The sequence below is a fragment of the Phoca vitulina genome, unplaced genomic scaffold, assembly GCF_004348235.1.
Source record: "Phoca vitulina isolate PV1807 unplaced genomic scaffold, GSC_HSeal_1.0 scaffold1, whole genome shotgun sequence".
NCBI classification, from domain to species: Eukaryota; Metazoa; Chordata; class Mammalia; order Carnivora; family Phocidae; genus Phoca; species Phoca vitulina.
The window spans coordinates 108,871,267-108,941,697 of NW_022589704.1; the positions used below are offsets into that span (position 1 = coordinate 108,871,267).

The 70,431-nt window shown below is 55.3% G+C and overlaps 1 protein-coding gene across 1 annotated transcript; it reads right to left on the bottom strand.

Annotated features, from left to right (window-relative positions):
- Positions 1-16,858: 16,858 nt before the first annotated feature.
- On the bottom strand, positions 16,859-58,566 carry HS6ST1 (heparan sulfate 6-O-sulfotransferase 1). The gene is made up of 2 exons (XM_032412804.1): positions 58,010-58,566; positions 16,859-17,597 (listed from the first exon to the last, which is right to left on the bottom strand). The coding sequence occupies exons 1-2, from the start codon at positions 58,534-58,536 to the stop codon at positions 16,889-16,891; spliced, it is 1,236 nt and encodes a 411-aa protein (XP_032268695.1). The 5' UTR covers positions 58,537-58,566; the 3' UTR covers positions 16,859-16,888.
- Positions 58,567-70,431: the final 11,865 nt, after the last annotated feature.

Here is a 70,431-nt window from a genome sequence, read left to right on the forward strand (position 1 = left end):
GGCCAAGAAGCCTGAGCACTGAGCACTGGCCTCCCAGGAAGCTGCCTGTGGGTTTTGGTAGAGTGTGTGGGAATATGTAGGGGCCGGGAAGCAGGGTGGCCCTGTGCAGTGCAGTGGTAGGGCTCTCAGCGTGGACAGGCCACAGATGACACTCCCCGATGCTTGGGCACTTCTCTGTAAAAACAAAGATGTAAACACGGAAATACAAATGTTGTAGGTTTTTCGATTCAAGCTGGTGACTCACGTTCTGCAACTGCTGGTCAGTGTTCTGTTTCAGTAAAACTGCAGATCCAGCATTTTCCCCCAACTTCTGAAGATGTTCTAATGTGTATAAAGTTAGAAAAGTTGAAAAAATAGTTCAACTAACACCCATACCCCCACTACCCAGATTCAACCCTCAGCTTTTGCGCCAGGGTGCACCTGAAGCCTGACGTTGGCTCCGCTATAAATCTTTCTCACGTCCTTCTCTGGCTGCCTTTGAGTCTCTGCCTAAACGCGTGTGATGGGGCTGGCAGAGCCAAAACGCGTAGCAAACTCTGAGTAAATCGTCTTTGCCTGTTCTCATTTGGGTGGTCTTTGTTTATTTCCACAATGGGATTATAATTTCCTTCTCGGTGAAAGCTGTTAAGTAAATCTACCTTCTAAAACCAGAGAAGGGGCACCTGGGTGGCTCAGTCAGTTAAGTGTTTGCCTTTGGTTCAGGTCATGATCCTGGGATCCTGGGATTGAGCCCCACATCGGGCTCCCTGCTCAGCGGGGAGCCTGCTTCTCCCTCTCCCTCTGCCTGCCATTCCCCCTGCTTGTGCTCGCGCTCTCTCTCTCTGTCAAATAAATACATAAAATCTTAAAAAAATGGAATAAAACCGGAGAAGAAATGATGGTACCCAGATTGGACCCAGAGGCTTGGGAGATGAGCAGGTGTTGTGAATGGAGTTGGGGGAGAGGGGCATGGTTTGGGGCTGGCAGTGCTGGAGGGAGCTGGGCCAGTGAAGCTGTGCTCTGTGGACCCTTCACTTGCCCGCTCTCCAGCCCCATCCCAACGTCCAGAGCAAACCCCAGGCTGCGTGGGCACTGTCTCAGTCTGCTCGGCCGCCAGAACAAATACCACAGACTGCGCAGCTTAAACAACAGAAATTTATTTTTCATAATTCTGGAGGCCAGAAGTCCAAGATCAAGTGTTGGCAGGGTTGTTTCTTCTGAGGCCTCTCTCCTTGGCTTGTAGATGGCCACCTTCTGAGTGTATTCTCATTTGGTCTTTTCTCTGTGGTCACACATCCCTGGTGTCACCTCCTCCTCCTCTTCCCTCTTCTTCTTCCTTCTCTCCTTCTTCCTCTCCTCCTCCTCCTCCTCCTTCTTCTTCTTTTTAGAGATGGGGAGAGGCGGGGGGAGCAGAGAGAGAGGAGAGAGAGAGAATCTTAAGCAGGCTCCATGCCCAGCTCAGAGCCCAATGGGGGCTTAGATCTCATAACCCTGAGATCATGGCCTGAGGCAAAATCAAGAGTCAGACACTTAGCCAACTGAGCCACCCAGGCAGTCCGTGTCACCTCCTCTTCTTGTAAGAACACCAGTCCTCCTGGATTAAGGCCCCACCCTTATGACCTCATTTGACCTTAAATTACCTCTGTGAAGGCCCTATTTCCAAATACAGTCACTTGGGAGTTAGGGTTTCTACATATGAATTTGGGGGGGCACATGATTCAGTCTATAACAAGCACCAAAGGTGGAGAGCTGCCTCCTGTTAGAGGTGAGGCTGGGGGACACCTGCCCCAAGGTATCCATGAGCAATCCCCGTTCTGAGGACTTACCACTCATTGGTTTATTCTCTCCCACACCTTTGTGAACAGCTTGTCCTACCGCCTGGAGTGGCCACTCTCTCTCTCTGGTCCTGAGTGGAGGTGACATGATAGAACATGTGTTCTCACTTTAAGTTCATGGTGGGCTTCCTGGTGACATTGAGCACTGAGGTTGTGTGCATATTTTGTGGGGATGCACGTCTGTGCCTTTTGCATTTTCCAGGGAGAATATCAACAGCTTTCACTTGATTCTCTGAGTCCAAAAGATGATAGAGACCATTGTTCCAGGTGCCAGGGGAGCTGGGCCTAGATCTGGTGGCCCCACACCAAGTTCTGAAGGGAGCACGACTGTGCATGGGGTCCATCAACATGCTGTATGGCTGAACAGAATCCCTCCTTGCCCGCAGTACAGAGATGTCAGGAACATGCCTGCGTGTTGGCCCTTTGAAGTCCATCATCTGTCTTATTTTTTCCTCCCAATAATCGGGGCACCAGGCAGTTATTATTTCTAATAGACTCACGGTTCACAGGAGGAAACTGAGGCTCACATAATTGGCCCAAAGTCTTTCCTCTGGGAGCCAAGACCTTCTGGTTCCTGACCCGGGTGCTCCACTGCTCCCCACTGCATATACTCTCTAAATAAGCTACTTTGTTTGGCCGGCTGGCAGGCTTTGCCTGTATTTCAAAGCACGTGTTAGAACTTAAGAGTTCAATTCTACTTCATATAACTTGTGAAGTATTGGTCCATTTCTCACCAGAGGCCAAAGCGCAGCTGTTTAGATCATAATGCTCACACTTTCAAGCCAAGAATAAAGCACGAATTTCAAGCACCAATTTTCACAACCTTGACAGCTCATGGAGAAACCCCCTGGTGAGATTTACATCCTGTTTGAAAAACAGGGTGCCTGGGCCTCCCACTCAGGCCTAAACTGAATCATGGGCATTCCCACTGTTATAAGCTTACTATGTGACTCTGATGGATGATGAGGATGAAGACTTGCTGATTTAGAGAAATTCTGAAACTAAAGTGAAAGTAGACGAATAATTAGTGGGTTTGCTAATTGATCTTTCTTTATGTATCGGTTATGATTAAGTTCAGCTATGAGGAACAAAATCCTGAGCCATAGAGGCTTTTACAAGATAGAAGTGCGTTTTTGTCTCGTATAAAGGAAGTCTGGAAGTAGATAGTTTTAGGGCTAGTTGGTGTCCTCATGATGTCTCAGGCTCCTTTATCATGTGGCTTCCATTCCCAAGACCACCTCATTGTCTAAGATGGATGCTAGTGCACCAACCATCACATATGTGCTCCAGGCAGCAGGATAGGAAAAAGAAAGGTGAAGAGCATGCTCTATCCCTTTTAAAGAGGCTTCCTGAAAGTATTATATATCATTCATGCTTACATTTATTTGGACAAAAATACCTAAAATACTAGCCAAAAGAAACAAAAAATTAATAATTTAGGTTTTATTAAAATTGAGAACTTCTTTTCATCAAAAGAGTTCATCAAGAGAATAAACAGCCAAGCCAAAGACTGGGAGAAAACATTCAGAATACATACATCTGACAAAGGATTTCTATCAAGAATATATAAAGAGTTCCTATAAATTAATAAGAAAAAGACAACCCAATTTTTAAAAAATGAGCAAAAGACACATTTCACAAAAGAAGATATCCAGATGGCCCATAAGCATATGAAGAGATACTTAACATCATCAGTTATCTGGGTAATAAAAATTAAAAACCACCTGAGATGCCTTTATTTAACTAGTAGAATGACTAAAATGGAACAGATTGATGAACAAAGGTTGGCCAGGTTAGGGAACAATGGAAACAGCATGTGATGGTAAAATAGTTCAAACACTTTGAAACAGGGCAAATTTATTATAAAGTCAAAATGTCCTTTTATATGGCCCAGAAATTCTACTCTTTGGTATTTACCCAAGAGAAATTAAAACATAAGCAACTTAATAACAACTATTTTATAAATAGCTAAAAATTTGAAACAGCCCAATGTCCAACAACAGCAGAGTGGGTAAAGAGATTACGGAACATTCAAATGTCACCGATATAAAAAAGAACAAAGGTCCTTTGCTGTGGGCCATGCTGTCATCATTTAGCACAGCTAAAAGGCTCTGGGCCTGGCTGGGATCTTGCAGCAGCACCTTGGTGGGTATAGTTGGGAGTAGAGGGAGCTCAGAGCTGGAGAGGGCTCAGCCTGCCACAGCCACCATCTCCTCCTGGGACTAGACTCAACCGGCCAGTGTCTGCAAAGAGTTGCATGTAACACATATGACATATAACTTATAGCATGCAACACACATAACATGTAACACATACAGTGTAAAATACACATAGCATGTGACATATAGCATGTGCACATGTATAGTATGTAACAGTGAATATTACAGCAGGTAACATACATAGCATATAGTATGTATAGCATGTGACACATAAGAGAGTACATGCTACATGCTACACACGGTATATAACACGCATCACATACAATACACATAGCATTCCACGTACACAACATATGGCACACGGAGCATGTGACACATACTATGCATGCATTTATAGCACATAATGTACATTGCATCTAACATGTATGCATCATACGCACAGCAAGTAACACGTAGCACATAACGCACAGCATATAACACATAGAACATGTACCAGATCTAGCACTGCACGTGCATAGCATAGACCCCATGGCTGTGGCTCGCCCTTCCATGAGGGACATCTGTCCTGGACGGGCTGGCCGGGGAGTAGCTTTTTCTAGTGGGCATAACCAGGCTTGTTTTGCCCCACCTGTTACCCTCTACCCTTTCTTTCCTTCCTGAGATGTGGCCTGAATAAGCTGGGATGGAGAGGGAACTTTTGAAACGTGGCTATGAGCAGAATGGTCCCAGAGGCTCTTTCTGGACTAGCATGTGGAGGTCAGTGTTGGCAGCACCAGACCTCTGGCTGCCCTGCAGGCCTGACCCCCAGGCTGAGTGCGTGAGGTGGGCTGGCTTTCCTCCCCTTCGCCCCGCTGGGGCCCCATCAAGGGAGAGGCAACATGGAAGGAGGGTTTCTGGCTGCCCTGGACTCAGGGTCTTCAGGTTTGTGTTCCCCAGAAGCAGACCTGGATCAGGGATTCAACTGCAAGCAGCGGCTCCAGGAGGTGATCCCAGGAATCTCCAGTACGTGAATAGGGAAGTGAGGGAGGGCATGTAGAGGTCACTGCCCCTGGGACCCCAGGATGTCTGTCCCTTCCTTCTCCTGCTAGAGACGCCGTGTCACAGGCAAGTAGCAGCTGCCGGCTGCTTGCTTCTGAAGTTGAATCTGACGGTCCTTTTATAGCAGAAACGCAAGCTCAGTGAAATAAGAGTCTGCCCCAAAGCTGCTAAGTAGAGGAGCTGGAGCTCTGGTTTCTGCACAGGTTACTAGGCCAGGAAGCTTAGGGCCCCAGGGATGGCCACAGGTGAGTGTGTAGGATTGCCTGAGGGCAGTGGGGCACACCCCCAGAGCCCCTTCCTTCCTGATCTGCCGGGATGGGAGCAGAGGTGGGGCTGCCGCATGAGCCCTCAGCACCCCACGACCTGACTCAGTGCCTTCCCTTCACTCTACCCTGTCTGATGAGGCCTTACAGCCCCACAGTGGCCCAGCTCCGAAGGGAGGCCAAGCCCCCACTTGAGAAGCTGGCTGCATATAGCTCACAGTGTGGCCTTCCAAGAACCAGGTCCCTTAAAGGAGCTGAAACAAGAGCCAGGGGAAAGGACGGTGGTGGTCTGGCTTCTCGCCAGGCCCTCAGACAGATGGTGCTGGCCTGTGAGGCCTGTCAGTCCTCCCTCTGGCCGGGAAGTCAGAAGCAGTGTCAGGAGGGCCGGGGCCAGAGGCCAGGCTGTTCCAGCCGATGCTTGCTGCCAGGGTGGGGGGGGGGCACTGAGGGCTTGATATGGTCATCGTTTTGTTCTCACCCCAACTTTCTCCATGACCATGCCTGAGGTCTATCGGCATGGAGCCTCCCTTAAGTTGATTGAAGGAAAGGTTGATGCCAGTCCTGGGTTAAGAACAACCATGTCCAAAGGCAGCTTGGTTAAAATAAAATACTTCTAGATAGGAACTTCTGTTTCTGGGAATATGGAGCAGACATACTTCTCCCCATTCCTTCTGCCAAGTAAAACTAAAAACCCTAAATATTTTATAGGGATAGAGATATTTTATATACAATATATAATCTATCTACGATTTATATCATCTATCTTTAAAAAAAAGATTTATTTATTTGAGGGAGAGAGAGTGAGCGAGCATGCATGAGCAGGGGGAGTGGGGGCCAGAGGCAGAGGTACAGAGAGAATCCCAAGCAGACTCCCTGCTGAGTGGGGAGCCTGACATGGGGCTTGATCTTATGACCCTGAAATCAGACCTGAGCCAAAATCAAGAGGCACCCAGGCGCCCCTATTATCTATCTACCTATCATCTATCTATCATATCTAGACCCTGAAAGCAGAGAAAGGAAGATGGACCAGCTAGGGATCTTGAGACCTAAGGAATGAAATGGTAGTGAGTCCCTAGGTTTTCTTTTTGCCTCCTGTGTCCCAGAATTGGATCAGAAACAGCCAGCATCCCAGAAATGCCAATGGGCATGGACAACAAATCTCTCTTAGCCAAAAGACCAGTAAAAGAGCAGCCCAGAAGAACAGAAAACTCAGGCATTAGCCACTCTACTCCAGCCAAACACAACAGGAAAATCTGTGGCCCCACGCCTACCTCCAATGGCAAAGGCCAAGTGAGGATCCTAGACTATAACAAGGCCCCAACGTCCCTACCAGAGTGGGGTCAGAGAAAGCCAAGTAGAGAGCCAGGACTTTTATCACCATTGGCTGTTAAAAGCACCCTGAGAGTGTTAGTAATGAGGAGCCTCCTCATCACGTGTCAAGAGAGGCCAAATGGGGAAACTGAATTTCTACCTACACCTGGCAGTAACGAGGCAGCACCCCTTATTTCCCTGCTAGCGCAGTGTTTGTGAAAACCAGCTAGAACAGAAAGTTAAAATAAGGTCCGGAGTTTTATAATATAAAAATGTCCAGGTTTCAATAGAAAATCATTTGTCATACCAAGAACCAGGAAAATCTTAAGCTGAGTGAAAAAAGACGATTAGTAGATGGCAACACCAAGATGACAGAGATTACTTGTCAAGATTTTTTAAGAAACTATGACAAAAATGCTCAGTGAACAGTTACAAACTCTCTTGAAAGACATTAAAAAACAAAGTCTTGACAAAGAACACAAGATATAAAGAAGAACCAAGTGGAAATTTCAGAACTGAAGATACAATAACCAAAATACAGAGCTCAGTGGATGGGCTCAGTAGCAGAATGGAAGAGACAGAGGAAAGAATCAGTGAACGGGAAGACAGACAATAGAAATGACCCAATCTGAACAACAGAGAGAAAAAGCAGACTGGGGAAAAAAAATAACAGAGCCTCAGGACCTAAGGGACTATAACAGAAGATCTTACACTAATGTCATTTGAGTTCTGGAAGGAGAGAAGAAAGAAGATGGGGCACACTAAATACTTGAAGAGATAATGGCTGTAAAACCTTGCAAATTTGTCAAGAGACCTAAAACTGCAGATTCCAGAAGCTGAGTGAATGCCCAACAGGATAAGCACAAGGAAATTCACTCCAAGAGACATCATCATTAAATTTTTTAAAACTAAAGACAACGACAAAAATCTTAAAAGCAGCCAGAGAAAACCAACACATTACCTATAGGGAAAAAACCATTCGAATGACAGTGGGTTTCTCATCAGGAGTCGACGGGCCAGGAGGTAGTGTTATAATATTTTTCAAGCGCAAAGAGAAAGAGCTATCAGCTCAGAATCCTAGACCCAGCGAAAATATCTTTCAAGAATGAAGGGAAAATCAAGACCTGGTCAGGGGGCGCCTGGGTGGCTCAGTTGGTTAAGCATCTGTCTTCAGCTCAGGTCATGATCCCAGGGTCCTGGGATGGAGTCCCGCATCCGGCTCCCTGCTCAGCAGGGAGTCTGCTCCTAGTTCTCTCTCTGCCCTTCCCCCACACTCGTGCGCACGTGCTTTCCTCTCTCTCTTTCACTCTCTTGCTCTCTCTCTCAAATAAATAAATAAATAAATAAATAAATAAAAATAAAGACTTGGTCAGGATTACTCTCTGATTATTCCAGCAAAATGATGTGAAACAGGTGTTTGCAAAGTCCCACATCCTTGAGCCCCACATCAGAACCTGGGAGACCCTGGTCCAGGCTGTCGGCTGGGGTTCCCTCCTGTTTTGGGGGCTTGGAGCCTGAATGGCAGCCCGAGTGTCTGCATTTGCCTCACATGCAGGCTTTTTACCATGATGGTTTCATTTTGAAAAACATAAAACCATACAGAAAAGTACAAAGCATAACATGACAAACCCCCACGTACCCAGAAATGACAGTTGCCGTTCCTCTATCTACCTTGTTTTCACCTTATAATATGTAAAATGTTCTAGATTAAGTTGAAGTTCCCATATTCCTCTAGACTGAGTCCCACCCTCTCTGTGTTCTGTGAACTCTGAGAAAATCACTGTCATGAATTTACCTCTTGTTTTCCATTTTGCTTTAGTTTTAATTTTCAGCCATCTGTGTTTTGATCAGGTAATTTATTCATGTTTTCAAAATTCAGACGGGACAAAAGGATACCTGGGAAAGAGCCCTTCCCCACGTCCCCCAGCATGTGTGTGAGCCAAGAGCGGCAGGTGGGCAGTCTTAAAACAGCACCTCCCCAGCAATTGCTGGAATGGAGGTGTTGTCACTTGGGCTGCAGCCTTCAGCTGTGTTGCCTTTGCAGAAATACCATCTTTAGTGGCCATGCCATGTAGCTCATTGTTGTTAGGATTAAGTTTACTAAGAGAGACAGAAGCTCCAAGCAGCAGCTTAAGCAAGGTACATGTTTATTTCTGTCTTACGTGTCTTGAGGTAGGCGGCCCAAAGCTGGTAGGGTGGTTCCACAATCATCAGGGACCTATCCTGGTGCTCAACCATCCTCAACATGAGGCTTCTACTTCATGGTCCAAAATGGCTGCTTCACCTCCAGCCATCACATCCTTATCCTAGCCATTGTCAGGAAGGAAGAAAGGTCCACTGCTCCTCTTTCAGGATTGTGTCCTGAAGCTGCAAGTGCCATCTCTTGCACACTGTTGGCCAGAGTTTAGTGGTGTAGCCACATCTTGTTGTGAGGGGCTGGAGAGTGTAGTTGCTGGCTGGCTGTGGTCCCATTGATCCGTGAAGGTTCTATCGCTACGGAAGGAGGGGAGGAAAGGTATCAAGGGATAGCTGGCAGGCTCTCCTGCGACGCCCGAGTTTAAAATCCACTTCCTGCATGAAGTGCCGGCTGCAAACAGGCAGGGACTCCAGGCCACTTCCCGAGCGACACCTCTCAGCGTGCTCGGCAAGAACAATGTGAGTGAGACAGGCAGGTCTGGTTGCTCTGGAAGCCTTGTTCCCCTGGAGGCCCTTCTTGCCAGGGCCCCTCAGAGCAGCCCTCGTGTGTGCAGCTCTGTCACACGGCGGGCCACTCCCTGGAGATGGCAGTGTGGAACTGCTAAGCTGAAATGTTTGGCTCCTCACAAACAATGCTGTCCTGAGCTCCCGGGACCCCGAATCCGGCCTCGTGGCTCCTGGGGAAGGGCGGGCACCATCGAGAACAAAGCAGCACTGCCCGGCCCCAGCTGCAAGGCTCCAGGCTGGCTCCCTCGAGTCCTGGAGAGCCTGCGTCTTGAAAGCTTGGCTTTTTGTTTGAGAAAGAAAAGTAGCTTCTTTCCCTAGGCTTCCTTTCACAGAGAAGTCTCCAGGGTTCTGATGAGCTACAGAGTGGGGCAGGAGGACAAGCCCATCAGGAGGGAGGGTGGGAAGCTGGGGGCCTGGGGTGGGACGACTCAGGAAGAGAGGAAGGGGAAGGCACCCTGGGGCTCTGTGCTCTGTGTCCACCGCCTTCACCAGGGCCAGGCACTGGAAACAACATGGACGGGCTGAGAGCGAGGCAGGAAGAGGGACAATCCCCAGCCTGTTTGGGACCTCGGAGCCGTGCATTTGCAGGACAGGGCTGCTGCAGCGGAGTAGAAATGGCAGTGTGGCAAATGCGGACGGAAAGCAGGCCTCCTGTGGCTGATGGGAGGGTAACAAGAACCCTGCCTGCCCTGGGGGTGGGGGTCCCCTCAGCAGGGGGAGGGGCTGGAGAGAGGGGTGGCAGCGCCGGGAGAGCTGAGGTGGGGGCTCATCAGCAGATCATCAGAAGGGACAGACTGGCTTTCGGGAGGGATCTCTGTGCCTCACCCAAGACATGAGGTTAGACCCCGAGTCCTCACTGTCCTGGACACCCTGCAATGGAGCTGGTGAGGACAGAGCCTGGAGGTCCTAAGCAGGACCTGACGGCCTTCTTGACAGGTGGCTGGGGGGTCAGCGAAGGGGGGTACATGTGTGAGCACCCTGCCACCCATCACTGGGGGATAGGAGCGTCCTCTGGGCCCCGATGTCATCCAGAGAGGAGGGGAAGCAGGGGAGGACAGGGAGAGTCCTAACACACCATTTCTAACTAGTAGAGACTGTTAACTTGAACAAATAAAAAAAAAAAAATTAAACCCATGTCAGAGGGACTGGAGAGTTGAAGTCAGGATGTGAGCAGTTTCTTTACAAAGGGCATGTTTTGGGGCACGTGCGGGCAGTGCCATGTAAATTCCTCCCCTGGGCCTGCCCAGGAGTCCAGGTCCCTCGTGGAGCCTAGAGCCACAGCTGAGGATGCCCCAGGACTGGGTGGGCTGCACTGGGAATGGAGGGAAGTGGGAGGCCCAGCAGGTGTGGGGCCAGGAGAGTCTTTGTATTGGTTTGGCAGGGAGAGAAGGCAGGCTGGGTGACCCACCCAACTTCTAGGAGCGGGAAACAAGATGGTGCTGACCAGGTGGGGATGGATAGGGCAGGCAGGCAGGGGACCTGGAAAATTGTCATGGTCCTTTGAGGAAAAGAAAGGGAAGAGAGAGAGCAGGTCTTAGGTGTGCCCATAAGCTGGGGCCCGTGTGGCTTTGCTCGATGGTGGGCGGCACAGCGGGTGTGATCGAGCTGGTGGTGGGAAGGATCAGGAGTCTGTGTGCCCTCCCCTGAGGCTTGTTCGGGGTCAGAGCTGGAGCAGGAGATGAAGACCTAGTCTGCGATGTGCCCTGCCCGGGTCCGGCTCCTCCTTCTCATTCCACAGAGAGGTGCTGAAGGCAGGTCGGTGGTCTAGTCGGAATCCGAACCCCGATCTGACAACAGGCTGTAGGTTTCTCCTTGCCACAGCAGGGAGAGGAGCCAAGACCAGCTCCTCGTAGCGGGTGGTCTCCTGGGCCACAGAGGTGAAGCCCTTCCAGCTAGGCCTTGTCAGGGGGGCTGGGTGCCCACCCCAGTGCACTAGGACAAGAACTTGTGGGGAGGGGGCTGGTCAGCCAGAAGGGGATGTGGGCAAAGAGTCCCCACGACATTGATACACACGGCTTCCGCTGGAGGCCTCCTAGGCTTGGAGGTCCCCGAGACCAGGTGTGTGCTCCCAGGAGGGGACTGTGGGCTGCCTTCCCTTGGGGTTGGTCCTCAGCACCCAGGGAGCCTGTGTGCTCTGGGCGGGGAGTGTGGGGGGTAGAAGATGGGCTCCTTCCTGTGCCACCAAAAAGGGGACCATGCCCAGGTGGGGTGAGTAGAGGCTACTTTCCTCCAGGAAGACAGAATTGGAACCACAGAGAGCACTGTGTGAGGACAAGTGCCTGCTAGAAGGTTTTTGGGGTGAGGATCCAGGGAAAGCAAGTTAGTAGCAGGCCCACCCCAGGAAGTGGCAGCTGTTGGTCCCGGTAGGAGTGTCGGGTGTGGAGAGGGGACAGTGGGGGAAGCAGTGGTGGGCTGGATGGGACCGGGTGGCCTGGCCATGATGGGGAGGGGGTCTGGTCCAAACCCAGAGATCAGAGGAGCTCGGTCAGACTCGAGTTTGCCCAGCAGCGCGGGAGGGACTGGGCGCACAGTGGGAGGATGGCATCCACCTGCTGGGTGGCACAGGGGAGGCTACTGCTGAGTGCAGGGAGGGGGTGAGGGGCTGGGCAGGACCCCGGAGCCTCCCCACCTCAGTCTCAGGAAGGTTTGAAAGGGGCCTCCAACTTTATTTTTATTTTTTTGAGAGAGCGAGAGAGCTGTGCAAAGGGGGTAGGGGGGAAGGGCAGAGGGAGAAGAAGAGAGAGGATCTTAAGCAGGCTCCATGCCCATCGTGAGCCCCACTCGGGGCTCGATCCCACCACCCTGAGATCATGACCTGAGCCGAAATCAGGAGTTGGACGCTTAACTGACGGGGCCACCCAGACACCTCTAACGTAAACAGAAGTAGGAAGATGAAAAGTCTCATCCTTGAGGGGAGGTATCCTCAGGACTGACTTTGTCTTTGTCTCATCAGGACCCTGGCCCCGCAGAGTGCAGCGGCACCGCGGGAAAAGGGAGGACACTTCCATCCTGTGTTGGGGGAATCAGGCTGCAGGCTCCAGATGAAACGTTCAGGGAGGCCAAAGCCGGGGGTGTGGGGGGCATGGGGGTGTGGCTGGCATGCCACACAGGTCTTTCCACACTGGGGTTCCACCTGGAAGGCCTCCCTTGTGGGACTCTCTTTCTAAAGAGACGCTCCCTCACCGATTCACATGGTCAAGAACGCTCTGTTTGGATCTGAAGGTTGGGGTTTTAAGGGTCAGCTGCGTCTGCCCCTCCCCTTCTCCCCCACGTGGGAGGCCTCTAGCAACCAGGCAGCGGCCACCTTTGTGCCCTGGGACTGCTGTGGGGACCAGCGGTGACCCCCCTCTCCTGGGCTTCTGCTCCGCCCCTCAGCTGTTCAGGGGCTCCTCTATGAGGCCACCCTGCCCTTCCTCTCGGTTCCTCCTCCTACATGGACAGGACAAGGGAGGAGTGTCCAGATACAGAATCTGGGAGGGGGAGGAAGGCTTGAGGTCCGAACCACTAGTTCCAACGTAGCTCTCCTGGGGTCTTGCATGTGAAGTCACTGGGGACTGACTCAGCCTGCTGGGTCTCCCAGGACCCGCATGGAAATGCAAAGTTGGTGCACTCGGGCCCCTGGCCCTAGCACCATCCAGCAATGGCTAGCTCCCCGCTCTGAGCAGAACAGATCCATTTCCCCCGAAGAAAAGGCAACGAGCTGACTGCTTTTATCAGCCCTGTGGTCACATCAAGACTGGGAAGTTAAGCAAGGGCTCTCCCTGTCACATCAGAGAACTAAAATCTATCCGAGTTAGTGGCCAGAACAATCTCCCCTGAGTGGCATTTGTGGCCCAGTGTTGGATGGAATCTGATCATGAGAAGACAACCCGACTTATGCAGACGTTTTAAGAGACAACTGGTCTATGTTAAAATGTCAGCGCTAAGAAAGGGAAAAAGTGGGCGGTGCGGGGTGGGAAAGGGGTGCGGGCTGGGGGAAAGGAGACCAGAGCAGCAGGATAGCACAGCCCTCGGCTCACAAGTATGGCCTGAAGACGTGGGGTAACAGGGAAATGTAGACACGGACTGTATGTTAGCTGATATTGCTGAATTTATGGTAAATTTGGGGAGATGAGAATGGGGTTGAGTTTTATAGCAGAATGTCATTTCTCAGGAGCTACATGCTGATGTGGTTAGAAGTATTCTGAGGACTGCAACTTATTTTCAAATATTTCGGAAAACCGTGCATCTGAGTGTATGTGTGAGTGTGTACACGCGTGTTTGTGTGGACTCGTGTGTGCATGTGTGTACAGAGAGAGCAAGTGTGAGTGCAGGACAGTGAAACTTGACAGAATGTTAATTCAGGCAAATCTAGGCTAAGGGTTGGTGGGTGACCACGAGCTATTCTTTTGCTTTGTCGTTGGCAGTCTTTCCAAATTAAAAGTTGAGGAGAAAGAGGTCACCGAGAAGCACACGGTGTCCGCATTACTCAGCCTTACTTTGAGCTGGGGCCCTGTGTTCAAGTGCTGCAGCAGATGATTACTAAACCGGGCTTTGTGGTGACGACAGGTGCCTTTCACAAAGCGTTGCATAAGTGAGAAAGTGTGTGAATGCCTCCTTCCTGGGCTGCCTGTACCCAGGGGAGGCCCCCGCCGCCGCCGCCAGCCCTGTGCTCGGATGCTCACTTTGACAATCAAACCCCGAAGGTCCGGCCACGCCGCGTTGGGCGGATGATTGTCACCACAGACCACAGCACACCTGCGCTCCTTGTCAAAGGTTTATTTCATCTGCTAACATTCATTCCTGACCTAGACAAAAACAATTAGATGATTATGACTTGCTTTTCCATCACCAACTTGTTTGTCTTGTATGAATAACCAAAAGATTTCAACACTTTTTTTTTTTTTAATAAGAAGCTATAAATAAATAAAGCTTTAAACACTCCTGGGTTCAAGTTAAACACTTCCAGTTCCCAAAAATGTCACAGACTCATTGCTCGGACAGTTCTGCCATCCCTGGTTCTCCTCCGGGAGGGGCCGTTGCAGGTCTGTGTGGGGCGTGGGCTGTTTGCTCCCTGCGTGTTGCCTCTGTCCTCTGGGCCCTGGGCAGGGCACCCCTTCTGTGGGGCCCCAGCTGGTGGCAGCGTCGGAGATGCTGCAGGCACGAGGAACCTTCACCTCTACGCAGGCGGCCTGAGCTGAAGTGCTGGACTGGAGACTCGAGGGGCCTAGGGGCACTGGCAGCTGGTGCTGTCTCCGGGCACCTTGGCCTGGGTGCTGGCCCCAGACGGGACCACTTTCCAGAGGCAGCAAAGAAACCAAGGAGAGACCCGTGTTTCCGTGTGAATTGGGACAACGGATCATAAGTTAAAACATTCCAATATGTACAAAACAGATCTTACACTCAAGCCTGCACACACAGGAAGCCCACCTCGAGGAGGGCCGGGTGCCCAGGGACTGGGGCAGAACAGGGCTGAGCTTTCCATGTATGCCCTGGAATTGACCACCTCCTGATGGAGGCCACAGCAAGCCTCCAGCACCTGACGTGCTTGTGCAAGACCCCAGAGTTCTCATGAACGCGTCCCGCCCTCCTCCCTGGAGCATGCCCATCCCAAAGGATGAGTGTTAGAACAGATCCCCCAAGCTGACCTTCACTACCCCTTGAAAGAACCACTAAATCACCTGGACGCTCGCCTGCTCAGCATGACGCACCCACTCTGCGGGGTAGTCCCGGGCTGGGCTGGCGTGGTGCCCATCCCAGGCTGCTGACCACTGCCCTTGGACTACAAGATGAAGTGGTCGGTGTAGGAAGCAGGAGGTATGGGCACCATCCCTATGCCAGGCAGGCAAAGACTAAAGGCTGCTTCTTCCTGGGTGGCCACCTCATTTGACAGCACATTAGCATTTCCTGTGCTATGGAAGTTTCCTTGCTTCCACACCTCTGTGGTGGGACAGCTGTGATGGCTGAAGAGAACCTGGGGCAGGGAGGAGGGCCCCTGGTGGAATCTGCCCACGAGGCTGCTGCCCTCCAGCAGGCCAGCCCTGGCCCTCACTGCCCTTGGGCCTGCAGGCACGTGTGGGTCCTCTCCTGGAGAGACAGGGCACTCTTCCACCTTGGGTGTGGGACTCACACTCTGCTCCCAGAGCCCAGGTCTTGGGCCTCATGTGGGGAGAGCACCCCCAGAGGAGACAGTGGCCTGGCCTCCTGGAGCACAAGAGGGATAGGGCAGGGGGGAAGTGTCTACAACGGATATGGAACATGGCTTCTCCAATCTGCAGGGCTGCCAGGACCAGGGCCTGACCAGCTTGTGGGCAGGGGGTGGGCAAAGGGAAATACAGGGAGAGCCTGGGGTGGGAAGGGCCGTGCATGTGGGTGCTAGGGGGCCACCGAGAGCATTTCTTCCAACTCTAGTTGAGAATCTGAGAGTCTGAGTCCCCTCTCCTGGCCATACAGAACCACCATGACCCCAAGATATGGTTCATGGGCAGCAGGTGCAGTCTGCCGTGCTCTGGCCAATGGAGGCTTGATTGTACTTTTGCACATGGGGTTGTGGGAACAGTGGGGTATGAGCCCTGAATAAATGTCCAAGCGATGAGCCCGGGGCCAGGGACAGTCTACCAAATCTCAGAGGGTCAGAAAGGTAAATGGGGCAGGGGAGACTCTCCTCCTGTCTAGCTGGTCTGGCTAGGTGGTCACCCCCAAAGGCCAGTTGAGGGGGGAGGCTTGGACACAGGTGGCAGCATCCTTGGACACAGCCTTCCCACTCCTGGGATGCACTTTGCCCACAGAATGGGGGATAGTGCATGTGGGCCCATCTCCCTGCAGCCCTCCTCAGCCTGAGGACTAAGGGAAATGGGGGGGAGGGGCCCCAGATGGTGTGCTTTGATCTCCTGACCCAAAGCATGAAGCCAGACTGTGCGTTTCGACCTTGGGCCCGAGAGAGAGTGGGCTTCCCAGGGGAAGGACTAGAGTCTTCTCGGCTTCAGGCAAGGTGGGCCCTGACCGTTGAAGATGGGTGAGCTAGGAGCTCCATTCCTGAGGACACCTCAAGGGGCTGCCTGTGTGCCCAGGGAAGGGGTTCACTCAGGCCCAGGGACACCAGGGCCACCAGAGGCCAAGGGACTGCCCGGGTGGCCTGAGCCTGGGAAGGCGCCTGGAGCTGGTGTCAGGCCGCTGCTGGCCTGTGGTGGTGAGAGAGCAAGCAGGGGTGCACGGTGGGGGTAGGATGCACTCCTGGCGGGGCGAGTCTCATCACTCTCTTTTTCTTGTCTTCAGACCTCCGGCCGCTGTGAGTGAGCTGAGGCCAGGAAAACGGGGACGCGACCTACCCCTGGCCCCTGCCTGGGGCGTCCCTAAGCGCACTCTCCTCCGGCCTGGGGGGAGTCGCACTGGTTGATTCCTCACAGCCCTGGTCTGGGAGGGAACCGTGAGAACCAGCCCCGCCGGGCGCCACGTCCCACTCCCTCATCCTTGTTCAGCACGCATCTACCTTCTGGAGAGCGCATCTGGGACCCCCTTCCCACCAGAGTTCTAGGGTGGGGTGGTCTGTCTGTCTCATTTCACCTCCCCCCTCCCCCCCCCCCCCCCCAAAGGACCCCCCCCCCCCCATGGCCGGCCACCACTACCACTTCTCGATGATGTGGCTCATGTAGTCCTCCGTGGGCACTCGGCCCGGCTCCTCGGCATCCTCCCGCGGCAGCGCCTCCTTGGCCCGGTGCAGCAGGCGCTCCTCCCGGCTCTTGAGGCGCTGCTCCCTGCGCTCCAGCTGCCGCTTGTACTGGTAGCGCTGCTGGAAGAGGTCCTTGGCGTAGTCGTAGAGCTGCATGTCCAGGTCGTTGAGCTCCTCAATGCGCCGGATGGTGTCCTCGTCCACCTCCACGCCGCCCGCCCGTGTGCTGTTGTACTGCATGAAGGGCCGGATGAACTTGAGGTTGAACGTCCGCTCGAACAGGTACTGCGTCTTGCGCTGGAACTCCGTCAGGCCGAAGAAGGCCATGCCCCGCAGGTTCTTCTTGGCGCTCTCCAGCAGCAGCTGGGCCCGCTTGCCCTCGGGGATGAAGGACAGGTTGTAGCAGCCCACCAGGCTCAGGTCGGCCAGCATGCGCACCTGGCGGTTGTTGGCCAGGTTGTAGGGGCAGTCCATGAACTCCTGCAGCGTGCAGCCCGACCAGTCCGTGCCCTCATAGCAGGGCGGCAGCTCCTCGGGCGTGGGCGTGCGCCCGTCACACATGTGCAGCGACGTCTTCCACGTGGCCCCCCGCTGCACGTGCCGCCACTCGCTCAGGTAGCGGGACACGGGGTCTCGCAGCAGGGTGATGTAGTAGAACTTCCTGTAATGAGATGGGGACAGGGGGTAAGGTAAGGGCACAAATCTGACTGCTTTGGGTGTATCCTGGGGGACCCACCATTATGTCCTCCAAACAGCCACTTCTGAGTGAGAAACCCAGGATCAGAGAGGTGACCTAACCTGCAAAGGGTACACAGTCACCCTTGTGTCTGTCAGCTGTGACCATCATGGTGTCGTCCCGTAGCGCCTGGCCTCAGTGCCTCCTGAACCCTGGGCCCAGGGTCTTCTCCTGAGCCCCAAGGCCGCCCTCCTATCTGCTCACTCCTCAGGAGGGACAACCTGTCTTTGCCCTGTGGTGGGGCGGAGTAGGGGGCCCCAGAGCCGATGCCACCTGGAACCAGTGGTTTAAAGAGCTGCTCACAGTGGTTGGCTAGGTGCTGTTCAAGGGGCCACTCGGCAGAAGTCACTCACAGTCCCAGGCTGCACGTGCAGGCCTGGTCAGGGCCTCCAGCAGGCCCACTCCACCCCCGCTCCAGTGGGGCAGTGGCGCCAGTAGACCACCCAACCCAGGACCCCCGGGTGACCCACCATTTATCCTTGTGCCCCAGGAACTGCTTCCACGCCAGGAAGTCAGGCATCCCTCCAGATGCCACCTCCCCGCGCTGTATGGAAGGGGCATCCACACCATGGGAGAAATGACTCCCGGTACGACAGGCATGTCCCTGCCCAGCAGGATGACTGGCCTGATGGCACTGGGACACAGCGGACAGTGGGGCGGCTGCCAGATGTTCCTGTGACAGGCCTGGAGTGGGTGGGTCCACCCCAGACAGGTCATTCCTGGAAGCCTCTCCTCCTGGGCTGGGAGAACCGGCTGCCTGCGCCTGGTGGGAGCAGTCCCAGGCCAAGGAGCGCCACTCCTGGGGCGGGGAAGCTCCCGGAAGGAACTGCCCCCTCCGCCCCAGACAGCGGCATGAGAGCGCATCCACACTGCCCCTCCTCACTGAGGCCCAACGAAGAGCACCCAATAATTTCCCCGCCCTCACACTGCCCCCTGTGAGAGCTGCAGGGGCACAAAGCACCTCAAGGGGTCTGCTGGCAGTGCGCGGATCTGACTACACAATTCCCAGGGGGCCTTGGGGGGTCGGCATGGCAACTGGCAAAAGCAAAGGTGGTGGGGTACAACTGCAGGTCACCCCAGGCTGAGAGGGGAGCAGCTAGAAAACTGCAGGGGGGCGGGTCTGAAGCACCTTCATTAGGGGCCTCGGGATCCCCCAAGCAGAGCCAGGGGTAGCTCCGGGGTGGGGGTGGGGGGCAGCAGAGGGAAAGACTGGTCCTTCTATGCAGACTGCTGAGGAGACAGGGCAGCAGTCGGCCACCTGACGTTCCCTGTCGCTTCCATTGGCTGGTACTGGGCCACCCCGGGGACAAGGCAGACAGTGGAGAGCACCTGGGCAGTGGGGGTCAGGGGCGTCTTCCTCAGTAGAGAGTGGAGGGCAGGACGGCGGGCATCCTGACCACCAACTCCTCTCTGAGGCCTGGGGTCTGCTCTGTGATCGCCGCCTCGGGCCCTCGTTCGCGCTGGAAGCGCCCTCCCCACGTACCGGGCCCCAGCCTCGGCACTGACCGCTTGCTTCAGGTGCTCCAGCTCCCACAGTGTGGGGAGCCCTGCACCCCACATCTGACCCCAGCTCCCATGGGACACACTTCGGGGGCTCTTGCTGCCCTTGGCAGATGCACAAAGGGCCACCTGCACCCTCCTAGGCCCTCTGTGACCAGCGGACCTCCTTTTGACCCTCTCCCTGGCTCCTGGGGAGAAACCCCAGGGCCTTGGCACAAGCTGTGTTCTCTTCCCTCTCTGCTTCATCAGCTGACTCCGGCTCATCCTTCAGACCTCAGCTGGTGCCACCTCCGTGGGCCTCTGTCCCAGCGGTAACTTCACACTGACCTCTCAGCTCACTTGACCAGAGCCTCCCTCAGGGGAGGGAGTGGGCAGGAAGGAAGCTGGCTCCTGTGTGTGTGCTCAGCAGGGCCAACATGACTCCCCAGGGTCGAGACTGAGATGGTCAGAGGATCCAAGACAGAAGGCGCCTCAAGGAGGTCACCTCACACAGCACCTCAGCCCCCAGTGGAGGACACCAAGCCTGAGAGGTTATGCCGCCGCCTGGAGGTCCCCAGCGGCTTCAGCACTGGGGTGGGGTGGGTGGCCTCTCCTCTGCAGACCCTGGTTCGGTGAGAAAGCCCCTAAATGTGGCCAGCACAAGAAAGGTCAGTTCATTTAAGGGTCAACTCTTTAGGAATGAAGTAGAAGACATTTATAAATCCTGACCATGTCAAGTGCTTCTGAAGAGGCCAAGACAGACGGACACACAGGGATGCACCCAGAAACACACCTATGAACAAACACAGCCCCATGTGCAGGTGTCCGCTGCCTGCCCTGCCGGGTCCTGCATGTGCCCTTAGGCCCCAAGGGCAGGCTGAGGGTTATCGGGACTTCCTTCACTCCTGGAGGCCTGGGGGGCCCTGATCACTCACATGGAAATGGGCCAGCCTGGTAGTTCCTCCTGAACACAGAAAACCAGAGTTTGAGGTGTCAACTGACAGAGAGGCTTGTCTACTTGTTGCCAGCCAAGGCCAGCTGGAGTTCAACATGGCCCCAAGGTGACTTCTGAGGGCAAGAACACACCGTGCACACAGAGCACGGGCACCCCTCCCAGCGTGTGCCCCCATGGTCTTCAGGCTAAGGTCCTGTGTCCCACGATGGGGGCAGGCCTGGCAGAGCCCCAGCTGCTCCCACACCCTCACGGGTCCCTGTGATGGGAACAGGGCCATCAGCCCTCCCACCACTGGTGCCTCCAGGTCCTGGGGAGACCAGGTGTGGCCGTCCCCGAAGCCCTTGGCTGTGAGTCTCTCCTGTTGTACTGATGTTGGCCATCGAGGTAACGGTTACCCAGTGACCTACAGCTTCCATCTGGACAGCCAGGACTGGTGGGAGCCCTGTCCACGGAGGCAGGCCTGCCTGCTTTTCAAGTCCCTCTGCTCCTAGCCCACGAGGGTGTGTGACTCGCCCAGGGTCACACAGCAAATCAAGAGGCAGGACGAGTTCAGGCTGCTTCCTCAAAGCCATGGTGCAAGCTGCCCTGTGCCTGGTTAGATAGCTGGGCTGCCAGGGTGTTTGAAGGCTTAAGGGCCCATGGGTGGGGTCACTGAGGGGTCTCCAAGGGTACAGTAGGCGCTGGTGTATCTGGCAGGTTCCAGAAGATGCAGATGAGGCTTCTGGTCCTTGGAGCTTCCTGTTTGTGGTCCCTGGTGAAGCCTGAGAAGCTGACTCCCCCTGAGCCTCTGGGGCTCACGTTGACCCCACAGCACCCTGGGCACCATGTGCGTGTTAAGCAGAGTGCCTTCTCTCCTCGCTGCATCCCTGGATCCTGGCCCAGTTGGGCAGGAACAGGGGCTCACCCATGCTACAGTGACTGGGAAGGGCATCAGGATGGCTATGTGGCACCTTCTCCGTGCAGGACATTGCCATGCCCTGGGGAATGCCCCCCCCGATTCTGCCCCCCCAGACATTGCTTATGGTGGAAAAAAAGGGCTCAGGCAGACTCTGGAACCTGCTCAAGGGGCCAGCAGCCCCAGGCTCCAGCTCTCGTCTGGGCAATGCAGGAGCCCCTGCAGGTGCACACACCCATAGTCTGTCGGCCCCCTCGAGAACTCGTGAGCCCGACGCCCACCTCCACCTTGTCCGCCCCGGCCCTCGCTCACTGCTGCCATGACACAGCAGCACCTCTGGCTGCAGGCCTGTACCCATGCCGTCCTCCGCCCAGGAGCCCTGCTCCTGCCTCCCTCACTCTGCCCTCCCTGCCCGTCATACACACCACCAGACACACTGGCTCTTTATGTTCTGGTTTATTGTCTGATGGAAGAGGGAATAGGGGCCCTGTCCAGAAATGAACAGAGGGCAGAGTGTGGTGGGGCCAGAAGAAGCCCACCAGATGCCCGACCACACACCACATCAGGCAGCTTCCTGCCCAAGATGTGACCTGATGTACATTCTATGAAGGTGCCAAGGGGCTCATGACTCAGGGATATGAAGAACTGGGCAGGGGCCAAACAACAGTCTGCACTCTCACTGTTGTCCCCAGCACCTGCCCTCCCGTGCCCAGAGAGCTGCCACCAGGCTAATCTAGACCCTGCCCCAGAGCACAGTTCTTCCTGCACTGACATCTGGGGTCCCCCTAAAACAGGGGGCTTTCTGCCTATCACTCTCCAGCAGGATCTGTCCATTCAGGTGGTCGAAGTGCCAAGCGACAAGGTTTCCAGAAAGAGGGGAGTGAGGAGGCAGAGGGGAGGAGATGAGGAAATAATGAGAATTGGAGTATATAATTCATTTAGCCTGAAATGGCTCCCCAAGTGCCCAGCAAGTGAATGTGGGGACCAGACCCAGGATTAAAGAGATGACCCATGCAGCACCTGGACAGAAAAACAGAATACATAAAGAGAACTCGTTGTCATAAAGGGACCCACTTTCTCTGTAGCAATACCATATGCTACAAATCAATGAAGCCACGGCTTCAAAATGCTGAGGGAAAATGACCAGTGACATGTCAGACCCCACCAAGCTATCAAGCAAATGTGAGGGGAGGTTGGAGACATTTCAGACATGCAAAAACTCAGGACATTTATTTTCCATAAATCTTGCTTTAGAAAGATATTGGACTAGGTATCTTATTTAGTAAACAATAACAACAAAGTATTTTGCATGGGAGACAGGAACTCCAACCCAGGAGAGAGATCGAGGGTGTCAATTGTGCATCCCACTAGGCCTCCCAGGAGCAGAGGGGCAGGGGTTCCAGGAAAAAAGGGGCATGGACAGATTACCTGCTGCATCAGAACATTTGTGGAAAAAAATTCACATGGAAAAAACTACGTTTATGAAGATAAAAAACAAAGCAAGTAAAAAAAAAAATAGGGCTATCATTAATTCCAGGAAAAAACAAGAAGTAATATAAAAAAAGAAAATAAAGCATTCTATTAGGCAAAGGAAGTAAACAATGCTTTTAGAGACATCATAATGTAAACAGTGACTATTGATTTAATAAAAACTTGAGCTTTTTACTCTACTTGGAAGCTGGGTGGGGTATGGAGAAGGATGTGCAAAGGCTTAAGAACATTTAATCTTCATCTACCAGAACAAAAAGCAAACAGATAATGTTTAAATCAATAAATCAAGAAAGAGGACCATAAATTATTTAGAAATATGGAAGTAAGTACATGAAGAATACTGAAGAGCTGCAAGTAATAATTTGGGGAGGATGGAAAGGAAAAGCAGATCTGTTGCTTTTTACTATAAGCCTCCTGGAATGATTTGTCTTGAAGCCTGTACGTAGACTATTTTAACTAAAACATTAAAAATACAACAATGAGGAAACTGGCCAAAAAAGCGTATGGAAAGATGCTCCCCTTCATTAGTCACTGAGGAAATGGCACACTGAGCCACAATGTGATACCCACTAGACAGGCAAACCAGAAGCGGGCCAATGCCAACTGTGAACAATTGCTTACGGGACAGTTGTTATGGACTGTCTTCACTGAAAGCTGAAGGCACACATAGCCTGTGACCCGTGATTCCTCACCGGGAGGTGTGGGTAAGACTGTCCATGGCTGCCCTGCCCGCGACCGCCCCAAACGTCTGCTACAGTGGCACGTGTGCGTAAGCAGCGGTATATTCTTCCGCTGGAATACTGCTCAGCAACGCAGATGAACTCTAGTTACAACAGCTCGGGTCAGTTTGACGGGTAAGATGTTGCAAAGAAAAAGCAAATTAAGAAAATTCAATAGAGTATGATGATACTATTTATCATTTCCAAATATAAACACAGCCACAGAAAGTACTATTTAGTGATACATACATAGATGTTGAAATTATTTTTAAAAAAAAGGTGATGAGGTGATACACACACAAATTCAAGGCAGAAGTCGGCCTCGGTGTGTGCTGGGCTGGGCGGGTGCTGGGGACGGCACTAGTTCATGGTGGCTTCCAGGGCACCAACCACTTCCTTAAGGCAGGCAATGGGGGGGGGGTGGGGGTTTATGTTACGTTTTACTTCTTACAAACACTATGCAAATGCCTTTGTGTGTTTATAAAACACTTTGTGATAAGTAACAGTTAAAAAAAAGTTTTACAAACCAAACCAAGATTCTCCTTAGCAGGCCTTGCAGGTGAACTATCATTTCTGTCACACGAGGAGCCTCGGTTCTCCAAAGTGCACCAGTCCCCTCTACTTTTGCTCCCATGCTCCCTCTGCCTGCAACCCCCCCCCCCCTTTCTACTTGTTAACACTGCCACAGCGAGTAGGGCACCCCCTATGGGCATCAGCTTTGGCTCGTGAGCTAATCATGCTTCAGTGAGCGGGCTGCTCTGTGGCCTCTCTAGGAAGGAACCACAATTCTCTGAAGATGGAGCATCCAGTTGGTGGTTGGCTTCCCACCCAGGAGGGCCTTGGGGTGCAAAGAGGGTCAGCTCCACTCTGGGGCTCCCCTTCAGCACTGCCAGTCCCAATGCAGGGACCCTGTTTAGTGACTTGGTTGGCAAATGATGCTATTTTGGGGTGGCAAGCTTCTGGCACCTTTCTCTGAGCACAGCCCTAAACCATGTCCTGGCCTAAGTGGGTGTCCATGGGACCCTGACCTCCAGGACAGGTCTCTGTGGAGCACATCTGCCTGCTCTGCCCTGGGACAGGCCTGGAAAGTTGCCCAGTGCACGGCCCAGCCCAGACTGTCCTGCCTGTGACTGGAACACTGCCAAACAAGGCACATACTAGAACTGGAGGGGTGACGAGGAGGCCCTGCCCATATCTTCTCCCCTGAAGCCTGAGGCACAGGGGGTGCTCACCACCACTCATCCAGTTAGTGCCCTGCATGGCAAAGGACACAAACTGGCAACGCCCCCAGGTCCCTCACACCAGCAACGGCAGCCATGGTCACTGAGGCTCACAGCATGCCAGGCACGGCCCCGGGGGGGCGGGGCAGGCCTTTCTCCCCTTTCACAGAGGACAAGTTTCAGGCTTAGAGGGGGGCTATGGCTCTCAGTTACTCAGTGTCCAAGTGCTCTGGGCTGGGTGGGACCCACAAGGACAGTGGGAGGCGACAAATGGGGGGAGGGCGGAGGGTATTCCTCCCAAATGGGGCAGGGTCAGGGGGGCTTCTCGGAGATGGTGGGGGCACAGCCTATTGTGACTTGAGGGGGGCAGTGGAGGCTCAAGGTGCAGGCAGGGCCAGACCAAGAGGGGTCTTGTTCATTTGATAGGAAAACCAGCTCAGATGGGTAACGGCATGGAGTGCAGCATTCACATGGATTTCAAAGATAAAACGTGGGACTTCAAAGAAATTTTATGCTGTGAAGTAATTCTAGTCTGCATGGGTTGCAATCACTCCTGACAGCCCACAGGATTTATTGCCTGTACCATGCATTCTTGTGTTTGATTACTTAGGTTTAATGCTTTCTGTGCACTTAGCTGCTCTGGCATTTTCGTGTGCACTGGTTTAGCGCATCTCACAATCGTGTAAGATCCTAGTGGGCAAGGAATGTGTCTTGTTCCTGAGTCCAAACACTGCTGTCAGGCAGTGGCCGGCTCTAAAGTTTTAAGTCTGAGTTTTTACAGGACAACTCTACCCCTGGTGTCTGGGAGCCCTGCTTTGTTGACAACATAACACAGTCTCTGGAAAAATTCTGCAAGGTGCGGCAAATGAGCTCTCAGTTCCTTCCTGGAGGAGAAGGTGGTGGGCAAGTGGGTGACAGCCGAGAGGCGGCTCCTGCTCAGCTCTGGGGCTCGGATCAGGGAGATGGCACCTTCTCACTGTCCTCAGGAGCCCCTCCCCCTCCCACCTGCCCGTGGGCGTCAGCCAAGTCAGCCCACCACCGTCTCTGTATAGCTCAAACTTTATCAATTATGTGACAACTGGGCTCGCAGGCATGAGGTGAATGAATGGTCTAAGGCCAGAGCCCGCACCTGCCCCCTTGCCCCTCCCACGGGTGACACCAGTGGCCAGAGGCGGCTTCACTTTCCCTTTCCTGCCCTGAGAGTGTGGGTTTGATCTGAACCCCATGCCTGAACCCACCCACTCCCTACCCTCCCCTGGCAGCCCAGGGCTCTGACCAGAAACCAGACTTTGAACCTGGCTCAGGCAGAGAGAAGCCCCGAGCTGGGTGAATGCACAGGATTCTGTGGCTGGGTGAAGGGCTGGTTGGGCTTTAGCTTTGTGCCCTAACAAGAAGGGCTGGGATGTGGCAAAGCTGTTCCAGAATGTTGGCTGCGCGTTGGCTACCCAGGAGACGTGGAAGCCAGGTGGGGAGGAGATCGTAGACACCTACCACAGAGCAGAGCCGCTCGTAGGCAAAGATGTATAGAAGAGCCCCTGCCGACCCCCGAGCTGCACTCTGTGATCGCCACCCAGCAGGCAAGTGTATGATTAAGGAGCTGCTTTAGGATGGTGAGGTTATGGATTCTTGCTAACATTTTATTATAAACATTTTCAAACTCACAGCAAAGTTGAAAGTCTAGGGAATACCCATATGCCCAAATGGGTTACTTTAACATTTTAAAATTTTTTATTTCTTTGTCAGAGAGACAGGAGGAGAGCAAAACAGAGAGCAAGCACAAGCAGGGGGAGCGGCAGACAGAGGGAGAAGCAGGCTCCCTGCTGAGCAAGGAGCCCGAAGCGGTGCTCAATCCCAGGACCCTGGGATCATGACCTGAGCCGAAGGCAGACGCTTAACGACTGAGCCACCCAGGTGTCCCTACTTCAACATTTTTATACATATCTGTATTGTCTACAATGAGTGCACGCTGTTGAAATAACTGAAATAAACAGGCATTATAAAAACATCTCTGCTGCCTGGTATGGGGTGCTTGTGCACGGAGAGGCCACAGGAAAGGGGCAGTTTTGCGTTGTTCGTCGTCTGTGACAACATGTGAGCTGGCTGGCATCTCAGAGGCGCGGGCATGCTGCCGCTCACCTTCCTGGGCTGCAGGCTCGCGCAGCAGTTTTGTGAACGAGGGTCCAACCCACCAGTCTCTAAACTCACACCCTGAAATAAAGGCAGATTTGTCTAACCAGTGACAACAGAGCTGTAGCTCCCTAATTGCGAGTGAGGACACTGTCATTTACAGCCAGAATTACAAAGTTTTTGAAAGGAAAAAAAAAAGACATACTACTGTTATTACTTTTGGATACATAGTCACTGGAAGAAAATTAATGCCATGGGTCACAAGAAGAGCCCCTGGAGGACCAGCTCCTTTTCCCCCCTAAGGTTGACCTTTGGGGGGGGTCCCAGAGTGGCCAGGGAAGCTCCGTGAGGGGTACTCACACCCCCTTCCACCCCCAACTGTGTACTTTGGCCTCTCAGTGTCCAGGAATCCCTATTCGTGGGGACAGAGGCCACACCATGAGGCCAGGATCTACTCTGAGAAGTATCTGGGAATTCAGAGGGAGGACTGAGGAGAGCTTGCCCGGGTGGGTGAGAGCTGACCCGAGTACTCCAGCCCTTGCTCACGGGCTGGCTGGGGCTGGTGTGCCGGGAGCCCTGCCTCCCCAAAGTCTTGCTCTGATTACTGTCTCACCCCAGGGCCTGTGGGGCATTGCAGGGCAGGGCAGCCGGCGCCCTCACCGAGGCCCGGGTCCACGTTACAGGAAGGAAACGACAACCTTCAGGGTGGCTGGAGCAGGGAGCCTGACCTGCTGTGGTTAGCTCACTGAGCTGAGCCCCAGCAGGACTGCTTGCTGCTGACTATAGGCCAGGTGCCTGACAGCACCCAGCAGCCCAGTCCTGCTGTTCTCATTGGCCTGCTGGACTTGGAAAGGGCGGCTTGTACACCAGGCCAGCTCTGGGGAATGGAGCTCATGCAGTAAAATGACCCAGCACCGAATCCTGATGGGGGATTTACTGCCTTACAAAAATGCAAGTCTGATTTTTAGCTCTGATTCCCCGAGATTGCCCTCTGTGGGGCCGGTGGCCGCCTCCTTCCTGTGACAGGAAGAGGCCCACAGGTGCAGCTCCCCAGGGGGAGCAGCTGGCTGGCTGGCTGGCTGTCAGCTGGATCACCCTTCCTCTCTGAGCCAGGATCCTCATGTGCATCCTCAACAGGGCCTGGCTGGTGAGCAGTGCAGGCCGAAGGGAGAGGGAGCAGAGTGGGAGGGAGAGGTGAGGCCCTCTCAGTGCTGGCATGGGCAGTGGGAGGATGGACAGGAGGAGATGGGCCAGTTCCCAGGCAGTACAAGAGTGAACCAGCACCTGACGCAGCGAACGGACTGTCCACTGGCTCTGGCCATGACTTACCTCCCCGCACCACACCCAGTGCCGTGGGAGCAGGCCCCACGTGGCACCTGCAGCAGAAACCTAGATCATCAAATGCTGAGCTGGCAGTGGCAGCCTGGGGAGCCCCCTCTCCGAATGCATGGTAGAAAATGCCTGCATAAGGCCATCCCTTTCTTAGGTAACGTGTCCACAGAGCAGCTGTGATCAACTGACTCTGCTTCCAGAAATACCTGGGTCTGTGATCAGGGGCTGTGAGTGCAGGCGTGGCCACTTTCCACCCCTCCTCCCAGGACAGGTAGAGCCCTCGGCTGACACAACCCTTGGCGAAACACCAGAATGGGAGCTCTGGGGTAAGCGAAGTCTGACCAAGCCCCTCATCGACCACACAGTGACCTGTGGGGGCAGCTGGAGAGGATGGGGGGTGGGGGTGGCTTGCGCAGAGAGATAAAAGACTGGCCCAAGACCACCTGGCCCCTGAAGGCTGAGCTGTGCTTGGGCAGGGCCTGAGCAGCAGGGCCTCCACCCACGTGCCCTGCCGTGCCCCTCCAGCAGGGGGCGCAGCACACTAGGCTGGCCTGCCGCACCCACCTCTGGCAAAGTGAGGAGGGCCTCCTTGCCTCACCCCGTGAGCTAAATTCCTCCAGTGGGAAGGGAGTCTGGCTACAGGGAGCAGCACTCACATGGGCCCCCAGGTGACTCCTCAGGCTTAGGAAACAGCAAGAAGTGCCGAGGAGGAAGAAGCCCAGGAAATGTTTTATAGCCAGGTGTGGCTGTGTGACTAAGTCTGGCCATCTGGATGTGTGGAGACAGCTTCCTCCCCCTGTTCTCCTGCTGGCTGGAATGTGGATGTGACTGCAGAGCGCCAGCAGTTATCTTGGATTGTGAGGCAGAAGCCCTACTCTCTGGGGATGGTGGGGCTGACAGAACCTGGGTTCTCGGTGCTTCCTGTGGCTGCACCATCACTCGGGCCTGCCTACGCTGGACTCCTTTTCAAAGGGAGGGGAATAAATGGCTACTCTATTTTGGTCTCTGAACCTAATCCATCTATTCAGGGCCAAAGCATAAGGACTGGGGCGTGATCAGAGGGTAAGCTCCTGGGGTGGGGCCAGCCAGGTCTGGGGTAGGGCCCGGGGTGTCAAGGGCTCAGTAACGACTGAATTAATTAATTTGGTGAACCTCAGTGCTTTACCATGGTCATCCTGGACACTCAGAGACATGCTGTGGAAGGAAGTATTCCCACTTTACAGATGAGGAAACCAGGCCCACAGAGGTTAAACAGCAAACCTCGCCACCGAGCTGGCTGCCGGTGGTGCTGGAGTTCGAGCCCAGGCCCACCTGGACCCAGACCGTAAGTGCCTGATGAGAACTGCTTCCCCACAGAGCCCCAGCCCCCAGAAGGCATGCACATGTCGCCCCGCAAGGCTGGCCCCCAGCCACCTGCTGACCACTCACCAAACCATAGCCAGGAGCGGTGGTATTTTTTAAAGTAAATTATGAACACAATTTCCAATCCCTTTCCTTTAAAGTACAGTGAGCTCATTAAGAGTCAGAGCGGTCTTCGTAAAGAAAAATACCTATCCAGACCAGCAGCTAGGATGCACCGACACGGAGCGCTACACTTCACACGGCCGCCGTGACTGTCCTCCTGACACGGTTTCCCTGGGGCGCCGGTCATGGGGAGCAGAGCCGAAGCCCTGGACTTTGGTCCAGCCCGGGCAGTACCTTGCTCTCCGCCGGTCCTGCAGGGCCCTCCAGCTCCTCCTGCCTGAGGCCAGATGGCCGCGGACACTGCCACACGCACGGAGCTGTACTGTGTCCCCTGCCGGGAAGCCTGGTGGGTGGAGACCCGTCCCTCCAGGGCTGCGGGATGCATGGGTGGCGGGCGTGACTCTCATAGGGCAGAGGCAGGGAGCAGCGAGCGTGACTCTCACAGGGCAGGGGCAGGGCTGCCATGAGTCCCCACGCCTTCCCCATTGCTGTCACACAGTCCAGCTCCCAGGGAGAAGTCTGTGCCCCGAGGAGGCCCCACCGGAAGGAGGAAGAGGGCCCAGCTAGAGGCCCTAAGTGTGCCCAGGGTACACGAGCCACGTGGGCTCACAGCTCCAGACAGGCCTCTCTGACCTTGCCCCCACCAACTTCCAGGGTCTCTGGGATCAAAGGTCTTGAAGACAGGCAGGGTGTGTAGGGGAGTGGTGGTATGGCTCCCCATGCCATGCACGCCCCGCACCCCAGGAGCTGGTTTGCACACCTCAGTCTGGTGCTGGGCCCTTACTGTTTAGGAGGAGTTGTCAGAACGAAAGGACATAGAAGCAGAGCTCTTGTGTGGGGGTGTCAGCAGGCCAGGGTGACAGGGGCTGTCTGACCAAGGACCAATGGAAACTGAGGACGGGGCCTTCCAGCAAGCATCCTCCTTCCAGGACCTTCCTCAGGCATCCCCTGCCTGCAGGTGCGTGCACTGACTCCTCTAAGCACATGGGCACCCCTGACTGCCAGTTCTTGCCTGCTGCCGGCTCAAGCTGAGTGAGGTCCTGCTCCCCACAGGGAGTGGTACTGGGAGCTCACAGCCCCCACCCCTTCTCTTCATCGCGTGCCCCCAGGTAGGCTTCCTGGTTAGGAGGCTGGGAATGTCAAGGGGAGACTGGGGTGAGATGGAGCTCTCTGCATTCAGGTTGATTTGGTCAGAGGCATCCTCATGGAGGGAGCTGCTCCAGTATCAGACTCTGCTGGCTCTCTCCCCTACTATGAGGCCTGGGGAGAGTGAGGACCCCTCTGAGCCTTACCTACCACCTCCTGGACCTCCTAGCCTCCTGAAAGGGCCTGGTAAAAAGGCTGTCAGTAAAAGAGCATTACAGCCCGGATGGTGAGGAGCCTCGAGCCCCAGGCAGATGCACAGAGTGCAGGCAGGTACAAGAGGTGGGAGCCTGGTGACCTCACCTTTCTGCCTCAGGGCTCAGCACCCCGTCCTGGGCTCCATGGTCCCCTTGGTCTTCTTCTTTTCTCCTTCAAAGGAGCACCTGCCGCATACAGGACAAGTACAGCTCTGCCCTCCCGTAGCACTGGAAGGGCTGGAAGAGTGGCTAGTGCCTGGAGTGGAAAGGGTGGGTGCCTAATCCCAGCTCCGGGTCTGATGGGGCCTCTGAGGTGTGACATCTGAAGGACAGGGAGGAGCAAGCATTCCTGACAAATCTCCAGAGGAAGAGGAGGTGGGATGGGGGAGGGCAGCGCACAAATGCAGAGGGGAGTTCGTGATTTCAGTAAGGGAAGGACACTGTTATTAAACAGTGGGAAAAATAAAATTTCTGTTTAGAAATTCCAAGTTGTTGACAAAATGTGAAGAAAAACAAGTGGGTTAGTTTGGGCTTAGGAAATACCTCAACAGCCCCTTCCTCCGCCCCTGACAACATCTGGAGCAGAGGAAAATATTCCCTCGTTTACAAACAAGGTTAGCCAAGCTTTAGGAAAGTAGAGCAGGCGACCTCAGCCCCCTGGCTCTGTGGCACAGAGAATCTGAGGCACTGGCTGGGCAGGCACCATGCCCCTGGTTGGACCCCAGAGCAGTGCATTCCTGGATCCTGAAGCCCTCGCCTTCTTCCTTGGGGCAACTGACCAGGGAGTGGGGCTCCACGCCTGGGGAAGCCCAAGCTTTTTTCCCCAAGGCCCCTGACCTTTGTGATCCCGTGGGCCTCTCACCAGGCCCCTGGGAGGCCTGGGGGGCAGGAGGTGACTTACCCATCAGGCCAACATGCTCTGTGGGGTGCCACACCCACCACACCTGAGCTGCCAGATTGTGGGAAGGTCCTACGCCAGGGCTGGGGTGCCATGAGGGGCCCTCCTGGCTCCAGCCTGTGTGTTAGTCACTCTCCATTCTTGACCAGGGATGATCCCCCTTCCCTGTAAGAGCATCTCAGGGGACACATCTAGGACCTGTGGCTGGGGGTGCTCTGCCGAGGAAGTCTGGTTAGGGCTGCTTTCCCTGGAGATGCACTTGCCAGCTACGTGCAGGGCTACGTGCCACTGTGCACAGTGAGGGCGCAGGAGACCCCCAGCAGGCCTCTTGCTGGGGAGCCGTTCTCCCGACAGCGCTGACACCGGAGGTGTCCGGGGGCTGGAGAGTGAGGGCTGGGGTGCCAGGCCCACAAGTGCCTCTCCTGGCAGGCGACCAGAAAGGCTGTGGCTGCTCGGGGCTCTGGAAGCCCCGCCCTGGGGGGGGGGGGCACGTCCTCCCAGCAAGGCCAGGCTTGGGGCTGCTCTCCACCAAACCAAGCGTGGACCTTTCCGGAGAGCTCTTCTCCCATGAGCAAAGGACTGGCTGATGGCATCGTGGGAGACTGCCTGCTGTCCCCCAACCAGTCACGGCTGGGGTCAGCCCCAGCCCTGGACTCTCGCCTGAGCAGCACAAGTGGTGCTCCGCTCCGGGGGTGAGAGCCACCTCCTCACGTCTCCTTTTGCCCTCCCGGGCAGTGCTCCAGCGAAGTGGGGGCTGACCAGCAGGTGACCCCAGCCAGGCCTCCAGACCCCACCGCACTGCTCACGGTGCACGGTGGCTGCCCCTTCATAACTCACGCCTGCCTGCCTGGCACTTCCTGGCTTCTGATACCCAGCACGTGAGACTTCTGCCTGAACACACACACTCACACCTCGGGGTAAAGGGAAGGTGACTGTGCCCTATTCCTTCCCTGGGTGGGGCCGTGTGCTTGCTGACTCAGCCCAAGACCTGCCTCCAGAGCCTCGGCCTCTGCTTGTCATCAGCTTGAATCCCAGCCGGGCTCATGGGCTTGCTCTTGCAGCTTCCAGACCTTTGCTGAGGCTCTTTCCCCCACATCCGCACAGCCCGGACCTGTAGACCTGCCACGGCCGCCTGGACCCAAGGAGGATGAGGCGGGGGCCCACGAGGGAGGCAGGAGGCAGTGCTGGGCCCCGCCAGGCTGGGCAGCACGCGTGTGGACTGAACCTGCTCCTGCCATTCACCAGGCAATAATAGCAGCTTCTGGGACTCTGTGCCAAGATAGCTCCTACAGCTAAGTCCGAGCACGGAAGGCCCATGCAGCACGATACAGCTCGGTGGGCACGGTCCCTGCCAAGCTACAAACAGCTCAGGGCTTAACTCGAGCTCAGGGGCACACAGCTTGATACCTGCGCCCAGCAGCTCCATGGCAACCGGGCCACGCGGCCCTTCTGGGGACTCTGCAGTAACACGGGAACATACATGTGTGCATGATGAGCAAAAGCACCCCATCAGAGCCCGTGTTACAACTTGATGCCATTCTGGAAAACACATAAACCGGGCACAGATGAAATGCAAATGCAAAGGGGGCTGGTCCCAGGGCCTAGTGCTCTTTCTTCTGCTTTTCACTTTTCTCCTGTTTTTGCTATTTTATATGACCAGGCGTGTATTACGAAACAAACAAGATACAAAGAGTAAAAGCCTTTTATACACCTGATACAATCTGATTTTTCTCACAGGAGGTGCAGAGTCAGATGCCTGGGAAGCTCTGGGCCTCCCCAGCAGCCACTAGGACATCTCCGAAGCCATGAGACTACCCGCTGTCTGCTTTTCTAGGGGTCAGGAGGGCCAGAGCTGGTCTGAGGACCACTGGGACTTCCTCGAGGCTCAACCCGCTGACCCCACAGAGCCTCTGAATGGACAGGAGCGGGCGGACACTCCCTTTTCCACATGCACCCCTCACCTGCACAAGCACACAGTGTGCCGGGGAATGATGAGGCTTTGTGTGTTCTCTGAATGCAAACTATTCTTCCCCAGACAGAGCACACACTAAACAGACTCATTTGAGGCCCAAATTAACTGCAGTGTCCCACTTTCTTTCTTCCACCCTGTGGTCCCTGCTGACCCAGCTCTGCTCTCCCAGGGAGGGTGGCCACCTCCGGCTGATGTGTTGGGAGAGCTGCCATCTCAGCAGCGACCCTTAATCCTGGGGGCTGGGGACACCAACCTGTCTCGAACCACGGACCCCTCCATCAAGTGCTTCTATGGGGGTGGGAGAAGAGAGGCTGATGCTTGGTGTGAGGAGTGGGGCCTAGAGGGCACTCACTAGCTTTGCTCCTACAACCTCTGGGGTAGGTACCACCATTAGACCCCCTCTGTAGATGGGCAAACTGAGGCTCAGGAGAGCTTCTTCTGCCAGTCTCCTAGCTACCAGGGGCATCCACACCACTGAGCAATCCCAGACGCAGGGTCTCTGAGAGGAGCTGGGCAAGGCACAGGGTACCGAGTGTGTGGTCTTTTAACTTGCCAAAGGCTCTGCCACTTAGCAGCTGTGTGGCCCTGATAGGTAGCCCATTCCAGGGCCCCTGGACCCAGGCATGAGGAAAGGAGAGAAAGGCCTCTAGAGAACAAACAGCCACAATGGACTCACCTGCTCTCGCCAACCGTGGGTGGGGGCACCAGGAGAACATGCAAGAGAGAGAGAGAAAAGCCATCAGTCAAATATATGAAGTGTAAGTAGCCCTTCACCTTAACAACAAAAAGATCACAACAGTAGTTAAAATTCCTCCTACGAGTAGTCAAGTACTGAGAAATGTCTGCAACTTACTTTGAAATTGTTCTGCCAAAAAGAAAGAAAAAGCAGACACGCATATAAGTATACCTACACGTGTACGCGTAAGCACGTAAGTACACAGACACATGCCGGTACGCGGAGCAAGAGAGCTCATGTGCACGAGCGCGGGATGTAAGTATACCTACACGTGTACGCGTAAGCACGTACATACACAGACACATGCTGGTACGCGGAGCAAGAGAGCTCATGTGCACGAGCCCGGATGTAAGTATACCTACACGTGTACGTGTAAGCACGTAAGTACACAGACACATGCCGGTACGCGGAGCAAGAGAGCTCATGTGCACGAGCGCGGGATGTAAGTATACCTACACGTGTACGCGTAAGCATGTACGTACACAGATACATGCCGGTACGCGGAGCAAGAGAGCTCATGTGCACGAGCGCGGGTGCCCCAATGCCCAAACAGTAACATTCGGTGTGTCTGGCGTAAGGTCGAAGGCTTTACTACTTTGTAGGTTCATTTTTCAAAATAAAAAGGTGGTGGGTGTGGGGGGAAGAAACCCCTACAAAGAAAATGCCAGGCTATTTCTACCAAATTTTAAAATTTTTTTTATTTTTTTATTTTTTTATTTATTCATGAGAGTCAGAGAGAGAGAGAGAGAGAGACAGCAGCAGAGGGAGAAGCAGGCTCCCCGCCTAGCAGGGAGCCCGATGCGGGACTCGATCCCAGGACCCTGGGATCGTGACCTGAGCCGAAGGCAGACGCTTAACCATCTGAGCCACCCAGGCGTCCCAATTTCTACCAAATTTTTAAATAACAGATTATCCAACTTAACACAAACGCTTCTAGACAATGGGAAAGAAGGGAACCCCGCCCAACCCATTCTAAGAGGCCAACATTACCCCAGCACCAAAATCAGACAAACACAGGAGAAGACAGGAAAATTACAGCCCTTTTCATTCACAATGCAGATGTAAAAAACCCACACAGAAATCTTACCAAATCCTATCCAGCAAAACACATGGAAGATACCACGCTATGACCAAGTCACATTACCCCAGGTATGCAAGGATGGGTTAATGCCAAAAAATTCCTAAATGAGATTCATCATACCAATAGATCATAGATCTGGACAGATGGATAAAAGACGTTTGCTAACATGAAACACCTATTCCTGATAAAACTCTCAGTAATAAGGGGCGCCTGGGTGGCTCAGTCGTTAAGCATCTGCCTTCGGCTCAGGTCATGATCTCAGGGTCCTGGGACTGAGCCCTCCATTGGGCTCCCTGCTCAGCGGGGAGCCTGCTTCTCCCTCTCCCACTCCCCCTGCTTGTGTTCCCTCTCTCGCTGTGTCTCTGTCAAATAAATAAATAAAATCTTAAAAAAAAAAAAAAACTCTCAGTAATGTAGCAATAGGATGAGATTTCTCTTAACCCGATAAAGCATACAAAGTAAACTAGAAGCAACACAGTCCTCAGGGAAGAGTCAGATGCATTCCCTCTAAGACAGGAACGGGGTGAAAATGCCCATGCCCCGTTCTGTAAGGGGGGGGGTCTCACCTCATACAATAAAATGACAAAATGGAGCCTGTCTGTCCATCTCATCTTTGCTAAACACCTATGTGCAGGCACTGGGCTGGGGGCTTCACCCTCAGAGTCCCAACTGCAGGAGGGACCTACTTCCCCTATCCAGGGCCCTTGTCCCGAGTCCCAGAGGGTCTGACAGGAAAAGGTCTGGCTTGCTCTCAGAGGTCTGCAGGTTCTGGAGGTTTGGGGCAGCCACACCACTGGACGAGTGGCAAGAGGCAGCGGCCTCATCAGCTGGCATCCTCCCTACTCCCAGCCTCCCGGGGGCCAGGTGTCTGGCAGGAAGGGCCCCAGGCACCAGGTGAGCTCAGCAGGTGCGTCAGCCAGAGTGCCTGCTTCCGAGTGAGCTTAGCTGGCCTCAGCCCCGAGGGGGAACCCCTGGCTGTATGACATGGGGTCTCCAGAGGCCGATGCCTTCCTGGAGCAAAGCAGATTGGGAGGGTCCACATGTAGGCAGGATGTGGGGCCAGGGCCTCTCCAAGCCTCAGTTTCCCTGTTTCACGGCACCAGCCTTTGCTGCTTTACATTAGCTGGACCCTTCTCCGTCTGTGGGAGGTGTGGGTATGCTCAGGAAACAGGTGGCAAGCAGGATCCCGAGAAAGGCCTCTGGACAGACCGGCAGGAAAACCATCCCTGAAAGGACATGTGCTATAACAGCTTTGCCCCAGGGCCCTGAACACAAATGGCCCTGGGCCCCGCTCTCACTTTTATCTCAGTTAGCCAGGGGCCCACAGGCTCATCTCCTTGAAAATGGTTCTTGATCCTCCCTCCCTTTCCTCTGTCCAACTCTCACTGCTCAGGGTCCTCCAAATGCACAGTCCTCCTGAGGCCCACCTGGGTGAAACCCTGCCAAGCTCCTTGATCCCAGGAGAAGACCCCTGCCCTCCTGGTGGAGGAGCCAGACCTCGTCTGGGGTGGAGGGAGCCAGGTGGGGGAGGAGGCTGGGAGAGGAGAGCAGGGGCAGACCCACATAAGCCCCAGGCCCTCCCACTAGCACAGGAATCAGCTTGGGTGAAAGGGGTGGGACAAGGGGCCTGACAGGAACTGTTTCCAGAGGCTCTGCCTATCCCCCCCCACTTTTTAAAAAGGATTTATTATTTGAGAGAGAGAGAAAGAGAGAAGGAGAGAAGGAGCGTGCACTCGAGAGAGCTGGTGGGGGGGCAGAAGGAGAGGGAGAGAATCTCAAGCAGACTCCCTGTTGAGCATGGAGCCTGATGTGGGGCTCGATCTCATGACCCTGGGAGATCATGACCTGAATCAAAATCAAGAGTCAGACGCTTAACCCACTAAGCCACCCAGGTGCCCCACCTGCCCATCCTTTCTTGGAGTCCAAGCCCAGTAGGACATTGGCTAGGACAGGCTCCTAGGCTGGGATTTAAGGAAACCGGGCAGCCCATGGGGCAGGGACACCCATACCATGTGCAGACAAGAAAGGAACGGGCCTCAGCCCATACCAGCCTGGACACAGAAACAAGCCAGGGCTCAAGTCCTGAACTGGAGGGGAAAGTGTGTTCTGTGCCCAGAAGCTCAGAAACCTTGCTTCCCATGAGAAGCAGGCAGGAAATGCCCATGAGCTGGGCTTTCTGGGGCATGGTGATGGGGGTGACAGAGGAGGATGGTGGAGGGTCGGGGGTGGGGGAGGCGCCTGCAGGAAAGGGCCACAGTTCTCCTGGCTGTGGGCACTGAGCCCGGGCCACCTTGCAGGGATTGGGCCCAGCACGTGGGTGGAGACACTGAAGCAAAAGGAGCAGCATCTGAAGAAGAGTCAGGGTCCTCCAAGGGCTGAAGGCTAGGGCACGTGGTGCGAGGAGGAGGGCCAGTGACTCAGTGGGCACATGGGGGGCCGGCTCAGGGGGCAGCTGGGGTGCCGTCAGCTGACGGGCTCCAGCTGGAAAAGATGGCTTGACTCACGCAGGAGGGTGCGTGCATTGCAGGAGATTCTGAAACAGGCAGCCTCCCAGCGGGGCTGTGGAAGGGCTTCTGCTGTCCACATGAATGCCCCTGGTCACCGGTGCTCCTCCTCTCTGGTAATGACAGGTCCCCAGCACCCACACGGTGCCCGCCCTGCCTCCCCATTGCTGGCAGCAGACAGAACTATGGGAACCTCCCTCCCAGGCTCAGAGACTGGGGGTATGCCAGTGTGTGGGAGCCGGGGAAGGAGGGTCATAGCCTGGACCTAGCGAGCGGGACACTGCAGGGCCCTGACCACGGAAAGTCACATACCCCAGGGCATCCACAGACAAGACCAAGGGGCTGCAGCACAGAGTGGCCATGCCCTGGAGGGAGGGCCCCACTCTCTCCTCCCCCTGGCCACACCCTCCCACGAAGGTTCCCAGCTGGACACGTGTGTCTCCCCAGGCTTCAGAGTGGGCAAAGCCCATGGCCGAGGCCTGTTGGTGGAGTTCCTTGTGGGCCTGGCTGGCCGGAAGCTCAGGGTGGGTCCAGGGAGAGCCACCCCTACTGCCGCTGAGCCCGGTGCAGCTGAACGCAGGCCCTCTCAGCACTTCTGCGGGGCTCTAGGGGTCCCAGGAGTTATCTGAAGACATACACCCCTTCCACAACCAGGTCCCAGCCTGTGCCACGGGTGCCCGATCAGCCCCACATCACCCCCTTGGGAGCAAGGGCTGACACATCAAGGGGGGGGTTGCGCAGCTGCAGCCATTGGGTGCGGCCAACGGTTTCCCTCTGCCTGCCAGGCCCCCAGCAGAGTGGAGCTCCTTAGGGCTCCGAGTCCAGGCTGGCCTCCCTCCCCTGGGTACCTTCCTCCTATCTGGCCCTGTGTTCTCCTCACCCACCTGCCCCGCCCCATGCCTGCCCCTCCAACTCCTTTCCAACTCCTGCTGCAAATGAACCCCCAAGGCCGCCCTGGGTGCTGGCCCAGGCCCAGGTGTGGGGTCCTTTGTGTGGCTGTGCAAGGCCTGTGGTTTTCTGTCTTCACGGTCCCAGCGGAGCTGCTCTCCTCTCCTTCCAGTGCCCCCTGCACACTCGGCCTCCTGTCAAAAAGCACTGTTCGTCCCAGTCCGGTTTCAGCGAACCTCCTTCTCCCCTTTTCTTTCCTCTCAGACACTCCTGCCCTGGCCCACCTCTCAGCCACGGGCATGTCACACAACGTGGTGTTCTTCTTCTCCCAGCCTGTCCCCCACCTGCTCTAGGGCCACCTGGGGCCTGGGCAGAGCGAAGACTCAGAGAAAAGCCAAGGCGCTAAGTCTTGGACTAAGACTGACAAAAGGGCAGGCATTTGCTCCATAAAACCAAGAGGAAAAGCAGGCAGTGGTGGCTGCTTTGGTGGCTGCCACCCACCTATCAGCCAATTTCCTTGTACAGAGCTGGGGAGGTCACCAGGGCAGCTTCCGGACTTCCCAGAAGCCACAGCTCCGCCCCCACTAGAGCAGGGGCCTCTCTCTGCTGAGGAGGGCGCGGCAGCGGCAGCAAACCATGGGCCCCGAGGGGCCTGGGGATGGCTCCTCTGCTTGCTGAGGCCACAGCCCGAGGGCATGATGGTACCCAGGGGACCCGGGAGAGGAAGGCCTGGCGAGACGGCGTATGGGTCAGGACATGCTGGAGCGCGCATGAAGGCCCCAGTGCATGCCCTCCTGGTGCCCACACCTTCTGTGAGCCACGGCCGGTCCCGCCTGGGGCTCTGCGGTGAAGTCCACAGGGAGGGGTGGCCTCACCAGGCCCCACGGGGGACTCAGAGGTGGGAACACGTACCCGACATACTCCTAAAACTTCTCAAAGTGGGGGAATAAGCACACAGCCCACAGAGTGTCTAGAAGGTTAGCAGCAGGGTGGTGGCCTCCACCCCTCCAGGGGGCTACTGTGGCCCTTCCTGCCAGCTGAGAAGGCTCCCCTCTGTGCATCTGGGGCCTCATTTGCCGAGCAGTGTCCCCAGAGGCAAAGGCCCCTGCACTGTCCCCGAGCTGACACCAACCTCGGTGGGAATCAGGAAACACAGCCATGTAAAGGCGGCAGGCCGGCAGGCGGCACCAGCTGGGTCATAAGCATCCTGCCTGTCATCAGGAGCCCCCGCACCCAGGAGAGAAGCACTAAGTCTCTTACCGCCTGAGACCCAGGAGCCTCCAGAGCCATAAATGACCCTATGCAGGGCTCCCTCATAAATCCAGGGTTTCTGAGGCCGTGAGAACTCGGCATGCACCCCCAGCCTCCTGCAGGCTGGCTTGCACAGGGCCTACAGGACAGACAGGTGGAGAGGACGTCAAAGGGGCCTGGCATGCAGAGCCCACGTGTATGCGGCCTCAGGCCATTGCTGAAAGGCGGCACCTCATACACCTGAGCGCACACATTTTCAGGGCTGCCCACGGGCGCTGAGAACTGACAATCAACCCTCCGTGGCAGGAAGCTACATGGAGGCGAGGGCTCCGTGAGCAGGGGTCTGTGGCCATGCTGAGCCGGGCAGAAGCTGCACAGCCACGTTAGACCTCTCAGGCGGTGGCGGTGGCAGTGGGCTGGGCCCAGTGGGGGGTCCACCTAAGACCACTGCAGGGACAAGCCAACTGTGATAGTGGCCCTTCCTCAGCTCTGCCCGGTGGCCAGTGGGCCCAAGGGTGGGGACCTACCCCGTCCCCTCTGCTAAACACCTGTCCCAAACTCCACTAAGAGCTGTCCTGTGCCTCCGCCTTCCCCAACTTCTGGGCCCAGAGTCTGGCCCAGACTTTGTCAGACTCCTCCCCTGAGGCCCCAAGTCAGGGCTCTCTGCCCAACTCGCTCCGGTGCAGAAAGCAGACTCCTGAAGCATTCCTGCTGGGAATATAAATAGTACGGCAGGTCCTCAAGAAGTGAGACATCAAATTACCATATAACCCAGCGATCCCACTTCCAGCTATACACCCAAAAGAAGTGCAAGCAGAGGCTTGAACAGAAACGTGTGCACCTATGTTGACGGCAGCACGATCTATGACAGCGACAGGTTGAGACAACCCAAGTGTCTATCCGCAGACGCGTGGGTAAGTAAAATGTGGTCTATGCATCCAACCGCGTACTGACCAGCCTTGAAAAGGAAGGAAACCCTGACACGTGCTACAACGTGGATAAATCTTGACAATGTGACGCTAAGTGAAATAAGCCAGCCACAAAAAGGCAGATCCTGTAGATTCCGCTTACGGGAGGTATGTAGTCATCAGATTCACAGACGCAGAGAGTGGACGGTGGTTGCCAAGGGCTGGAGGAGGGGTCACTAGGAAGTTAGTGTCTAATGGGCACAGTTTCAGCTGGGAAGATGGAAAAGTTCTGGAGATGGATGGTGGTGATAGTGGTACAACAATGTGAATGAACTTAAAACCACTGAACTGTGCACTTCTAAAAAATGATTAGAATGGTAAATTTTATGTTATGCATATATGAACACAATCAAAAAAAAAAAGGCTCTTCTATGATGGGGCATCTGCATATAGCCCCGGGCCAGGCAAGTCCTCAAGAACAAAACCACGGCAGGCTTCTCAGGAGAGAAGCCATTTCTCTGGGTAGAGTCACCCCAAGGGACCCTCAGTGACTGCGTGACAAAGGGGAGTCCACGCAGTAAAACCTGCCCCCAGCGGGAGTGTGTTGTGGGGGGGTACTTCCTCAGCTCTCCTGGGGAATGACAGGACCAAAGAGAAGACCCAGAGCACCAGGCTTGGCTTTGGATGGGGCAGAAATGCACACAGACCCAGCCCAGGACTCGGGTATGACCTGAGAACCCCGTTTCTGTTCTTTAACTGGACAGAGCAGGAGTTCAGCAAGCACCCATCCCTCACTGTGAGGACAAGGGAGCACACAGCCCCCTCTTCAGCCTCTGTACCACGCCTCACATCACATGTGATACTGGTGACCTGAAGTCCACTGGCTGAGGGGACCTCACACCCCTAACAACCCTGAGGTGGTGCTCTGCTCCCCTGTCCTGTGAATGAATGAAATGAATGAAATGAATGAACAGGCTCTGGGAGGCTCTGGTCTGGCCCTTGGCTGCAGGACCAGAGCCCTTTGTCCCAGCTCTCAACAAACTGCAAGAAGGCACTACCAACTACAAAAACTGCGAATTCAATCTTATCCCAAACCAGACGTCTTACGGAAGACGAATGAACAGCTCTCTTACCCAGGACCCTTCCCCTGGGTTCCAGGCACCCCAGCAGGCTGCATCGTCCATCCCAGCCCCATTTGACAGATGAGGAAACTGAGGCACAGACAGGTCACCCTCGCCTGAGGTCACACACTGGTGAGGAGCACAGTGGGGCTTAAGAAGGGCTGTCTCTGAAGGTCAAGACCTAATCTGTGCCAGGTCCTCAGCAAAGGGCGAGGACACATAAGTGAATCATGGTGGCCCAGCCTGCCTTGAAAGACTCCAGCTGTTGGTGGGACAGAGGCCAACAGGGTGGGGGCTGTGGTGGAAAGCAGCTCATGGCCCCTCACCCACGCTCAGCCCTGAAAACACTGTCCATCTGCCAGGCAGAGAAACGAGGTCGACAACAGCAAAAACGCCAGCCCTCAGCAGGCAAAAAGCCTACACCACATCTTGGGGCTAGGGACCACTGGCCCCCTTCCTCCCATCCAACCAACATCAGGTTTCTCTTTTGAGGCCCAGGTTGGGACAGTGGGAGATGTCAGGCCCTGGTCTGGATGAGTTATGTCCCGCTCTGCCAACCTCATTCGGCTCTCTCCTATGCCTTATGCAAAATGGGGGACTTTTCCAGGGACCCCCAAGAGATTTCAACCCCAAACTTCTGCACAGAATCAAAGGCACACAAGGCATGCACCGGGGGCGTGGCTGGTGTAGGCAAGATTGCACAGGAAGGCTCCTGGGTTGGGAAGCTGGGACCTTGGTCCCCAACCCAACTTGGCAGTCCCCCAAGTCCCTCAGGTCCCTGGGCTAACACTGGGGATTGATAAAGTAGAGACTGTTGCCCAGGACAAAGACCACCACCCTGCTAGAACCTGGCAGGGATGGGGCACACTGGCCTCACTGCAGGGCCTTTCCCAGCACTGCGTGCCATGTGGGGAGGTGTGGTGTCCTGGAGATGCCTGCCCTCCTGACCCTGAACCTCTGGTCTACCTGACGTGTGGTGGTGTATGTGTGTGTGTCTAACTGTGGGGGGCCATGTTGGGGGTGGTGGGTGTGTGTCTACTGGGGACAGGGATGTGGGGGGCAGTGGGTGTGTCTACCTGGGGGGCTGTATGTGGGGGTAGTGGGCGTGGGCCTCGCTGGGGGCTGGTGGTGTGGGGTCTCTCTGGGGCTGCTGGCCCAGCAGCTGAGCAGCTCCTGTGGCTGGAGGTCTACAGCCCCTGCCCCAGGCCTGTCTCTAGTCACCCCTGTCCCCTTCTTCCAGTGGGGAAGGGAGAGGTAGCTGGGCCTTCAGACCCAACTATCTGTCCAGTTACCTGTTTGTATTTATCTCTTCAAGCAGACCTGAAAAATACCTGGGGGGATGGAGGGGGGACAGGCTGATGCAGGTGCCCAGGGTAGGCTCCATGACCGGAGCCTGGTTTCCTGTCTGGCAGAGTCACCCATGCCCTCAGCCCCGTAGTCATATACATGCTCCCAGGCCCCCTCAGTGCCAGGGGCCCCCGCGCTCACTCCAGGAGGCCACCCCAGGAATGAGCCCCAGGCAGCCACGGCCACTCCAGCTTCAGCCCACCAACGCAGCACAGCCTCTTACCCTGTCCCGGCCTGGGGGTCCTTGCCCATGGGAGCACAAGCACCGTATCTCAGGTGTGATGAGGACAGTGGTGATGGCAGCCACAGAGAGCACCCACTGGACCCTGCCCGTCATGCCTGCCTAAGAAGCAAGGATGGCTGTCACTGTCATAGCCAGAGCCCCTTCTCCTGGGAGGGCAGGAAGGAGGAAGGGAGCCCCAGGGTCCAGCTGTCTGAGGAGTCTGGTCTTTGACCCCCGACAGAGCCTCCCACAAAGCCCGGCCCTCCCACCTCTCTGTTCGGGCAGGGCACCTGAGGGGTGGCCTGCCTTGGCTCCAGGCTGCCCCTCCACCCCTCTGCAACGGCAGCAAATCTCCCTTGAAAAGACACTTCCTTAAAGTCCTGGCCTGCTCTGAGGGGGTGGGGACGGAGGGATGGCCCAGCCACGGAGTGGAAAAATCTCTCAGCTCTTAAAGGGGGCTAGCGGGAAGGAATTTCAAATGGGAGGAAATGTCCCCAAGTGCCCACCACTCGTAAGGAAAAAAGGAATTCTTGTTCCAGGATGTTTCTGAGTCACTGCTGGCTCCCCAGCTCGAGCTCCTGCCCGGAGCGTGTGTGAGTGTGGGTGTGCAGCCGTGGTGTAGCTATGTGAGGGTGGTGCCTCGTGCGGCCCGTGGTCAGCCGCTGTCCCTCCTGGGGAGGGGCCGGTGTCCCCCAGACCCCCATGAATGCAGCCCCAGCCTGAGGCTGCGGCCCTGCGGGGCGGAGGATGGCCTGTGATCAGCAGTGACGCGTGGCACAGGCCACGAGAAAGGCCAAGGCACCTGCTGCGGGAGTACATGCCTGTCACCTCTTCTCCTGGGTGATGTGCACGGCAGGCATGAGGGCGGGAGGGGGCTGGGAGCCCGGGGAGATGCTGTGGTTATCAGCCAGTGGCTGCCGGTTGTGTACATAATCTGTGCAGAGGAGAGAGGTGAGTGGGCTTCTCCTGACCTCAGGGTCCTCTCGCTAGCTAACGTCAAGCTCCAACGAGAAAACATTCCTGCCTGAGCCACAAAGCCAACCCTGTCCCTCGGGAACGCCTGCCGGCACCTGGAACCCAGTCGGGCGCTGGGAACACAGAAGGCTGCCGGCCCTCCTGACCCCTCGCTGCACACTGCCCGGCCCAGTGCAGAGGCTTTCAGCCAGGCCCTGCACTCTCAGCTGGTGCTGCTGCGTCCCACAGACTCAGAGAGGCAGCGCAAGGGCAGAATGCCCGGTCCCAGGCCTGAGACTCCCCGGCCAGGTCCCAGCAATAGCGTGTACTACTGTTCTAGGAAAAAACCCTGCAGATAAATATTTAAAACATGGCTTCCAGGTCTACCACAAAATTTTCCATAGCCTTGAGCTTCCTCTTTGCCGCTTGTGAGATTGACCAGGTGAGCTATGGGTGACCTCTGACCCTGCCCAGGAGGCTAGGTGCGTTCCCACAACGGTCTGCCCTCAATAAGGGGCAGCACCCGAGCCCATCCTGACCGTCTCTCCCTCTCTGAGGACGCTCTACAATGACAACTGCCAAGCAGCTGCAGCCATGGGTATGGTTAGGGCCCAGATGGGGCTCCAGGACACCTGAGTTCAAGTCCCGGGTCTGCTACCTAAGCCATGTGACCTTTGGCGAGTCACCTGGACTCCCTGAGCCTCTGCTTCGGCCTCTGTGACGGGAGAAGAGTGGAGCCACCTCCCAGTGACCTGGACGGTGCCTGCCCCTCGGTCCCTGCAGGCCAGTGCCAAGTCCCTGGCAGGGTGAGTGGGGGTTCAGGATGCATCCAGATTAAAGCCAGAGCAAGATGTCAAAGGACCCTAACTTGGTATAACCTGGAGAAAATCTGCATCTGGCCTGACAGATGGACAGCAGAAACGCCACCCGAGGGGGTCAAGACCCTCATGTTGCCCCTGTGAACTGGAGGGAGCTGACAGTGCAAGCCATGGGATGTGCCTACTGCCAAGACCCCTGGGCCCTCCTGCTTCTGGGTTGCCTGTCAGACACAGCTGGGCAGCCCTGGCGGGGAAAGGCGAGGATGACGATCTCCATCTGATGTTGGTACCCCTCTCAAGACTGCACGGAACGAGGGCTCAGGAAAAACCTACTGAATGAATTAAAACAACTCACAAGGCTCCATGCACAAAGCCCAGGCTGGTTAAGGCCGGGATTTCCTGTTACCTCGGCAGGCAACAGCTGCCGGCCCACAAGGCTCAGGCTCCTACACCAGCTGGCTCTGTGGCCCGGCTGGGGCTCAGAGCTGAAGCAGGCCAGAGGAGGCCATCATCCCTAGGCTCTCTGGTAAGCCACTGATCCTCCTGGGGAGCACTTCCTCTAGAAATGACCTGGAACAGCTCACACGGTGTCTTGAATGGCCAGGGTGCTGTTCTGCAGGATGCTGGCTGGGCTGCAGCGCCACCCCAACCCGGCCATCCCATTTGTGGCACACTGGAAGGGCCGTGAAGTCAACCCTGTCTGCAGCCCTAGCCCCACCACAGGCTGCCTCTGGCCTGGCGGGCGGACGGACACAGTGGCCGGAGACGGCAGGGCTCAGGCTGGGGAGCACGCAGAGAACAGAGGGCTGGTGAGAGGGATGACAGGAGCCTGCTCAACCTTGCCGCGCCACACAAGGCCCATCTCCCCTAGCCAGGTGGGGTTCTTTGGTCTGTGGAGAGCCCATGCCAAATGCGGAACTGCTCTGTGGTTCAGACTGGGCCGCATGGACAGTGCCCGTCCTCCAGACAGACGTGGTGGCGTGTGAGGGAGCCCAAGGCACTGGCTGCTGGTCTCTGCTTCTCGAGTCTTCTGTGCATCTCACCTCCATGAGGTGAGAGAGGGCCCATGAGCCAGAAGGACACGAGGGCCTCTTTGCAAAGCTCTCATATTCTGGGATTCTGCTGGCCTGGTGTGCATTTTGTGCCTCTGGGTGAAGCCCTGCCTGATGCCCATTGGGTTCTCCACCCATCAACTGCTCGAGGACAGGCGTCTGCTTCTGCTCTGAACAGCCCCACATCCATCCCACCACCCTCCTTGTTTCCACTTGGCTAAAACCTGACCACTTTTTACTTGATAAAAACGGCGTTTTCCACTGGGCATACTGTCAGCCTAGCTTCCAGGAAAGCGAAGGAACAAACTTTCCCTTACAAGACGGCTTCCTGAATGCTTGTGTCGAATGGGTTAGAGCAGGACTCAGTAGGCCCTGAACTTTCAGGGTTCAGATGGTGGGCCGGCAAGCAGCCTTCTGTCTGGACTTGTACGAGTAGAACAAGCTGCCCAGACCTGCTTGCCTGCCTGCCTGCCGGCCACAAGGGAACACAGGACAGGCGGAGGGGGCCTGTGCCCGGAGCTGTGGCCACTCCTCTTTGGGACGAGGGGTCCCAGAGGGCTGCCGTGGGCTGGGCAGGAAGGAGGGCTGTGGCAAGGGTTTGAGGCTGCACGGGTGAGGCCTCGGCTCTCCACGTAGGGCAGGAGCGCCCTCAGCAGTGGCCCACCGCCTCGCCGGCTTTGTGCCTGCCTGGGCAGGGCCTCTCCTCACAGCAAATTCCTCTGGGAAGCCATCTGCTCTGCCCTTCCTCTGTTCCACCTGCCCTTGATCCCCACTGTACCATCTTGGGCTCCTGGGAAAGCCCACCCTTGAAGCAGCCCTGTAACCCTTCACCACGGCAGGCAGAGTGCTGGGCTTGAACCCTGTGCCCACGAGATGCCTGGCTCTCCCCTTCCAGGTGGGGACCCTGGGGAGGGGTTAACAGGAAGCCCCGGAGCCAGAGGCCTGTGTGTGAATCCCACCTCGGCCAAGTGACAAGTTACTCAGGCTCTCTGAGCCCCGGTTTTCTTATCTGTCAAGTGGGGCCCCTGAGAGAGAGGCGTAAGCAAGGACGGCCTGGCCATGGGCGGGTGTGGCGGTCAGTACAGTCACTCTTTGCCCCTGACCTGTGCCCTCCAGGCGAGGACACCTGCTTGTCCTGTAAGCGGGGTGCACGTGGCACAGCACCTTCACTTCACACAAACCCCCCTCCATTAGCTGCTGTCTGGCTGGAGGGCCTCCGCCTACTGGTGCAAAGTTTCCCCCACGGGGAATGGGGAGCAGGATTCCAGAGAAAATACCACGGGGCCTCAGCCGGCCTCACTGCTCTAAGACGACACCCATGCCACCTCTTGCTGCTGGGATGCAAACGCCAAACTCAATGTTTGCTGGTCCTCCTCTCCCAAGGACACCAGTGCTCCAGAAAAGTCAGTATTTATACGTGAGGCTCTCAAGCTCATAACTCAGAGGGGAGATGCCCACCCGCTGCCCACGTTTGTTCTTGGGGCCCCATGAGCCCTGTGGTGGCAGGAGCTAATTCTCAGATGGACAGCGATGTATGGGCCAACTGAGGATGTGGTCTAGAAGCAAATGCTGCACATACTGGGCTGGGGCCACGTGGGGCTAAGCGCGGGTGGGGTACATTCTAAGGCTCAGGGATGAGAGGAGGGTACAGGAACCTCATCCACAGAGAAGGGCCATGCAGGGACAGCCCTGGGGTGTGGCTGCAGCAGACAGGGACCAGGCACCAGACTGGGGCTAAGGCAGTGGTGTCTGGCTCCTCGGCCAGGCTGGGGAGTGACACAGGCCTCGCTCTGGGGAAGCCCTGCCTAGGTTTCCACTGGGCGGGAAGGAGGCTCCTATGACCTCAGAGCAGTGGTTTCCAGACTCTGGTTTTGAGTGCAGGATCCTTTTCCCAATCCAGTCTCACAGGGGCCCCAACAACCAGGATCTATGGGTGCGAGACGACAGGCAGGAGGATGGCGGACTTGTTTGGCCTTCTGGGCTGGGCTCAAGCAGCAGCTGCCCGGTGCTGCTGAGGACTTCCAAGGAAGGCCCTGGGGGTGTTCCTCCTGTAGGAAGGACGGCTGGTTAGTCAGCCATCTGTCTATCTACTCAGTCTTCTGGCTGAGCTCCAACCACATGGGGTCCCACAGGGGCTCACTCCCCTCCATCCCCTGCATGTGCACTCGGTGCCATCGGCTGGAGGAAGGAGGCCTGGTGGGCCCGCCTGGCCCACACCAGCACAGGCATCAGTAAACCAAATGCTCAGGATGACTTGCAGGGTGGAAGGACAGTAGGGAGGAGAGGCCTGGCAAGCACGGCACCCACAGAACTTGGTACCAGGAGACGCGAGGAGGACACACCACCCCTCAGGGCAGTAAACAGCCCAGAGACACAAACAGGTAAGTGGCGGGGGGAACCTCAGTGGCGGCAACCTGGTAACGGGATGCCTGTCTCACCAGCCACAGGGTCAGGCGCTAAGACCACAGCGGTCCATCTCACAGCTGCTGGCCTGACAAAGATGACCGTGTCTTACAGGCCACGCGGTGGGGGCATGCCGGCACGGTGTGGGGGATGAACCTCAGGCACGGTGTTGGGAGTCTGAGGAGCCAGACTGGAGAGCACCAGTCATGGACCACCTGTCCCCCAGCCCACTCCTAGGGACACACGAGGACGGGAGGCCAGGCCTGGCCACTGCCACCTGGTCTGTGAAACGCTACTCCTGTCTGCTCTTGGAACAAAGCACGGGAGGAAAAGAGGTGCGTCTAGACAAACTTGATGTTAAGTCCAGCAGTCAACGAATTAAATATGCATGTCATGGACCAACGTGGATAAATCTCAACAACAAGGCTGAGTGAAGAAAGCAAGTTGCAGAAGGTCAAGTACAGTCTGATGCAGGTTCTGGAGAGCGCGTCAACAGTGCTGGGTGCTGTTTAAGGGATACGCGTCTGAGGTGAAAATCTAAAAAAGGGGGCCGAAAACCATGAAACGCACACAGTGGTGAGGGGGGCGGGGTGGCAGAGGGGAGCCACAGCAGGCTGCCTGGGTGCCCCTGTGTTAAGCTTGCAGGGAGGACAGAGGGACTGGCAGCACAGACCACGGCCATCACCAAGTGAAAACACGAGCCTGCCACATCACACATCAACACCTGTGGGAGGGTGAGCACAGCCCAGGGCTTTCTCGACATCCAGGGAGGAAGCACAGCGAAGCCCCTGATGGGAAGGAACAGGGTGGTCCCCAATGCCAAAGCCCGGGGTGAGCAGGACACCCCCATGGCCGAAGCATGGCACATCTCGCATCTCAGGTTGTCATGTCGGAAGGCCAGTGATGCTTGGTGGATGTCCCACATAATGGGACCCTAGCTACCCAGACTTCGGGTGCTGTAAGGAAGCCCCCTGCTGGCCCTCAAGCTGACAACAACAGGTGCCAAATGCCTAGCTGGCCCTGAAGGACCCTTCCCTGTCCAGAGAGAGGGGATGCACTGTGGCCTCTTGCAAAAAAGTCTCCAGCACCAGGCACAGTTCCAACTCTGAGGCAGGCACTATCAGTGTGCCCATTTTACAGATGGGGAAACCGAGGTCACAGAGCTTGTGACTGGCAGAGTCAGGATTTGACCCAGCTGGGTCCGGCTCCAAGCCTGGGCCCCCACCCTTGCTCTGCTGTCCACCCTGACCACCCGCTGTTCCTGCTCTCCCACCTGCTTTGAGCCGTTTCCTCCTGCTGGCTTCTTCGCTGCTGGGCTGCCTGTGGATGGCCTTTGTCCCTCCAGGCCACGGTGGGCAGAGAGAAGCTTATGGAGCTGGCTACCTGCTGGGGTCTGGCTTGTCCGATGCCTCCTGCTACACCCAGGCAGGCAAGGGCAACAAGGCTCAGAGAGTTCCAGGCATATCCAGTCCCAGACTGCTGTGACTCAAGAGCTCAGACGTTCAAATGTCCACCCTGGTGCATCGGGGCTGTCTCCAGAGACACCAGAGTCCCCAGCTCCTGCCTGCCCACTGACCCCCTTCAACTCTACAGCTTTATAAACAATTAGCTCCAGACTTTTAATCTCTCTAGTTACTATCTTTCTAGACAATTACTGATTTGCTGTGATTCCGCCCCACCCGCCCCCGGTTGGGCCTTTTGACTCCCTGTGAAAAGACACGGAGGCAGCTGTGCGGCTCACGTGCGGCCCTCAGAGCCAGGCCAGATGCACAGCTGTCAGGGGCCGCCTCTCACTGAAGCCCCCGCCCCGTCCCCACAGCCAGCCTCCCGCTGGGCCGTGGCAAGTCACTGACAGCCCGCTTTACACCCGAGGGCCTGGGCCCCGCTCCTGGGCCATGAGGCCCATGCTCCCCCTCAGATCACAGAATTCTAAGGGGTTAGAGAGCGGCTCCTTTAAGACCCAAACACAATCTGGGGCTGGAAGGACTACGCAGTCCCGGAGGTCATGGATAACAAGTCACTGGTTCCTCTAGAGAACCAAATGACGAACTCCATACCCCACTTTTGAGATGCGGAAACAGGCTCAGACCTAAGGTGAGAAAGGCTGCCCAGGGGGTTCCTCTCTCCTCCTCTGCTTCCTTGTGGAGGCCCCGAGCTGCTGCCTGGACCCTCTGGATGGAACCCAAAGTCGAGTCCCACCTGTCTCTCTGTCCTCACTGGGGCCTCAGAGCCCCGTCTACATAGACACGGCCCATGAGCTCCTGGGGAATTTGGGCATGTCAGTGCCCACAGGCAGCCCTGGTGAACAGAGGCCCCAGACCCAGGATGGTTGGCTAAACGAATGAAGGACCAGCAGCTGGGGTGGGGGTGGGGCCTGCAAGCGGTCCAGGCGCTCTGGAGGAAGCCTCAAGAGAGGCAGAAGCAGACAGCACTGCAGGGAAGGGATGCTCGCTGACCTGCAGGGCTGTGCCTCCGAAGCAGAGCTCCTAGCACCCAGAGCTGGCCGGAGCCTGGCCAGGGGCAGCGGGTGGCGTGGGAGAGAAGGGCTGCCCCGGCTGCTTTCTGCTCCCCCATCGAGGAAAACAGGCCCCAGGCCCAGGCTGGGGCAGGATGTGTGTGGTCTTCAGTGGCTGGGCAGCCTACGCCCACCGCCACCTGGCTGGTCCTGATGTCCTCTAACAGCTGCCCATGGTGGGCGGGCGGCCTGGGATCAGCATGCCAACTCTCTGGTGTGTGTCTATGTGCACGCCACACTTCCAGAATAACCAGCCCTGCAAGCTAGGGACTTGGGACACAGCCATACCAGGGACCTTGGGAGAACAGAGAAATCAGACCACAGCCCGAAAGTGACAGGCCTACATTCCGGGACAGCCTGGACACCAGTGCCTGGGCCTCTGTATCTTTGTAGCTGGGACCGCATCTCACCCCAGGGGCCCTGGCAACCCAAACAGAGAGCAAAAACTTAACAGGAAGAAAAAGAGCCAATGGAGTTCTGGCAGAGGCAAGAACAAGGGTCTGGAGAGACAGAAACGTTCCTGCAAACACATCTCCTCATCTGTAAGTGCCGGCAAGTGAGGCTGAGCTATAGGCCTCAAGGAAAAGGGGAGCAGGGTTGCCAATAAGAAGGATCCACGTGGTTATAAACAATTGCTGAGAAGAAGTACTCAGAAACCACCCTCTCAGGAGAGAGCCTGAGTGCCCTTCCCATTTCTCGAACTCTCCACAGACCAGCGGAATCGTGTCCCGGCCGGAATCACACAGCCCCTCCAACAGGGCCAGGTGGCGGGCTGGTGGCTGCAGGCCCTCAGGACCACCTGGGGACAAGCCGATCATATGGGAGTGGCAGCATGGGGGGGGGCACCGGCCAGGCAGCGCTGGAGGCCCCTGCTCGCTGCCGCAGATGGCAGCCAGAAGCGCACACATCGGCAAACCCTGCCGGCACTACCTTGCCAGAGCCAGGAGGATGTGGCCTGATTCTTGTCTTACTGCTACTCCGGTGAAGGCCGCCAGATGTTTCCCAGTAAAGCAGTGACACAGGCCTGCACGTGAAATTGCCCCTGTCTGCCCAGGGTCTTGGAAGCTGCATGTGCTGAACCTGGCTGGTCTGCCTGAACGGTTGGCTATTGTTCTCACCCACAGACAGTCTTCCCGGCTGGGGGCGGGGGGGAGGTGGTGCAGCAGAGGGCTGGCGGGGCACACAGGCTTCAGGACAGACTCTCCAAGCTGAGGCACTCTGCAAGTTCCCCAAGTTTTCTGGGCCTTGACTTCCTCATATGGGAAACTGGGACAATCGTCATACGCCTGCATCGTTGGGGTGGTGGGGCCAAATGAGATGATCCATTCCAAGTACCCACTGAGTGCTTGGGGGAGAAGAGCCAGCCTCCCTTCTGCACCCTGGCTTACTCAGATTTGGGTCCCCCATAGCCCACCACCCCTTTCCTTCAGACCCCAAATGGCAGAGCTGCACCTGGCTCTCTGGGGAGGGCCGAAAAGCAGATATCCGTGACCAGATGAGCAGGTACTGGGGTGACTGGGCCTGGATCCTCCCAAACCCCCTGAAGTTTAGACCAGCCCTGACAGTGCTTGCACGAAGCAGGACTTTTTGATAAAAACCACAGAGAGACGTTATTTTGCTGATTTAAGAAAGTAGACTCTTTTCAAACCCACAACACCATTCAATACTAAACAGGCACTCAAATACCACACGTGGCAACATGGTAAGGCACAGACTTCCTGAAAAGTAACTTCACACTTACACTGACAGTATTTAAACCTTCAGACCTTTCAACTCAGAAATTCCACTCCTAGGAACTTACAAAGGAAATGAGAGCTAGGCAAAACATTTACACACAAGGACATCCACTCTAGCATTACTTACAGGAGCCAGAAACGGGAAATCTGCACGTTCAACAGCACAGCAGAACTAACAACGCACCCGGGGGGGTCGTCTGCAGCTACTAAAACATTAAGTTTTTAATAAGAAGTAACAACATTTATGGAGAATTCACATTAGGTTTCAATTATAGTAAAAAAAAAAAAAAAGCATGTGTGAGGAATAGTCAGTTTTCTTTTCTCTTTTATGTTTTCCTCCCAATTATCACATAATCATCACAACAACAACAACAAGAGGGTAAGATGTGAAAGAAAAAGACTCAGGGTCCCTTAAGGATGACAAAGCCAGGCCTCTGCTGACCGCCTGCCACTCCCCAAGTAGAGCAGCTAAATCTCTCACACCACCAACTGAGAAAGAAAGAAAAAGACAAGGAGCCTCACAGGCCCCAGGGGTAGGAGCTGCGCCCCCTGGGAAAGGCTCCCTGACCGGGGAGCAGACAGTCCCCAGATCAGAGCCAGCCCCGCTATAGCACAGTGGTCCAGCCTACTCTGCGTGGCCCCAGGTTTTACAAGTGAGGGGCCTAGAAGGACAGGAAGCCCTGGTCTTGCAAGTCTTTGGTGCTTTAAAGAAAGCATGAGTTACACAGCTAATTCCACAAGCCAGAGCACCATTTAACATAATTGTCAGTAAGCTAATTGAAAGTTTGCCTTCTTGTGCATTTGCCTAAAAAGAAGATGTGTTTTGTTTTGGCTATGAATGAAAATCTAATTCTGAACATCTTGACCTCACAGTCCCCTCATCTCCACACAAGGCTTCCCTAGGCGATTCAGGCCATGGTGACACTCCATCCAGGTCCCTTAGGTGGCTGGGCCCCATTCGTGGGTTCCAGTCACATGCTCTAGGTAACATCTGCCCCAGTGTAAGCAAATGCGGGCTTTGTCCCTTGATCACACGTAAGAGAGTAATTGTGAAGGCAAGGTGGAAATTGTTGAGCGCTGCAGAAAGAATTGTTACAAAAATGCCCCAATCTTAAGTCTGCCCAACCTGGCTGGGCCCAGCACTGCACTCAAGGCTGACTCGAATCTCATTCATTAGAGGACTCATGGAGGGGCACAGCTCCTGGAGAGGGTGGGGGCCAGGAAGAGAACATTCTAGTTGGTGCCAACATGTGGGCAGTACCCACTCAGCATCCGGCCAGTGCCAACATGCTGTGGACATGTCAGGATGGCCAAGGGCATCTAAGGCAACAGGGTGCTGCCAGGGAAGGCTTCCTGGAGGAAGGGGCAGCAGGGTTGAGGCTGAGGGGAGAGGAGGAGCCAGCAGAGGAGTGGGAGGAGAGGACAGCATGCCGGGGCAGAAGGTAGCAAAGGCTCAGCTGAGAGCACTGGCAGATTTCTGGAACACAGAGGAACTCAGGATAGCGGAGGGTACATGACCAGAAAAGAGGCTGGAGACTGGGAGGGTACAGGCCATCGATTCTAGGGCTCCTACACAGCAGTATCACAGATGCTGGGAGCCCACGAGGGGCTCCCGGAAGCCATACTGGGGACCCAAATGCCCCTGGTGGCTCCAAATGAAGGCTACACAATTTTAGGAACATTTCCAGGGCCACCCAGGCCAGATCCGTGTCTTCTCTTCTGTCCCCTTTAGGCAAATGGGGAGAGGAAGGAGAGACATTCTGGCCGTTAGGAGCGCCATTCTGATTCTATGAAGTGACATGGAGCATGGGGTGCAGAGACACTAACCGAAGTGGCCCTTGGCAACAGCTGGCCGGCCACCTGCCTGCTGCCTATGGGCAGCCTCACTACTCCAAGGTCAGTCCTTCCTGGGAGCCTTTCAAGCACACTGGCTGATGCTAGCAGGTGTGACAGCCCCCTCAATGGACACAGTCCATAACAGGGACCTACTGATGCTTTGCTCACGCACCTTTTTCTCTCTTTCAACTTAGGAAGTACTAACCACTGCTAGAAGCTGCAAAACTGTATTCCAGGAAAGTACGTCTCCTCATCTTGAAGTTTGTCACCTCAACACCTGCCCAGCTTAGAACCCCCAAGGCTGATGCCGTGTGATAGGGAGGTTCTGGAGCTGTGGACACCCCCAATCCACTGAGTCACTAGCACCAGGAGTGGGAGAGGCTTGGTGGAGTTTCTAGAAGCACTCCTTATGGCAGGGAAGCATTCATTCACACCCTGCAACATGCTTGGCCCGGGGGACCAGGGAGGAAGGAAAGGTCCTCACCCTAAGCCCAGACCCCCAGGGCCCTGTCAGGGTGGCTCTTGGAGCCAGGCCTATCCCCTCCGCAGTTACCCAGCCAGGTGGTCACTCCAGCACCCACAGGGCCATGGGGCAGGGCAAGCCCTGGTCTGCTGGAAGGAGAACGAGGGTAACATCTGGAGCTCCCGAAACCAGGCATCCCATGGAATCTGGCCACTGACAATATTCATCCAGAGAGGTGCTGGGTCCCTGGGGCAGGTGAGAGAACTGCATCCTGACCTTCAAAGCACCCTGGTCCAGCCCCAGACTAGGGGAACACTCAGCAGGTGAACCTCAGTCCGATAGGCTTATAAACACACAAAGCCAAGATTACCCTGGCCTCTCAGGGAAGCTCATTAAAAAAGCAATCTACCTAGCGCCTGGAACAGAAATGAAGGGGGCGGGGGAGAACAGCACAGGAAGATGAAGCTCTGTCACCTGCCTCATGGCACAGCCCACTCCGAAAGTGGACAGGAGAGGAAGGGCCTCCTGAGGACCCTGGAAACCCCTCCTCCACCTGGCCTGCATGCTGCTGAGCTCAGCAACTTCCAGGCAGAGGGGATGGCAGCCCACCATAGCAAGAGGCATCTGGCTGACTAGGCACGGCATTTTCTATTCTTGCTACACACACCCACCCTGAGGAGGGGGTGCTGGGCCTCCCTCGTGCAGCACCTGGGGGCTCTGTCTGCTCCACTTGGTCTCCGGGCTCTTGTCTGCAAGGGTGGCTGGGCCTCCTTCTCTGGTGGACAAACTCCAGAGAAGGGAGGTCAGGGGGCCCTTCATCCTGGTGACCCAAAGGGAAACAGCCTCAGGAAATAGGCTACAGAGAGTGTCCCAGTCTTGGCAGCCCCCAGAACAAATTCTGCACACTGTCCCCTCTGGGAGTCTCCCACGCTAATTCCCTCTGGCAGACAGGATGGTGCCTACCCCCATCCCCACTACTGAAGGCAGGGAGGTGCCCACCCGGGCCTATTTGGGTTGGTCCGTGCCCAGGTCTGGGGGACTACAGTCCTGGTAGGCCAGCAGCTGCAAACTCCAGACCTGGCTTAGTCTAGCAGAGAGTGGCTGGCCCCAGGGGCAAAGGTGTGGGAGGTGGGTGCTACACTAGGAAAGCGCACCCATGCAGAGCAGACCAAGTGCTGAACAGGAAGCAAGGCTTTAAGGGCTTTGGGGTGGTAGATCTGTTACCAGTGGGGACTTAAGAGACCTGGAACATCACCTCGCAGGCTCGAGCTGCCATCTGGGGGCAGGGGGTGGGGCAGCCAAGGGAAAGTAAGATGACCTCTGTCTCCAGCTCCATGGCCCTAATTTCCTGACAGTCAGGGAAAGACCACAGGAGAACTGAAGAGCTGAGCAGAGGAGCAATGCCATGGACCACGTTTCACTGTGGACTGGCCAGATCCTCAACCTTTATCCCCCAAACACACCAGAGACCCTGCCCCCTCTTGACCCAGAAGAGTGCCAACAAACACAGCTACACAGCTCACATAAGCTCCCCCACCCCCAGCCTGGCTGTAAGTGCAGTCCTAAGACAAATATAGAATATAAACAAAGGACAGGCAAGAAGACCTCACTCCTGGCTCTTCCCAGCCCAGATATCATGGGGAGAAGGCCCCCAGAGCCCCAATATGAACAGGAGAAAAGAATCCAACTTTTAAGCACTGGAAACCCAGACTGCCCTCTGCGGTTGTGGTTACAAAGTGCCTCCCAGGAGAGCTGCCCCCACACAGGTCAGCCCTATGCCTCCAACCTCCACAGAAATGGGGGGCCCCCAAGGAAAGTGTCTGGTTGAATAGGTACCCCTGACCAACTCAGCTCCCCCAATCAAGCCGTTGGTCTGCTTTTGCTCCTCTTTCAGAGGGAGCTTGCAACCGGTTCTGGCCCAACTGGTGAGGGCAGGCAGCATTGCTTCCTCCCCGCCCCCAGCCCCAGGTCACACTCATGCCTTTGTTCTACCTGCACATACCGGCAGGCAGAGCCCACCCCCCTCCCTGGCAGCTCCTCCCCAGCCCTCTCCAGGCAGGCTGGGGGGCTGGGGGCCTCACAGGTGCAGGGGGAGAGGCACTTCACTTCTCTCACTTCCGCTTCGGGTGTGTGAGCGGCCAAGGTAAGCGAACACTCCAGGTGGGCTACACACGCCAAAGAACCCACTTTCCCGCCCGAAGACACCAGGCTAGCCTGGACCCACAGCTGGGGCGGGCCAGATTTTACACTGGCCCGCGACGCAAGGCAAGTGACGGCCCCAGGACAGTGGGCTGTGACCCAAGGGAAGCCCAGGCACTGCGCAGCCTGGGGGGCGGGAGTGGTGGAGGGGGAAAAGTAGAAAGGCGAGGAGGAGGAGAAGGTGAGAATAGAGGGCAGGGTGACAACGGGCCGCAGCGGAGGAACTGAGAGCTCCGGGGGCCCAGCAGGTCGGGAGGGGGTCCAGAGCGGCTGCGGCGAGTGGGGGCCCCAAGAGTACAGGAGAGGAGAGCAGGGAGGGCAAGGAGGGCAGAGCGGGCCCAGGGGAGCCCGGCGGGGGCACGGCTGGGGCAGCAGCCGCTAGCTGGGACCCCGTCACTCCGGGCGCTCACCTGGGCGTGCGCAACGCGGCGGGGTCGCGACGGTCCAGCACGCCGGGCACGCAGTTGGTGAGCTCGGTCCAGTCGGCGTGCAGCCCGCAGCTCCAGCCCGTAGAGAAGCGGGAGAAGAGCCAGGTTTCGCGGCGGTTGGGCCGGTAGCAGGTGCACTTCTTCTGGCCGGGCCGGCAGTCGCAGGGCACCTCGAGGCGCACGTTCTGCACGAGGTGGCGGCCGAAGGTGGTGCCACCGGTCTTCTGGATGTGCAGGAAAACGATCACATCGTCGCCCTTCATGTCGAACCGCAGCGAGCGCTCCAGCTCGCGCACAGGGAAGTAGTACTTCTTCTCGTAGTGCGGGTCGGGCGTGGGGAAGAGGTCCAGGTCGTCGGGCGGCGCGCGGCCGCCGGGCGCGCCCAGGCTCAGCCCCGGGCCCGCGTACTGGTACAGGATGAGCATGAAGCACGCTGAGCCCGCCACCACCAGCACGAACTTGCTGGCGCGCTCAACCATGGTCCTGCCGCCGGCGCGCCGCCGCCGCATGTGTCACCATCGCCGGCGGCCCGGGCGCGGGGCGCGGGGCCTGGGAGGGCGGGGGGCGCGGGCGCAGCTGCCTCCGTCGCCGCCGCTGCCCGCGCTCCGGCCCGGCCCGGCTACTCGGCGCCCAGGCCGCCCGCAGCGGCGCGGGCCCCGGCCCTGCGCGGCGCCATGGCTGCTCTCCGCCCGGCCCCGGCTCCGGCTCCCCGGGCCCGACCCCGGGCTCGGTTCCGGCTCCGCTCCGGCCCCGGCCCCGGCCCGCGCCCCCTGCGGCCCGATGCCGGCCACTCCGCTCCGCGCCGCGCCGAGAACGCTCTGCGCCGCCCCGCGCGCCGCCGCGTCTCCGCAGTCCGCCGCCGCCCCGCCCCGGCCCGCCCCCGGCCCGCCCCCGTGGCGCCTCTTGCCGTCGCCGCCCGCGCCGATCCTCGGCTCCGCCCCCTGGAGCTCGCGGGGCCTCAGGCGGGTGCTGGGCTCCAGGACCCGGGTGCCTGGCCGCGGCCAGAGCGCTCCGAGGCGGGCCGCTGCCGACTGGAAACTGGTTCCTGTCCGAGAGTCGGGGAGGGGAGCGACTGGGGAATTGGGGAACAGGGGTGCCGTCGGCCCTTCTGGGCTAGAGCTCGGGGAGCGCAGCAACCAGCACCCCTGACGCCTGGGTCCCCCTCCCCCCAAGTCCTGGCTGCTGATGGAATACCCCCTTCCGCGCTTCTCCGGAGGAAAGCTACTGACCTTGCACGCTGGGCGCTCTGAAGTTCCAAATGCGAAAGGAGCGGGCTGCGATTGGTGGGATCTGGGGGCGGTGGGGCCCGGGCGAGTGGAAGAGAAGGGAGGGCTGGGGGCGCAGAGCCCGGGGCGCGCGGCCGCGATCGGTATGCCTCTGCCCCACGGCTTTGGGACAAGGACCCGGAGCTCCCCGTGGAGAGATACTGAGGTGTCCGCAGAGGCCTTGGGCCCAGCTTTACGCAGTCCACCTTCTTCTTTGAAAGGAGCCAGTATGCATTTTTTTCCTCCATGTTTATTATAAGCCCAATGAAAAAGTTATAAAGAGTTGTGCCAATATTTAAAATCGCGGAAGTCCACAAAAAATTTCTAACTTCGAGCTTTGGTAGGTCGGTCAGAGGGTCTGGCAGCCCTGGGCCTGTCCTGTTTCCGGTGGCGCCGTCGTGGGTTCTTCGGGCTTCCGTGCCCTGTCGCCCACCGCCTGCTTACGCCTTCCAGCTTGGGCCAGGTGCGGGCTGCTCAGCAGAAGGCCCCCCACCTGGCCCTTGCGGAAACCCCAAAGGGTGGGCCACGCCCCAAGCGCAGGGCCCTGGCCCTTGACTGTGTTCAGAGGCCGTGGCACCTCCATGGAGAGGTGAAATGACCTGCCAGAATAGCACCTGGGATGGGTTCAGATGCTCCCATCAGCCCCTGCAGGGGCTCCCCTGGTTTCCTTCTGTTGGGTCCTGAAAGCATGCCCGGGCGGGGGGATGGGAGGAGAGGGGTGATAAGGGCTTATTGTGTCAATTATACCGCAGTTAACTTTTAAAAAATAAATCACACCAGAAAGCCCTCTTGGAAGCAAACCCAGAGAACTGGAAACATAACCACCAACACCCCAAAACCCGACTAAGAGGGGAGCATTTAGTTTTCAAGAGGAGCTGAAGGAACATCAGCTCTGGACAGCCCCGTGCAGCACCCTGAACACAATGCAGAGTGATCTAGAGCTGCTGGGGGTGAGCTGGGGAGTCCGGGTGTGACCCAGGGGCCCAAAGCCCCTGCCCACACTGAAGCTGCTTTAACCGACCGTGGCCCAGGGAGGCCACAGGGGGCATTTTGGCCCGACCTTCCAGTAATGATTCATTTTTGCCAGGAGTGAGGGCTGGCACAGTGGTATGCCTGGAGGTACCTGCCTCTGCCTGTAGTTACTTGATACCCCTCCCCCCTCCTTTTTTTTTTGGCTGAGGCCTGACGAGTCTCCCTTCATGGGCTTAAAGGCAGCAGCTCAGCCATGGAGGGCAGAACCGCCCTGGGTCCAACAACTAGGCAGCCTTACCCAGGTGACAATCCTCTACCAAGTAGTAAATCATAATTGAGGCTGCTCTTTATCCACAACTACTGGGTACTAGGCCCTGTAGGTGTGTCATTTCCAATCCCATTGGCAAGCCTGTGGAGTAGACTGTAATACCCATTTCACAGAATAGAAAACTGAGGTTCAGAAGGGTGAACAGAGGGTCACATGGCCGACTGGTGGTCTCCTCTCTCCGGGCGCTACTTTTGCTTGACCCACAACAGCAGGGTGGATAAAGCTTGAGCAAAAGCCTGCCCCAAGGGCACCCTCATCACTTGAGGCCTGAAATTCTGGGCCCAGCAGGGAGGCCACAGGGTGGGCCAAGCTCCTCTCACTCTTATAATAGTCAAAATTCTGATCCTGGGCTGTCTGGCTTCAGAGTCCAGCCCTTATTCACCCCTGTACTCATCTCAGCTCCCCCAGACCAGATGCCAAGGCTGAATGGGGGCAGTGAGAGGGTCTAGAGGAGCCACTCCTCAGCTCCCAATGAGTCTCTGCTGCCAGATAGGGATGTGGGTGCAGAGTGTTCAAGAGAGAGCTGAAGTTTTATTGAAAGGCCACTGAACCCATCTGTGCCTGGCCTAGGGTCTCATCTTGGGACAGTCTCACTGTCCCAATGGGGAAACTGAGGCCCAGGTGCTTCCCCCAGGGAGGCTGTTTAATCCAGCTTTGTACTTGCCAGGAGAGCTGATAGGGAACCCCTCATTTAGGCAAGAAACCTTTTATTCCTAGAATTCTCTTAGGAAGAAGAAAATTTTCCTAGTTGCCTCCAGGATTTTACTCAGTTTTCCCCTTTGATTTAAGCGCTGCTCTTGCACTGTGAGACCCCAAGGCTGTAGTGATTTTCTCATATCTCAAAGTCAAGTCAGATGAGCCACTGATCCTAAAAGTCAGTCAACATTTGGGACCAGGATGGAATGCAGACTCTGGCTAAGCCTTGCAGGCTGGGGGCTTCCTCAACCTACCACGAATGTTGAACCCTCCGTGTCATCCCTGACAAATTGGCAGAAACACACACATTAAAAGGCAGTTGTGGATTTCAAGTGAGGTCCCGCAGCTGAGGGCCTGGCACTTAGTAGGTCCTCTTCCCTTGCTGTCTGCGTTTTCTCACCGTTTGACTGGTGGGTAAGCCAAAGGTTTCCCACAGTCCTAAGATTGCATGTGAGTATAGGAAGGCTAATTGTTTGCAGGAGGCAGCGCCCAGCCCTGAGTATTTTCAGAGTTCAGGGAAAAGCAATTGCAGCTCTTCTGCTGTGACTATCTTTGTTCTCTGAATATCCACTTCATAAATTCTTTAATGTATGATCTCTGACTTAATGTTGAAGAAAAAGAAAAGAACACGGCTAGTGGCAGGAAGCGATGATCAAATAAAAACAAGTCACTGTACTTCTGCTCCGGGAAAGTGTAAGCCGCGATACGATTTCGGCTTTGGTAATGAAATGGAATTTCTTTTGAATATAAAATAGCCTCAGAACCCAAACGCAAGCTTTCCCTCCCTACGCGCCACGCGTCCTCAGAATCTGAGAACCAGGAGATCAACCCGCGACGCTCCTCCCTCCCGGGCGTGCAGTCCCGTGGAAGGGCGCGCGGGGGCAGCACAGCGGCCGCCGGCGGGCCGGGCGCCCAGCAGTTGACATTGCAAGACTGGGGGATTTTCCACACTTGATTCCCTCGTTCTCTTTCGTCCGGTCGCCCATTGTTGTTTCCGAAGGGGTGGAGGAGGGTAGCCGCGCCTGTCCTCAGAGCCTCCTCCGGGGATGGCTCCGATTCCCACGGCGGGGCGGAGAGAGGGGTTTTGTTTAGGGACAAACTTTTAAAGGGGACTTTGGATCGCTGCGGACGGCGTTGCCTGCTATTAGACCCGCCCGAGGGGCCGGCCGTGGGGCCGCAAGCGGCCTGCGCTGACCCCAGTAGCTGGCCCAGGGGGACCTGGGGGCGCGGGGCGCCAGGGCCCTGAGCCAGGCGACTGGTGGCCACTCTGATTTAACCTGGGCGCCCTCCCCTGTGGAGGCCCATTTTTCCTGAGCTGTCCACGCTTGCCCCTTGGTGCCTCCTGTCTTTCCCCCCCACTCTGTACCCGCTGCCCCGGTCTCCTGGAGAGTCCTACCCACCTGTCTAAGGTCTCCTCCTGCAGGAAGCCCGCCCTCCTCACAGCAGACCCGCCCCTGTGACCAGGTCCCTGTCCTGTAGTACCACTGGCTAGCACCACCGGCTCTGGGAGGTACCCCGTTCCTCCCACCCCAGCCCTACACAGAGACCTGCCCATGTCTTCCAGGCATGTTTTCCATGTCTGCCCCCATCTCCCCCTGAACTTCAGAAGGGCCTGGGCAGGCCAGGCATTGTGGAGGGGCGCCCTAGAGTAGCTGTCTCTAATTCTCTGTGCCTGTCCTGAGCCCGGTGGCCCAGTTTGCCTGTGGGCAGTGGTGGGAAGGCAGAACACAGCCAGCCCTGAGCAGGATCCTGCAGGAGCCTTTGCAGCTCCTCCTCACTTCCTGCGCTCTTCTGCTGGATTTGAAGGCCTCCTTAAGCCCTTCGGGGAAGAAGGTGGGAGTATCAATAGATTAATGAGAAGCTGAGCAATTTAGATGGACACAACATAGCCCTGATCTTCTACCTGCCCCCAAGAGCAGAGGTTTGTGACCTAGCTGTGGCCCTTCCACAGCCCCTGCCCTGCCCAGACTGTCTACCCTGGCCAACCACTCACACCAGGCTTCCTGTGTCAGGAGGACTGATAGTGGGTGAGTGGGTGGCGCAGGAGTCTGCTTGGCCTGTTGCCTGGTGTGGACTCCTTGTCCAGCAGTGGAGGCCCTGTTCTGGGTCTCCCTCCCCACCTGGATCACCGAGGGAGCAGGGAAGCCCCCTGTCTTCCTTGGGTGCATTCCTGCTATTGGGGTTATTGAGAGGGCAGTGCCTGAACCAGGCAGGGGCAGGTTCTGCCAGCTCAGTGAGGTGTGCATGGGCATAATGTTATCCTGAGGGCATCGTCCTCATTCTGACACTTGGAACTTCTCCTAGAGGGACACACCTTTAGAAATTCCAGAGCAAAGTCAAGCCTGGCAAAGCCTGTGTCACAGGGAGGGGTGGGGTGAAAAGTAAGAGGTGTGTCAGTGTAGAGTCTAGCTCCCAGTGGGACCTCATCCTTGATTTGTGCTATTGTGTTTTCTGCCCAACCCAGCTGGGGTGGAGGGGCCGCCAGGGAGGGCAGTGGGGGCACTTTGGAAAGATGTACTGCTAGGAATACTCCCAGGGGCTAGTGGCCCTTTGAGGGTTAAGTGATGTAGGCTGAGATGAGCCACCAGGACCTTGGGTGCTTGATGCCTCTGCCCTGCACGCTGGCTCCCCTCAGCCACGTGGGATGGGACATGGGGTGAAGGAGATCCGTGCAGAGGCCCTGATGCCTTGCAATGCGTAGGTGCAGAGAGTTAGCACTCTCCAGGCAGCTTCACCCGAATGTTACGTGAGGGACAGCATGTGCCTCTCTTTCTGCCTCCCGCATTCCACTGGGCCCCCTCACTGAGGAGCCTGCCCCAGCACCTCCTTCTCCAAAACTCGCCCTGTGTGTTCTTCCTGCTCGGCTGTGGAGGCCCTTTGCTGGAAGATAGCAGCCTGCTCTCTCCCTTATCTGGCTTGGCTCTTTTTAACTCGATTCATCTTGACTGTTATTAAAGATTTGCCATCCTGATAGATGAAAGTTGGCAGACAAGTCAGTTGATTTTTCTGACAGAAGCTGCTTTCCTGGGCAGAGCCACATGGCCTTTGATGGGGTCAGGGCCCTGAACGTGTGCACAGAAGCAGGGGGTACTGGCGGCTTTATGGAGAGGGCCCAGGTTTCAGAGAGGCCACTTGGGTGGCCCACCCGCCCCAGTGGCACTGTGGGGAGGGGGCTGTCTGTCCCGGAGACCAGGCCTTGGACGGCGCTGTCCCTCGGCCCCCCAGCGCCAGCAGTGGTGGACCTGGCTGGCCATGGCAGTTTCTCCCAGCTGTGCACTGACCACCTTCCTTTGTGTTCTTGTTGTTCATTTCTCTCTCTTTCCCCTCTTTTTACTGCCCTCCTTTAAAGAGGAGCTTTTTGTGGGAATTAGACACAGGCCTAGCCAGGCTCTGGCCAGGTCACTCTCCAAGGCCACAGAGCCAGCCGTGAGAGGAGGCATGAATGGAGGGTGAACAGAGGCCTCCATCTCCAGCCCTGAGGCCTGCCAGGCCGGGAGAGGCTACAGCTCCGGTGGGGAAAACTGGGGAAGAGTGCTTGCACGGTGACACCTGCCTTCCATGTCCTGGCGCCCCACCCCCACCCCCCCCGCCGGGACTGGGTGAGGGCCTCCCGGGACGTGTTTGGCTCCTGACTTTATCTTTGGGGGTGAGGGCCTCCCGGGAGGTGTTTGGTTTCTGACTTTATCTTTGGGGTCACTGGGGATTGGGACCCACCTTCCCCCCCATCCTGCTGGTCTCTAGAGGCTCATCTGGGCTGGGGGCTCAAGGAGGAGAATCTCGGCCTCAACAGTATAAAAACAGAGTCAAGTGGGGCTGTTAGGAGCTAAGGGGTACTGTGTTCACGTCCCTGCTCTGTCTACCCAGCTGTGTGGCCCAGGGTAAATTACTTAACCTCTCTGAGCCTCGAATTCCTCATCCATAAAAAGAGGATAATAATAGGACCTACTTTATAGGGTTGTAAGGACAAGTGAGCTGACATATATAAAGGGCTAATGATACTGCTGACCCGGGGTGAGCACTGTATTAGTGTATTAAATACCAGCAGCTTAGATCCTCCTGTGGGCCAGGCCCTCTGCTGGTCTCCTCTGCGCTGTAGTTTATTTGGTTCTCTCAGCTGCCCTAAGGGCATCATTCGCTTGTTTCACAGATGTGGAAGCTGAGGCTGAGCGAGTATAAGTGGCTTGGCCAAGGTTACACTGTCCCCTGCCTGGCAAGAGTCTTGGCTGAGGGGACTCTTCACTGTCCCACTTCTGGACAGCTCAGTCCTTGGGGACCTGAGAACCAGGTTCTCTCCGGTTCTTCCGGGCTGGCCTGACTCTCCTTGGTCTGGCAGGGTTTGGGACTTCTGTATTCCCACCTGGGACCCTCCTGCTTGTGTCCCTAAGATAGTCTTCATCACAGCTTTACCGGGACAGCAGTTCTTGAAATATATTAATACATGCATCTCATTTGCATCTCTTGGTCCTGCCTTTTCCCTCTTCTGCTGGAGGCATCCTTTGCCTCGGGCGGTTTGGGCTTGCAAGAGTGAATATTCAGTTTCAGAATGCCACATTGAAGCTTTCTGACTTTGCACCTGGCCAGTAGGCTTGAAAGGCAGACATTGTTGAGAGACAAGGATTTTCTAAATCTTTTATCTTTTAACATTTTCAAGATGGGAGCGGCTGTTCTTGAATACAGAGGTGTCTGTAAGGGCCTAGTCCCTTCGGAACTGCTGGGTGTAGTCTGCTATGCCCAGCTGCCTGTGCCAACAGGGAGAGGCCCCAGCAGGATAAAATATGGTGGGCTGCATGCTCAGGAGGGTGCACGGGCTGTTTCTTTTCCTAAGCAGACTTGGTTTCTTTGTGGCCGAGATGGGGCTTCGAGGCTCCTGATGCTTCAAGTAGGGATGTAGAACCTGACTGGGATCTGGGCTGGGCAGGGTGGCTCCCCGTGGACCACTGGGGGCAGGCTATTCCTGTGATGGCCAGGACTGGGGCCTGCAGCACGGCCTCTGCCCATGCTTGCCCAGTAGGCTCGACCAGCCTCCCCACGCGGGGCAGCGGCTGACATGCCCGACAGCTAGCTTGCAGCCTGTGAATCTTGCCTGCCCTCTTTCTCTGGGGTCTCTTGAAGAATTTTGAATTCTGAAAGACCAAATGTTTATTTGAGCCGTGCAAGTAGAGACCAGGCTGTCTGAAGAGAGGGTTTGAGGATCGCTCTTGGTTAGAGACACAAACTGAGGCACTTACAGAATTTACTTTAAAATGCCCTAATGGTGGGCGCCTGGGTGGCTCAGTCAGTTAAGCATCTGCCTTTGGCTCAGGTCATGATCCCAGAGTCCTGGGATTGAACGCTGCGTTGGGCCCTGCTCAGTGTGGTGTCTGCTTCTCCGTCTCCCTCTGCCCCTCTCCCCTGCTTGTGCTCTCTCTCTCTCTCCCCCCTCTCAAATAAATAAATAAAATCTTTTAAAAAGTGCCCCAGGGATGAAGGGGTGCATATGAGGCATGATGGGCATGGGCTGCTAATTGTAGATGCTGGGGAAGAGCAGGTGCAGGTCATTATGCTACTCTCTCTACTTCTGTGTGAATTTAAACTTTTCACAAACAAAAGCTAAGAAATGAAGGCTTAACAGTCATTGGATTGGAAGGGAGTGACTGGATGGGCGAAATCAGGTTTTGTCTGTTGCACATTGGGATGGTGCTCTCAGGCAGACCAGAGCAGATGGAGAAATAAAAAACAATGTCTCAGCTTCTGGTCTGGACAAAGTGGTAGAGATGCGTTTCTCCTCCCTGCTAAGTATAGCTACAGACCTTGGAAATGGCACAAGACACAAGTAAAGGAGGACTCTGGAAGGTGGAGGAGGAAGGCAAGCTGGTTTGAGACAGCGGCAGGGCTGCTCATGAACTCTCCTGACAGAAGAAGGGACCCCAGCCCTCAAGCTAGCAATGTAAGGAGGCCTGGTGGGCTCATTCTTTCCCCTGGCAGTGATGCTGAAAACAGATGAGCCAGAAAGCTCAGCCAGGAGGTCTGATGACAATAAGTGGCTGAGGGAAGTGCTCTCTGTCCCTCCTGGGCCTGACACTCCCCTCCCCTACCCAGAAACAGTGGCACCAGCAAGGGGTACCCTACCCCCACTAGTGCCCAGCCTAGGAAGTCCCTTCATCACTGTGGGATGGAGAATCCCTCCACTACCTAGGAGCATCAGTTGGCTGGGCCTGAGGCAATCTCATCTGTCCCTTAAGCACCAGCAAGGATCAGCAGGAACCCCAGCAGCACTAGACCAACCAAGCAGATCAAAATAGTGCCATAAGTTCTGAAAATTATATTCTCATTGGAAACACAGACCACAAAAGTAGGCCAGGACCTGCATGCTGAACCTAAACTGGCAACTGTCTGCTAAAATTAAATGTTTAATCGTACACTATGTCTCCAAACATAATAGTCAAGGATACAATAATGAATCATGCATTATACCAAGAACCAGGGAGATTACAACTTGAAAATGAGAAGAAAATTAACTTATTCCAACACAAAGATGAATCAGATGTTGGAATTATCTGACAAGGGTTTTATTTTATTTTTTTAATTATTTTTATTTCTTAAGATTTATTTATTTATTTATTTATTTATTTATTTATTTATAAAGATTTTATTTATTTATTTGAGAGAGAGAGAGCACATGAGAGGGGGGAGGGTCAGAGGGAGAAGCAGACTCCCTGCTGAGCAGGGAGCCCAATGTGGGACTCGATCCTGGGTCTCCAGGATCATGACCTGAGCTGAAGGCAGTCGCCCAACCAACTGAGCCACCCAGGCACCCGATTTATTTATTTTAGAGAGAGAGAGACAGGAGAGGGTCAGTGGGAGAGGGAGAGGGAGAGGGAAAATCTCAAGCAGACTCCACACTCAACATGGAGCCCCATGCAGGGCTTGATCTCATGACCCTGAGATTATGACCTGAGCCGAAATCAAGAGTCAGATGCTTAACCAACTGAGACACCCAGGTGCCCCTCTGGCAAGGGTTTTAAAGTAGCCATGATAAAAATGCTTCTACAAGTAATAATAGATTCTCTTGAAACAAATTAAAAAATAGAAAATCTTAGCAAATAGAAGTTATAAAAACCATACCTGAAAAATATAATAATGGAAATTTGTAAAAGCCCTTTGAATGGGCTCAATAGTAGAGTGGAGGTGACAGAAAATAGGAAATTCATGAACTTGACAGCAGAACAACAGAATTGACCCAGTCTAAACCATGGAGAGAAAATAGACTGAAAACAAAACCAAAAACACAAAAACAAAATCAAAATCAAAGCCTCAGCGACCTGTGGAATGATGACAAAAGATCCAACATATGTGTCATGTATCACTGGAGTCCAGCTGAAGAGAGAGGGAGTGAAAGAGTATTTGGAGAAATAATGGCTGAAACATATTGTATTTGGCAAAATGCATAAACCTACACATTCAAGAAACTGAGTGAACCCCAAATATGATAATGTCAAAGAAATTTATGTTGACACATCATAATTAAACTTGTGAAAATGAAAGACAAAGAAAAACTCCTTTTTAAAAAAATTTATTTATTTATTTGAGAGTGAGAGAGAGAGAGCACTATAGTGGGGTGAAGGGCAGAGGGAGAAGCAGACTCCCTGCTGAGCAGGGAGCCCAATGTGGGACTCAGTCCCCGGACTTGGGGATCATGACCTGAGCCGAAGGCAGATGCTTAACTAACTGAGCCACCCAGGCACCCAACAAAGAAAAACTTCTTAATGGCAGTCAAAGAGAATCTTGTCTTCAACCTTGTCTTCTTTTCCTTTACTTCTTTCTGAGACTCATCTTTTAAGAACATTTCCCCTTATCAGAGAGAGACAAACCAAGAAACAGACTCTTAACTGTAGAGAACACACTGACGGTTACCAGAGGGGAAGTAGGTGGGGGAGATGTATGAAATCGTTGATGCAGGTTAAGGAGTGCACTTGTGATGAGCACTGTCTTGTACACCTGAAACTAATATTATACTGTATGTTAACTATACTAAATTAAAATAAAAAACATAATAAAAAATTCTCCTTATCATTTTCGTGGGTCTTTTGATTTTCAACATTATTTCTAAGTTATGTAAGTACAAGGTGACTAAGAAAATTAAACATGTTATTCAATAAAAAGGATAAAAATTACTGCAATTCTATACAAACATACAAATGGCTAACAGACACATGAAAACATGCTCAACATCACTAGTCATCAGGGAAATGTAAGTCAAACCATAATGAGATATCACCTCACACCTGTCAGAATAGCTGCTATCACAAAGACAAGAAATAACAAGTGTTGGCGAGGATGTGGAGAAAAGGGAACCTTCGTGCACTGTTGGTGGGAATGCAAGCTGGTGCAGCCACTATGGAAAACAGTATGGAGGTTCCTCAAAAAACTAAAAATAGAAATACCATATGATACAGTAATTCTACATTATTGTAATTACCCAGAGAAAATAAAAACACTAATTTGAAAAGATATATGCACCATTTTTTGTGCATATATGTTTATTCCAATAAAATGCTATTTACAATAGCTGAGATATGGAAACAGCCCAAATGTCCATTGACTGGTGAGTGGATAAAGAGGAAGTGGTATAAATACACAATGGACTATTACTCAGACATAAAGAAGAATGAAATCTTGCCATTTGTGGCCACATGAGTGTTGGGTATTATGCTAAGTGAAACAAGTTAGACAGAGAAAGACAAATACCATATGATTTCACTTACATGTGGAATCTAAAAAACAAAACAAACAAACCAGAAACAGACTCATGAATACAGAGAACAAACTGGTGGTTGCCAGAGGTGAGAGGTGGGGGGATAGGCGAAATAAGTGAAGGGGCTTAAGAGATATAAACTTCTAGTTAAAAAAATTATTGCAATCCCACCAAGAAGACATTATTATTAATATTCTGATGTTTGTATTTCCAGATCTTTTTCTATGTATGTAAATGCATATGAACAAACATTTTAGTTAAAAGGAATCAGAATACATATCATTCTATAATCTACTTTTTCCATTTTAAAACATGTTATGAACACCTTTTCTTGTCAAGAAATGGACAAGTATATCATTATTCTATACAGAATTCTTTAGTCATGAAATGAACAAGTGTATCATTACTC

Bases quoted from the DNA above. Each gene is read 5' to 3' on its own strand.
- HS6ST1 (XM_032412804.1), bottom strand. From the start codon at position 58,536: ATGCGGCGGCGGCGCGCCGGCGGCAGGACCATGGTTGAGCGCGCCAGC. The intron at 17,598-58,009 runs GTGAGCGCCCGG...ATCTCATTACAG, and splicing joins GCCGCGTTGCGCACGCCCAG to GAAGTTCTACTACATCACCC.